Source organism: Adiantum capillus-veneris, chromosome 4, assembly GCF_014529385.1.
Source record: "Adiantum capillus-veneris isolate H3 chromosome 4, ASM1452938v2, whole genome shotgun sequence".
NCBI lineage: Eukaryota > Viridiplantae > Streptophyta > Polypodiopsida > Polypodiales > Pteridaceae > Adiantum > Adiantum capillus-veneris.
Genome location: NC_140934.1, coordinates 154,497,859 through 154,569,947, shown reverse-complemented (window position 1 = coordinate 154,569,947; position 72,089 = coordinate 154,497,859). Strand labels below are relative to the sequence as shown.

General features: G+C 41.6%; 2 protein-coding genes and 1 pseudogene across 4 annotated transcripts; all 3 read right to left on the bottom strand.

Annotated features, from left to right (window-relative positions):
- Positions 1–5,249: 5,249 nt before the first annotated feature.
- LOC147460188 (protein WHAT'S THIS FACTOR 1, chloroplastic-like) lies at positions 5,250–7,953 on the bottom strand. Its single transcript, XM_086511283.1, has one exon. It carries the CDS (start codon positions 7,884–7,886, stop codon positions 6,132–6,134), a length of 1,755 nt encoding a protein of 584 aa, XP_086367409.1. The 5' UTR covers positions 7,887–7,953; the 3' UTR covers positions 5,250–6,131.
- Positions 7,954–15,605: 7,652 nt separating this feature from the next.
- On the bottom strand, positions 15,606–41,101 carry LOC147460187 (uncharacterized). 3 transcript variants are annotated; one of them, XM_086509978.1, is made up of 5 exons: positions 40,554–41,101; positions 40,332–40,420; positions 16,130–17,100; positions 15,935–16,036; positions 15,606–15,833 (listed from the first exon to the last, which is right to left on the bottom strand). In XM_086509978.1, exons 2-5 carry the CDS (start codon positions 40,393–40,395, stop codon positions 15,789–15,791), a joined length of 1,182 nt encoding a protein of 393 aa, XP_086366104.1. In that variant the 5' UTR covers positions 40,396–40,420; positions 40,554–41,101; the 3' UTR covers positions 15,606–15,788. The 3 variants fall into 3 exon arrangements, with proteins under 3 accessions (XP_086366104.1, XP_086366102.1, XP_086366103.1); XM_086509976.1 differs by having other exon boundaries at positions 40,332–40,376; XM_086509977.1 differs by lacking the exon at positions 40,332–40,420.
- Positions 40,883–65,430, bottom strand: LOC147460186 (uncharacterized; annotated as a pseudogene).
- Between the last annotated feature and the right edge of the window lie 6,659 nt (positions 65,431–72,089).

Genomic DNA, 72,089 nt, shown 5'->3' with positions numbered 1-72,089 from the left:
ACAAAGTTGGGCATCCCATATTGTCTACAAGAGGATTTTTATTTTCAAGGTTAAGCAATCAAGCTTCAAGATCTAGAGACTCGAGACAGTGAGGTTTATGTGGGTTCTATACAAGTCAAAGTGACAACACATGGTAAAATAGAAGGTGAAGGAATGTATTCAAAGGTGGTCTATGAAAATGCTTCTATTTCTAGTCCTTGCGAAGATGAAAATGAAGATGCTTTCCATGCAATGCATATTATAGTAGGAACCATGGATTCAGATTGTGTTTTGATATGTGAGCATAAAGGGGGTGATGATTTTATTCCACAAGGTAGTTTCAATGAGATGTATGAGCGTTCATTCACTATGGAGTGGAAGGGTGCACATGGTAGTGATGTATGAGCATTCATTCACTATGGAGTGGAAGGGTGCACATGGTAGTGATGTCAATCAAGATGAGATTGATAATCTTGTGCAAAATTCAATGCTATTTCATGTTGTTGATGCTCTTGAATTTGAAGTTAATGATTCTAATGCTCGTATATCAAGAGAAAAGGGTTTTGATGGTCTTGTGTATGGAGAGTGTGGTGTAAATTCTCTTGCACCCTAGTATAATATTGATTTTTATTCCCTTGTATGTGTCTCACATGTCTATGATGGTACAATTGAGGAAAGTACCAAGGATGGATGTGCATATTTAAAGGGGGTGAAGGTTGATATGCCACCTCTTACTAAGTGGAGCAGCTATGATGACAAGATGGAGAGAGAAGTAGATGCTATATTTGCAAAGAATTCTACGTTTTATGAGGCAAAAGTAAAATGATACTTGGAACAATGTGAGAGGGTTCAAAAGACAAGTGATGAGGGTATAGCCCAATATGCATGATACATCCAATGAGGTTCTCTTACAACATAACAAGCATAGCCAAAAGGGTCCTATTGTAAGGAAAATATGGACCTTGTGGATCTTCTCGATGATGCTCTAGAAGGTTTTAAAGGCTCTTGTTGTGACAAGGGTATTGAGCAACATCCTACAAGATATGATCTAATCAGCAAGAACATGAAAATGCTGAAGAACTCATGATGTTGGATGAGGCTCTAGAAGATTTTATGCCTACTAGAGAAGCTAGAGAAGCTATGCATGAATGTTTGTGGTATCAAATGAGGAGATGGACATAATGCAACCCAATTATTCTCTCATGCCTACTAGAGAAGCTATGCGTGCAATGTTTGTGGTATCAAATGAGGAGATGGACATAATGCAACCCAATTATTCTCTCATGCATACTAATGTTTTTGAAATCATAGGGGCTGAATTCCTTTCACCAATGAGTTTTTTCTATGGGGATATGGGACTATTTTTTGCTAGCCTATGATCCAAGAGGCGTTATTGGCCCTTTGATCCGGGTGTGAAATCCAATGCATATGAATACATGGAATGTTGTGGAAAGATCACATATATGATGCATGATCCTTTGGTGCCTTATTATCTGGGAGGATATTTTGATGAATATAAATATTTTATGCTACCCATATGCTCCTCAAAGATAGTACATACTTAATTTTCTCCATGATTGGATATTTAGAATTGATGATCAATGAAGGTGGCCCATGTCGGAGGATGTTGTGTCATGTTACATACATAACATGAAATTAAAATTTTCAACTCCCTTTCTATGTTGTTTGATAAGTGGTAGAAAATGCTATAATGCACATAGTGCCATATGTGTGAAAGTGCTTGCCATCGTTGCAGTCATGTACATACCTATCTGGGGAGTTATGGCCCTATGTGGCTCCAATGCATGTTTTTTACTATATTTCATGCCTAATTTGGTTTGAGATCGTACATATGTCAAGTGTTTCATGGTCGCACACTTGTCTCACCTACAAAGGTCAATGTGGACAAAAATTGCTAGAAATAGAAACTAGTAGGTGCGATCGTCACGGATGTGTCCAGAGATCATAACAAGTGAAAATTTGATGCTCAATATGAATTTTGAGCTCAAGGGAATTTTTCCATTAAAATAGGGATTTCCTTAGCTTGTTTGGGTTTTCTATGCTCAAAAAGGATCTTTTTTGGCCAAGAATCGCATAAAGATGGTCAAAAACAATCTTCTTTTAGTAAAAATACACAAAAATTCACATAGAAAGTTGAACCATGGAGAATCAAGGGGGTTTCTTGCTTTTGGTTGCAAGCCACCAATGATTGGGGGAGAAGGGTTTTATTGAAATAGGGAGCCAACTTTGGCTAGGACAAAACTCCTAAAAGTATCCAACACAAGAAAATCTACAAAACTAGGAGAAAATATAAAATGGGAAAAATACTTGGTGCTTACCCTTTATGTGCCTAGAATCCTTACCAAGATGTTGAAAGGGTGGCCAACCCACAACTAAGGGTGTGTGTGCATGTGAGAGAGTCCATAAGCATGAGTGAAATCATTTGGAACATGAACGTATATCTTTGTTGACAATAACTATCATAAGCCTATTGGACATGTAAATGTGCATAGATTGGAAGAACATGCAAAGCAAAGGGCTTGTTATATGTTTGATTGAGGTTTGTTAGTATTTTAAAAGTTTGTAAGATGCATAAAGTATGTGAGGATTTTCGTTTTGAAAAGTAAGAAATTTGTTTCCCTCATGATACCTTGTAATCAAAATGTCTTGGATTTGGTACACTCTGATACATGGGGTACATATATGGGGTGCAACAAAGACTGCATCTATGGGCGGATATCAGTTTTATGTTACACTCATTGATGACCATAATGCAAGGAAAGTTTATGAAGTTGCAAAGTGAGGTGATTACTCACTTTCAAAATTTCAATGATATGGCCCAAGAATATTCCTACATACAAGGAAAGTTTCTTAAGTTTCAAAATGAGGTGATTACTCACTTTCAAAATTTATGAGGTTGCAAAGTGAGGTGATTACTCACGTTGAAAGTGATTATTCACTTTAAAATTTTCAATTATATGGCCCAAGAATATAGTAAAACGTTCCTACAATGCCTAAGTTTAGATAGAGTGATAAAATATTTTTAGGGAAATTTGTGGAATTCAAAGGAAGTTGTCATGTAGGTCTCCTTTGCAAAAACATAGTGTTGCTAAATGAAAGACTAGGCACACTGCAAAACTTTTCAAGAGCATTGATCAAAGAGCAGGACACGCCTCTTTGTTTTTGGGTTGAGGTATTCTCTGTGAATGTATGAATGATGAATAGAGCACCACTTGTTGCAATGCATGATATGACACCTGCAAAGAAGCTTAGTAGTAAAAAACTTGATATGTTATATCACAAAAAAGTTGGGTGTATTATATATGTGTATGTACCAGATGAGTTGGAAACTAAGCTTGATCCAAAAGCTAAAAAATATGTGGTGTTCGCTTCCTTGAGCAAGATGGGCACAAATGTTACACCCTTGTCACATCATAACGCAAGAGTAGTCATGGATGTTGGTTCAATAAAACGACAAGAGTGATCATGGATGTTGTTTCTATGAAACAACAAGTTAATTGTTGATGTAAAAGTTGAACTTGGGGCTTATGTGGGAGGATGTGGCTGTAGAAAATCACGTATGTAATAGACACAATTTTTTGAGTGGATCATAAGGGTAACGTAGCAGTGCCAAAAATCCATGGACTCGCATATTGCTTGATAGAGTGGGTTTTGCTAGTTCAACAAATGCATCATGAAAAGGAAAAGAAAAGGCCAATGATGCTTCAAGGATGTAAGATCTAAGCGCAAGTCATGATGATGGAGGTTTGAGTGGCTCAAAGCAAAGCATTGGTGAGGAATTTGTGATACCCTTTGCAAAGACTCCATATGTGAAAGAAGGATGCAAGTAAAAAATAGGGCATTTGATACTGATCATAGACCATGTAGATTGGAGAGTAGAAGTCCAATGCAATTATGTGGTTTGCCATTGTATATTTATAGCAGAGAATGTGCAAGATATTGAAGCCACTTGTTTTGAGATGTTTTTGGAAAGGAAACGTGAGGGTAATCCATGGATGAGGAGTCCCAACGCTTAATGGAAATAAGACTTGAGATATATTACCATTGCCACAAGGAAAAAATGTGATTGGTTGAAAGTGGGCCTTCACGGTAAAGCATAATGGAGATGGGACAACAAGCAAGTTGAGCACTCAATTAGCAGCAAGAGCTTACGCGCCTATTGATGGAATCCAACGGCTCCACAAAATATGTTCTTGCATACAAAATATGTTCTTGCATGCTGACATTTAGGAAGATGTATTTGGAGCAATTAAATGAAAGTGAGGCTATGAGACATCCCAAATATATATGCAAGCCACAAAAAGAATTTTATGGGCAAGCTTAAGAAGTGCTATATTTGGTGTGCTATATTTGGTTTCCATATAGCTGCTCCAGACCACTCATTTTATGTCCAAGAGAATGAGATAGGTAGTCATAGTTTACATCCAGGTGGATAGTTTGATTGTTAGAGACAATAGTGAGGATAAAATGAATCATGTAAAGACTCTTAAATCAGGAGCTTCATTTAAAAAAGTTAGGTCCAACAACTATTGAGACTATATGCATGAAATAGGGCATATGGATGTCACAGAAATAGTATGCATTTGTTATATATGGTATGGCTGCTTGTAGCCTATATGCTACCATATGAAGAAATTTCATGGGTAGCTGGACCTCCACATCGAGACAATATGACCAACTTTATCATGCATAGTACTGCCTGAATAGCATCACAATCCTCGTAAGAATTAACAATACCACAGAGTTCGTTGATATGAAGAAGATTTTCTCTTTTGATTGCATAAAAATAACTACCTTCAACAAATGAATAGTTTGATAGCACTCGTGCTTGCAAGTCGTCGTGTGTGTTTTAATGCACTACCAATTTACATCTTAAAATAATCAAATATAACATGTGCCAATATAAAACAGTACTACTATCTATGACAGAAGAAATAACAACTGCTTAGTAGCAACTAAAATATCATATGATTCTATTGAAGAAAGAGCTTGCTTGCTTCCGTGTCTAGCCACACACCACATTCAAAGACCAATGCCCACTTTAACACCAAATGTAACACATTTACAATATACCGACTTCTAAGATTGCATCTTGCCAAAGAGTTTGGCATGTAGACACATTCACAATGTTACAGCCCCCCATTCTACCAGTCCAACAATGTGCAATATGTAACTGACTACAACGATGTAAACCGGCCACTCATATTTTGCCAAATCCTTGAAGAGACACCAGTCAACCCTCTCGCACATCAAAAATGCAACTCACTCGCCAAATAACTGAGCACATGACGACTCACATTGGATTGATGTGGTTTGGGGCATGGTGGTGGAGCACAAAACTATCACAAAGACATTATCCCCAGCACAATAGCTCTACAACAATTGCAAGGGAACACAAAAAGGCCAAACTCTGGACATGAAATACAGAATAACAAAGGCTCTCTCTCAACAATTATCTTAACCATTGAATGGATTCGGTTAATAACTATGAAGCAACATTGACTAGAAGAAAAGGTTTTCAGCTGTAGAAATATGCAGGTATCAGGATTCAGAAGTCTTAATGGTGATCATAAATGTCCTCTGACCTTAAGCATAACTGGGCTACTTCGTCAAATATGCGGAAAGGACAGCAGCTGCTGTGAAGCAATGCCCGTTGACAAAGGCTCGCACTCGAGTTAAACAATCTGCCACATTCATGTCAAGTTTAACAAGGTGAGATGTCACGATGACCACATGAAGAGGATGATTCGATGTCCCTCCTTAGAGAAGTAGAAAACAGATTTCCATTGTCAACTCTCTCTCACAATGGCCTACATATACATAAGACGATGCTTAGTTTAAGCCACAAGAAAAAGGTTTGCCATCTGCCATACGTCACTAATCGACAAGCTTTATTCCATGGTCCACAATTACTCCCAAGAATTCCGAGCTTGTCTAAGGCCTTTTGTGGCCCAAGAATTCAGAGCACCCCACAATGTCTCTTGATTTGGGACAAAAGACACATAGTCATATTACCCTTACACCATTGTATCCCTCTTTCTGCAGCCCAAACAAGAGTAACTTCCATTGTCATCCTCACAGCCAGACAACACATGCTCACGCAGGCCAATTGCATTAAATTTACAAACAAATTACTTGTCCTCAGAGAAACTCCGTGCATCCTCTCGTGACTCCTCAGAGAAACTCTGCACATCCTGTCGTGATGTCCCTTTCTTGGCCTTGCGCTTCTCCGGGCTGAATGCAAGCTCAACAAAGCGTTCCCGCCACAGAAGCAGAGGGTCCTTTTCAAGCAAATCAAACTCTTTGTAGCCTTCCTTCAGAAATACATGGGACTTGGTTGTCCCTTCAGCAACATAAAATATGCCATCATATTTGAGTAAAAATTCCACCAAGTTATTTGGAAGCCGGTATGGTCTTTGGAAGAGCTCCAACTGCTGGACTGTAGCTCTCTTCTCTAAAGTAAGACTCAAGAATTCATGAATCAAACCCACCAAAAACTTGTCAGTTTGCAAGGTCTTGTGTGGAGGGAGTACGAGCTCGCGAGAGTTCCTATACGGTGATATGTAAGGAAGAGACTGAAACGACTCAATCACAGCTGCGCGCTGACTTTTAGGTTTCCGCCCCTTCTTCAGTATCCATGGGAAACGTAAACGAGGCAAGTTTGCAAACATGCCTTCAATGCTTTCCGACTGGTTCTCCTCAGGTTTATCATCACCCAAAGCATGCTGCCTAGACTGAGGTTGGCCATCCTTGTTGAGGTCGACAACATCAAATGAAGAACACTCCTGTTCGTTCAACTTTAAAGCCGACAAATCCTCGACATGAGCTTCTCTTTCCAAATTTAACAAAACAGTGCTCTGCCAATCCCTATTTGAGGACATGTCAACCGATTCCTTTTCCGATCCAGCATTGCCCAATTCCTGGAGTTTAACATGCCCCTGGTGATCATTCTGTTGAGATAAGCATTCGTCCCCCTCATCTGCTAGGACCAACTCGTCAGGCTCTCCTTGTCGATGCATTGCACTTAAGACTTCCCTCCGACATCGTTGCCCTTCCTCGATCAACATTGCATCATGTTCTTCTTCCCCTGATGAAAAACTCTGCTCTGGATTTACCTTGCATAACGCATCCTGCTCATTTTCTTCAACCAGCAGTCTGCTGCTTCTCTTCTTCTTCGGCTTTTCTACATACTTTCTTTCTTTAATATTCTTCTCAAAGACAGTAACAGCTAAGGATTCATCCCATTCTTTGAGCTCCAGGTAAAGAAAACCCTTCCTTTCTTTTAAGAGAAAAACATCGGGATACTTCCTTACCACGCTTTCCACATAATCAACAGGCAACCCAAGAGACTGTCTCACCTTATCGACTGTCGCAATAGGGAGCCTGTTCTTCATGGAGATCATGAGGACTTTGCGGAGCTTTTGAACAAGGAGAGCTTCAGAATCACGGAAAATGCAGTCTTCCTCTTCCAGGAGCATTCGAGCTTCTAGAGAGAAGCCACACCATGTTTTCTTCCTGTTTTGGGGAGTGAAGGAGGAGCGAAGGGTAAAAGCAGCAGGAAAACGACGCACATAGGTCGTTATTTTGCGCTGCTTGCCTTGGCGATGAACATCGAGCTCTCGACGTAGGTTACTAAGGACCGCGATCTCGATCCTCTGGGTAGGATGGGCCTGCAGAGTATCCTTCAAGGAGAGTACAAACCTCATCTTCTTCTCGTCGAAAGGCTTGACCTCGAACCATGGCTCACGGAGAGGAAGGCCCAGGTTTGTCCTCTCCGCGTCTGATTTGGGTTCTGGTCGTTGAAACCTCTTGCGAGGATGTGTGTGCACGTATGCGCGAAACAAGTGATACACAGAGCTGGACCTGGGACGCTCAACCCTCCTCATTTCCCAGTGCAATCTAAACCCTTGCTAAAACCCTTCATAGCAGTGCAGGCCTCACTCCTCAATAAGGGGCAGGGTCTTGGCTTCTATGAAATTCCTCTTTTTTCTTTTTCTTTCTCTTTTTTGAGAGAGAAGCAATCCTCAGATTCACATTCCCGTCCGCTCTTTTTTGTCGTGAACCGATGAACGTGCACACCTAAGCTACACCATTCACATTGTGAGTTGCCCAACTTTTGTGCAATCCTTGTTGGCATGCAGACTAAGGACCACTGTATGAGCGAGTGTTCCGGCCTGGTTAGCCCGCCCACGGGTGGAACTCCTGACCTTCAACCAATAACTAGAGAGAAAACCTATGCTAGCCCACTTTTGTTGAGGAAAATTGAAGACAAAGCCACTCGCACAATGTGAATCACACAAAGGAACAATCACATCAACCGTGCCATTGCTAAGTGGAAAAGGGAGCTACCAATCATGCGTAATCTAAACAGAGCCACAAAGAGAGAGAGAGAGAGAGAGAGAGAGAGAGAGAGAGAGAGAGAGAGAGAGAGAGAGACTCAAAGCCTTGATGAGGAGCTTGGCATATCGTCTGTGAAGACACCAAGATGTAGGTAAAAACGTAGGTCACCTCACAATGACCCTAAACCATTCAAACCTGGAGGAGTAAAAAATCTTGTCGATGAGTGACATGATAATTATATGGCTTGACATTGGGAGCATATGGCATAGATTGTGCAAGATGTATGTTGAAGACAAAGAGGAGGCAGGTACTCATAGGTGTGAACCTACTCTAGCCACTAAGAATTAGCTCAAGATATCGACCAAAGTTACAGCAGAGAAAGGTGTCATGGGAAAGAAGCAAGATGGAAGGACAAGAACATGCAAGAAATAGCAATAAAATAAGAGGACCCCTTCACTTATCAGAGTGGCTTACATGACCTTTGTGTTTATTCCTCTTGGAAAGATCATCTGTTATGTTTACAAAAAGTGTTTAAAAAGTGCAAATTTTATCACATCCCATTGAACCTTTTCAAATGCCAATTCTGAGTTAAACATGGAATTGTTTTAGGGGCATATAGTGTCCAACAATGGGATTTCTATAGATGAGACCAAAATTAAAGTCATCTTAGATTTCCACAACCTACAAACTATGAGGGAGTTCAGAGATTCATAGGCCATGTTGGTTATTATTGATGGTTCATTTATACTTTGTCGAGATAGCTTGCCCATCGTATAAGCTTCTTATCAAATTTAACTTCACTGAGGAATGTAACCATGCTTATGAGTTATTAAAGAAGGCACTGACGAGTGCTCCAATCTTGCGAGTGCCCAATTGGAATGCAATTTTGGATGTGCACATTGATGCATCAAACTTTGCTATTGGGTGTGTTCTAACTCTGCTCAGAGAACATAAATTGGACTACCCTATTAGCTTTGCAAATTGCCAATTGAATGATGTTGAGATGATGTACACTACTACGAAACGAGAAGGGTTAGCAATGATTTATGTGATAAAAATTTCATTATCTTCTAGCTACCAAGTTTGTGTTTTATGATAAGCATCAAGCGTTACTATAGTAAACAAACCATGCTCTATGGGAAGAATTACAAGATGGTTACTCATTCTCCTTGAATTTGATTTTATGGTGGTTGTGAGGCCCGATAAAAAACATGTCATGTCTTATCATTTGTCTGGCATACAAAATGGTGAAGCTCCCATAAAAGTTGACAATGAGTTACTATTGCCCAATACTTTCCTCTTTATGGTTGTGATCATGTCCCAATGGGGTGAGAAGATTGCTAGTTTTTTTGTTAACGGTTTTCCACCCAAAGAGCTTTGGAAGAATTTAACTCGAAATTTAATCAAGGGATGTGGACATTATTGCCTAATTGCTAGAACTCAATATAAGCGAGGAAAAGACGGCATTCTTAGGTGTTGTGCTCTCATGAGGATAACTATTTGCACATTTTGCAAGAAGCATGTATGGGTGTAGCTTTGAGGATGCATCACTCTTTACAAAGGGATGTGATGAATACCAATGTTACGCAAAACGACAAAGAAAAGATAAGATGTCCCTAAATCCTATTAAGGTAACCCAATTATTTGAAAAGTGGGGCTTACATTTTGTGGGTCCCATTAGTCTGCATGCAAGGCTAATGCGAGGACAACAACTAAGTTTCTCTTTTTGAATATTTTCAGTTGATTCAAATGTCCCTTTAAGATTCTGAGTGACAATGGTACCCATTCTAAAATTGAAGTGATAAAAGAACTCACATCAGTTTCATGATATCATATCACAAGTCTACACCTTATTATCCACAAGTCTACACATCAGGTTTCTATTTTGACCAGGATGCTTGAATCTCATCTTAGTGATTGGGACTTGAACCTTAGATTAGTTCTTTGGGCCTATCGTACTACTTACAAAGTGTCCATTAATTGCACAATGCTTAAAATGGTTTATGGCCACGAAGTGGTAATGCCCTGGGAGTTTGTCATTCCATGTCTTTATGTGGCTGCTCAAAAAGGCTAGGATGGTAATGTCAAAAGCGTAGAGACCAAGGAGAGAATGTATGAGAGAGAGAGAGAGAGAGAGAGAGAGAGATAGTGAACCAACCAACCTTGGCAATGAATTGATGATAATGCAATGGGGGCTAGGTGTGCTTGTATAGTCACCTTAGTAAATTGCCCTACCCAAACTTCGACAAATAAGTAAAATAAATACATAAAGCCAAATTAAATAATGGGATCACATTAGGCTATTCTTTTGAGATGCTCCAAACTTTACACCCTCTTCGCAGCTCATAGTGGACATAGATGGTGAGACCAAGTCAATGAAGAAGCTACCATAGACACCACAACAACAGCTCTCATGTTGGGTATACCTCGGATTTGCTAGTATCAATGTGTCACCTGAGAATAATTTCATCTTCAGCATTAGATGGCTTTTAGAAAAGTGAACTATAGAACACACTACGTCCAAGAATCCCCATTCGTGGACTGTGAACACATAACTTCCAGATATTCTAAGATAATGAACTTTGAAACACATCCTTTCAATAATCCAACCAACAACAATGGATTGGTGCACTCATCCATAGCATTTTAGATAGGGTTGATTGGTTCCATGCCAAATGCATGTGCCTTGAACTCCGATCTATGGGTTCAAACAACGATAACTTGACCTCCAACACAAGGGTCCAAATTATTTATAGGGAGAACTACTTGCCCCTCTCTGGCACTCACAAGCCTCTCTTTGGCTAAAGCTAGTAGCAAAAACGGTATCCACTTGACTCAAAAGGGGGGAGCCCTTGCAAGTGTAGTCACCACACCACACCAAAAGTCTCTTTGTTGTCCTTCCCTGAGTCATTATCACTACTTTCCTAGTCATGCTTGCTTTTGCCTTTGTCCTTTGTAGGGCCTCTGTCTTTGCTTTGGATTTTCAATCTCTAAACAAATGACCGTGCTTCCCACAGTTGTAAGTTGTAACAACGGCTATTAATCTTTTTTCTGGAATCTAAGCAACAACTACTTCAACACCTTTGTTGAAATCCTAATTTTGCCTTGATTTACCAACACGACTTCCTCCTCAATGACAAAAGAGCTCAGATCATCAAAATCTAGCTTTTCATTCGTGATTTGTAGTCGAAGTGTTCTAGACACTGTTTTGTATACCTCATGCAACTTTATGAGTACCGAAGCAGCTAATTGAGTCCTAGTCAGTGCACTTTTCATAGTTGATAGTTGATCATGAATAACCTTAGCCTTCATAACTTTCGGGTGGAAAATTGATGGCAAATAACTGTTTAAGAAGGGTGACATGCTTGCATCGTAGAATCCTTCTCGGTCTGGAAGTGATCGATTCCTTCTCGCACTTCAAAGGTGGTTGCAGAGTTCCCAAGCCACTCCACGTTGCCTGCAAATCCTTTCCCACTTTTGAGTTTCGCAAATTGTCCCCAAGCTTCTAATGAAAAACTTCTTTAATGCACCTTACTATGCTTCAAAATCCTAAACCAACGCCATCCTCCAGACTAAGTGACATGAGTATGGGAGGGTGGGATCTACGATGAGGCAATCATGGGCCGTAGATCTAGAATGCACGTACCCTAGATTACTTTTTGTAATCTAGGGTACCCTAAATTACAAAAAGTAATATATACCCACATTTCGAAAGTAATCTAGGGTAACCCATTTTGCATCCTTGGTCCTTGAACACGTGACCTTACCCTTGTGAGGCACATGTCCTAACTACTTCGTCTTGCGCACACTTGTGAAGCATGTGGGCCCTAATTTAATTAAAGCAAGTGTGCAAGGCGGTGGTGCCAAAAGTAATCCCTAGATTACTTTCGGCACCACCGTCAAGATCTACGATCCGCAATCACCTCACCATAGATCCCACCCTCCCATGCTCGTGTCACTTAGTCATGAGGCAAGGACATGATGGGGTTTGTTGATTCTAGCTTCAAGCAAGTGGAGAGGGCAAGTCACAGTAAAAAGGGAAAAAGCATTCCTAAAACGTTGTCAACAAGGGAGAGTGTAGTGTTCTAAAATGCTATTTGCAGGGAAATAGGGGTGGTATGTGCCATTAGTGAAACATGCTCCTTGCATTTCAAAACACAGGGATGACGGGTAAGGTAGACACTATTGATGAGCTATCCATATAGCGCTTGTGTTTTAAAAAGCTGGGCAATTTTTTGCTTCAAGGGAAGACGGCTAAGAGCACTACTAGAGTGCCAAGATGGGAAGGTAATAGTCATCCACAACAACCTTCTATCATGAGCGATGCCCACCAATAGCATTTCAAATGCTAATGCTAGGGCTTCCTACGACAACAGTAGCATGCAGAGGGGAAGTAAATGGCACAAGCAACGAGATGTACTCCAGCTTATTGGGGAAGGTGATTGGGAAACTAAGAGTATCAAAACACAAAAAACATATCTCAGCCTTACCACTCAAGAGACAAACATTAGAAAACATCTCTCCTGGTGATGCAGAAGATTGGCACTCCACAATCACAAGAGGTTAAAACATCCCCCATTTTCCTTTACCACTTTGAGGCTTTAGCTTCCATGTTACCCAAAGGGTTCAACCTACTATGACACACATTAAGTATGAATGGGCTCCCAAGGCTCTATCGACTAACTCTTCTGATCTTTTATATAGTTACAAGGAGAAGGCTTGTAAAAAACACACCCGTACTCATAATCTCAAGGTTACCTCACATTGGGACCTAAACCATTGCTAGAAACCCAAGGTCACTAAGATGAAAATTGTCAAATTTTGGTATCTAAACATAGGCTGAGTCATTCCCTATCGTTACCTATCAAAAATTCTCAGTCATCTTCTATATCTCCAACACCTTCTATGTACTCATAATCTCAAGGTTACCTCACATTGGATACCTAAACCACTGCTAGAAACCCAAGGTTACTATAATGAAAATTGTCAAATTTTGGTATCTAAACATAGACTGAGTCATTCCCCGCCATTGCCTATTAAAAATTGTAGTCACCTTCTATATCTCCAACATCTGTTGATGATCATGGTAAGGAAAAGATTAATAATCATGTTACACCAAAGCCTCGGATAATTTCCATACCTAGAATATATCAATCCTATCCATCAAGCTTAGAAAGCGAGGAGTCACCTGAAGTTTCTAGGTCCTCATGTAGCTCATCAATTGATATCAAAGCTTCTACAACATTACTATCTATCAATGTACATTCACTTGAAAACAAAAAACAACATACATGGTTCACCATCGGTTACAATACTTCATGTTCATTCATGGGAGAGTACCTTACCACCCTTGCAGCTTGATGTTGCACCTAGGGTCATGCAAAACTATTTTCCAAAGTCACCATCTATTGGCTGCTTGTCCAAATGGTTTTAAAGGGTGAAAACATCATTCCAAAAGGTATGATCTACCCAAGGAAGGTGGGAGTACTTACTCATATCTGCCATTTGCTTGCTTCCCTATTAACCTTCCTTCTCTAACCTTGTAACTTTTCGATTATAGGGAATGTGTGTATATATACTCAAATCACATAAAAAATAAAAACCAACAAAAGAGCTTGTCAGGCATGTTAGTCCTAGGGTAAGATGGGCCAAGCCAAGGGCCAAGACGCACATGCGATACAAGGGACCTATATTTAGCAGGACAAGGGCCTAGATATGGCATAATTGGGTGGAGATGTGTCTATGCTAGTCCCCAGTCTCTTATATTGGTATCAGAGCTCAGGGGAGAAATCTGCAAGGTAGCCATGGATGAAGGGAGAAGTTATGGAGAGTCTTGGAATGAAGCATGTTATCAATGAAGTTTCCCAAGGCGGGCTAGACAGATGAGTTCTGATAGAGTGAGCACGGGCATTGCCCCTTGTATACAACCGAGGTGGAAGTCGCCTTCAAACGTTTGTGTTGCAGGTAGTACCAGCATGTTCGCAAGGCTAAGGGTGGCAAAATTTGTCACAGTGAGACCGCCGGTTTGGAGCAATAGAGAGTCTCTCTCTCTCTCTTGTTCATTCATTTTGCGCGGCAAAGTGCACCATCACTACAAAAAGTCATGTGTTATTTTTTTTCCTTTTTTCATATTAAGGCACCCATGGGGCAACCCTATGGGCCATCATATGGAGAAAGCCACAAGGGCGCCCAAGGTGTTGGAGCCCCATTGGTCCAACTGTTGTAATGAGCCCATTTGTAAAGCATATCAAATTCCATTTTTTTATGTCAAAGACGTCTTATCAATTTGATCCATTCGTCTGGATTATGTAAATATTAGTCAGTTAGTTAGGACTCAGAATTATTCCCACTTTTGTAATCATGAGCAAGAGAACCCCATGTACATTTTTTGAGCTAAGGTGACTAAAGTATAAAAGTCACCTTAGAACCATTTTTTGAAGAACATTTGAATTAATCGTGTGTCGTACAAGTCTGAGAGAGAGAGAGAGTGTGTCTTATCCTCTTCGCTACGCGCTTCTCCCTCACCGGATTCACGACGCGACCACACCACCGCGATAGTCTCTCCGAGAGCTACGCGTCCATGCCACGTATTCGCCGTTTCGAGTTGATCGCGATCGATTCTTCCTCGAGCTTGTTTTGCTTGTAAGTAGCACAAACGGTGTCTTTTTTCAATAATCAAGTGCTTCATGGAATGAGAAAGAGATTAGCTACACATAGAAACTGATAAACTTAAGTTTCGCCCACTTTTGGATTATGACCTGTTGGTCTATCGCGACAGCATTCGAGATAGCTAGGGTTCAAATCTGGCGAGATTAGACTTACACTACAAGAGGTTGTGTGCTCTTGTGACGCTGTTAGCGACGGAAATACACTAGGTTTTTATAACCCCCGGCGTCGCTAAAACCGTCGCTAACAGCGTCGCTACGAGAGCGTCGCTATAGGCGTCGCTATATTCGTCGCTATAAGCGTCGCTATATAGAGACGCTCATAGCGACGCTCATAGCGACGTTTACACAGAAGTCTATAGCGACGCTCATAGCAACGCTACAGAGCCATAAATAGCGACGGTTATAGCGACGCCCGAGAGAAAAAAAATTTGGTGACAGGGCATTGAATGCCCTGCCACCCATCAACCATATTGTACTTGATTCACTTTTTAAAAAAAGTGCAAGGGTAGATAATAGACCCAAAATAGTCACCCACAAGATGCATTGTTTGCAAAATTGACAAGCGTAAAATTGACAATTGTACACATCATAGGCAAAATGAATTGATTGACAAATGTAATAATGACAATTGTACAACATCATAGGCATAAAGAATTGATTGACAAAATGAACTGCGGTGACAAATGTAATAATATACATGGTTCAAAAAGACGTATAAAATCCGTCTCATGATACATAAGCTATGAGAAACCCTAAACTAATGCTCTAAACTGACGTCGTCTAGTCAGACGTCTCATCGCGTCCAAGCGACGTATCTGTCGGATTCTGCAAAAAAAGACAATAAGATAGCTTTCAGTAAGTATAAACATATAACGACATTTATAAAACAATACAAAAAATAGAAAAGAGTAAACCCTAATACTAACCATGCCGTCGCGAGAACTGAGAATGTCCATCAGGGCGTTTAAGCCCTTCTTGCCTGCGTACTCGCGCTCGTACGGTGTGGGATCACGTCCTGTCATCGACCACTGTCAAAACATACAAAGAATTCATTATGTTAGAATTAAAAAACTCATAAACCCTAAACTATCGAACATAAAGAGCAATGCGAAAACACTTACAAAATCGGCCTCAAATGATGCCCATCCACCGCTCCCCAAGTGGTGTGAGCTCCCTGCCTCTACTCGTGCTCTGGCTGCATCCTTTTGTTGCTTCCACTTGTCGGGATTCTCGCGCGCTGCTTTCTTCGCATTCTTCCAATCTTCTTTGGCCAGCCAATCTGGCCTGTTCCACCCATGCTTGATTGCTTTTTGCACTTCGGAACGCTTGTGTTTGCAGTATTCGCGCATTCGAATCTTCATCACGTCTTCATTGAAGCGCTGATCCCGTGTTGGAACGGGAAACTCATCATGAAGTATGCTGATGACTCTGTTTTTTAAATCACTTGGTACTTCACTCCATTTGTTTAGTATGTAGCGTCTAAACAGCTGAGAGCAAAGACCACGCATGCGCGAGATCACCTTCTTGCCGTCATCATCCATGATGATGCCACCGCTGAAGTCGACGGAGTAAGGCAAGCCCTCTGGCCGGTGACGCGTGAACCTGGGTGTCCCGGCAGAGGTCTCTAGCGGCGTGTCGATGGGGGTACGGACGTCAGGTGTCTCCATCGGCGTCTGGGCCCCGAAGCGAGGAGTGTCGAGTGGGGTGGCTCCTGGCGGAGTAGGTAGAGGTGTGTAGCTGCTAGGAACAGTCAGCCGTGCAAAACCTGGCGTAGATGGCGATGCTGTGGCTGGTGTGGGGGCGGACAAAGAAGGGGAGGGTAAAGAGCCTCGTCGAACACGAGGCGGTGTGGAGGCATCGGTGGCGGAATCCCCACAACAACCGCCACCGCCACCACTAGAGCGCCGGTGTCTAGACGAGTGTGAAGCTCGTCTCGTCGACGCCGAAGCTTCGGAGCGCGCCAAATGCTCCGAAAGAGAGGGAGATGCGGATGGAGTAGGAACGCGCGATGATGCGCCTGCGCGATGACGCTCCACGTACCACTGTCTCTGCTGCGGTGACAAAGAAGAAAGAAACTCCTCATCATCCATACCTGCATTAAACACACGAATATTTAAACTTAATATTGAATGAATAGAGTAGACAATGACGCAAAGACCATTAAATACAATGACGTAATGACGCATATAAATACAATGACGCAATGAATTGAGTGATAGAAGAGGCAAGTCGAAAACTCAAAATTTTCAATCAAAAGATGTGAGCGCGAGTAGAAAAGAGCGTTATACACCATGGAAGGTACTTAGAGAGCTAGAGCTTTTACAACACGGAGCAAAATTGTTCAAACACAATATTTGTGGCTTTAAGAGATCTCTCTCTCATCCTCGCATAACTCAGCATAACTTCCTATATCTCTATAGAGCTCTCCGTTTAAACACATATCCTCTTTTTCATTTTGTAGCTCCTCTGCATGCACCCCATATAGAGTAGTAGCATCTTGATGCTCGTCTGGCACCACCGCAGCGGCTTCTGATTGAGCATCTTCTCTGATCTCCTCCATTGATGCCGTTGTTTCGGTTGGACGGTCCCACATCCTCGTCACTACTCATAATGAGGATAAAAATCTTATAACCTGGACAACAAATTTAATATTCTATTGGCATTCTTCGTCTTATCTATCTCTCTCTCTCTCTCTCTCTCTCTCTCTCTCTCTCTCTCTCTCTCTCTCTACCTCACATTCTCTAGTCATGTCCAATTCCCGCACACCTCGGTTTAGAGGTACACGGAGATCAGAACCACCGGGTTATAATCTCGTCTTTATTGGTCAATACCTATATTTGTGGGTACAAGAAATCTACAGACCCACGTCTACATGATACTGCATGTAGTGGACAAAACCCCTTTGCCTCTTCTCTAGCTGTAGCACTTCACAGCATCTTAACATCTTTTCACAGTAGATCTTTTCACTGTTCGTCTAACTCTAAACCCTAAACCGTAAGTAATTCTTGCGTGGACTCGATCTAACGTAAATAAGCGTAAATCTAAATAAATGTAAATCTAACTAAAAATAAACCTAAATCTAATTTAACGTAAGTCTACATCTAACCTAATCTTTAACGTCTTTTGGGATAGTTTCCTACGACGTTAAAACTCTCTTCTTCTTGTGTGTGTGTGTGTGTGTGTGTGTGTGGGTAAACCTAAATAAACCTAAGTCTAATCTAATATAACATAAATCTAAATCTAACGTAAATTATGTTATATTAAAAACAAAGAACTAAACTAACAGGGATTATAAGAACCTTAAAACTGATTTAACACATAATTTTTCACATAACTCGGCAAGAGTTGGCATTCTCATCACTAAAGATGTGAAAGTTAACTTCCGGCGGTGACGCTGCCTCATCTCCATCCACATCTGACGACAGCAATTGGCCCTTTAGACCGTTCTTGCTCTTGTTACTAACTTTGAAGTTGTTGTTGAATGACTAGAGGTTGTCTAGATGGTCATTGTGTCGGGGATGTAGTGACTCTTGCCGCCCTGAAGATCCACCTTCTTCCCTATCTTCTGAAGACATTTCACCAGTACTTTTGGATCGACAAAGCCCACCATCAGTGAAGGCAGCAATACCCTATATTCCATTGAGGGCTTTCTTCACCCGCTTCATGCAGGCATCGCAGTCTATGGAGACCTAAATCTAATCTAATATAACGTAAATCTAAATCTAGCGTAAATAAACGTAAATCTAATTAAAAATAAACCTAAATAATCTAATTTAACTTAAATAAACCTAAATCTAATTTAACGTAAGTTTACATCTAACCTAATCTTTAACGTCTTTTAAGATAGTTTCCTACGACGTTATAACTCTCTTCTTCTTGTGTGTGTGCGCATGTGTGAATGTGTGTGCCAATAAAAAGAGATAAATGGTATAACCTTTCTATCACCCATGCCAAGTATGATAGATTGGTTATGCCATTTCCCTCTTGAATAATAGGTCTTGAGTTCAACTCCTCGTCGGCTAGATCTTTAGGTCTTTTAATTTTAATTAGTTTCCTACGACGTTAAATTAGTTTCTCTCTCTTTCTCTCTCAATGTGTGTGCGTTTTTTTGTTTATGCATGTTTTCTCTCTCTTTTCCTCTCTCAATGTGTGCGTTTTTTGTTTATGCATGTTCTCTCTCTCTCTTTTCCTCTCTCAATGTGTGCGTTTTTTGTTTATGCATGCTCTCTCTCTTTTCCTCTCTCAATGTGTGTGTGCATTCTTTGTTTATGTATGTGTGTGTGCGTTTTTGTTTATATTTGTACTCTCTCTCTCTCTCTCTCTCTCTCTCTCTCTCAAAAACACTATGTGTGTGTGTGTGTGTGTGAGAGAGAGAGAGAGGGAGAGAGAAAGAGGGGAAGGGAACATGAGAGTGAGGAGAGGGAAGGAGCATACCTGGCTCTCCTTCCTCTCCTCGTGTGTGTGGGTGTGTGTGTGTGTGTGTGTGTGTGTGTGTGTGTGTGTGGAGAAGAAAGAGAGAGAGAGAGAGAGAGAGAGAGAGAGCGAGAGGGAGAGGGAGAGCGTTACCTGCTCTTGCTTCAGGGCGCCGAAAAACTCAGATCTGAGATCTGAGTTTTTGGGCGCTCTCTGTTATTTTTTTAGCCCAGCCGGCGTCGCTATGAGCGTTGCTATGAGCGTCGCAAATTTACTTGTAAATTTGCGACGCTCATAGCGACGCCGGGAATTATTTTTTTGAGCGTCGCTAATATGAATAACCTCTTGTAGTGTTATAGGTAAGTATGTCCTAGTGAGAGGATGGTGCCTAGTAAGTTTGATGCGATTCTGAGTTCATTGGACGTGTAAATTGTGTTGTGAGAGTTAAGGGATAGGGTGGGTTGCATTCTACCAGGGTTAGTGATTGATGCATCATAAAAGTGCGTATGTGTAGATTGGTCTCAGCCTGACAAGCTAACGAGATAGCCTACGTGCACCTACGGGTTAGTCGTGTCATCGGATGATAAGTATGTTATCTGTGTCATGCTCGTGAGTATGAACAGGGGAGTAGTTAAGCCCTAAAACATTTTCGCCGCTGTCGGGGACACAAGACCTTAAGTAGGGAGATCTACGTCACTCGTGTGATGGTTAGCTTACTTTAGTTTTGACGAGAGAGAGCTTAAACTTTTAGAACAAGATCCAGGATAGAGTATCCTGAGGTCTAGTGGATAGCCAGGAAGCCTGTGTCTTGCCGAGGGTCTACGACTAGTTAGATTTAGTTAAATAGAATAATGAGGAGTTATGGCTTTTGGTTTTGAGTGCTTGTTATACTTGTGAAGAAATAGAGTAGAAAAACGCTGTAAAATCGCAAAAAACAAACAACAAGAAGAAACAATAAGGCTGTTTGCTTGCCTTGAAAGCAAAACCCACCTCATATACCCTTGAAAGGGGTGAAAAGAGTCGACATTGAAATTTATGATTCAACACTTGAGAAAACATAAAAACTGTGACCAAAACCAACCAACCAAAAAAAAAAAAAGAAACAGGTGATTGTCATAAGGAAACACTAAGTGAACCTAAAAGAGGCCAAGATGAGATATAACCATTAGCCAAGGGTAAACTGACTGTGTCATGAGGTATGACTGATGTGCACAAGTTTAAGATGCAGTGTCATCAAATTTGCATCACTTCAAGTGCAATGGAGTTGTGAATTGTCAAAGAAAAGTGAAATTTTTGAAGTGCTTGAGTTTGAGGTCAAAATAAGTCCAAACTTCACAAAACTTGGGGGATAGACTTGTATGGGCACAGGGAACAAGACTATGCAAAAACAGACAAAAAATTGAGTTCCTATTGCTCACTGCCTGGTCTATCGCGATAGACTGGTGAAGGTGGTGTTTGTCTAGCAACAAGAAAAAAACCCTTACACCACAAGCTTAACACATCAATACAAGGGTACTCACAAAAATTGAGTGAATTTGAACACCAATTTTGACCCCAAAACTTCAAAACTGGTGTTTGGAGTCTGGATTCAGAGACAAGGGCAAGAAGTCTTTGACCAGATGTCCAAACAGTGCCAAAATTGGTCAATGCACTACACAAGGGGAGACTAAACTAACTGTGGAGAAAACTTTGGAAAAAAGCTGAAAAGGAAGAAAGAGCTCAGTCTATCGCGATAGACCAAGGAACTTTCTGCTGGGGAACTTTTCTTTCAAATTTTCCCTAGGGAGAGCTTTATCAGGGCCTAAATAGCAGACACACCAAAATTCAAGGCATTTAGATCACTAAAGGTCAATCTGAGGGTCAGATAGAGAATCAAGCTCTGACTGAAATACTAAAAGGGGACCAAAACCCAACCCAAGTGTCCAAACTTCACAAAACTTGAGGGATAGACTATAGAGGGTAACTGGAACCCAAGGGTAAAGTCACAATTTTGAACTGACTTGTGCTGAGCAAACTGTCAGTCTATCACGATAGACTAAGGAAGTAGTGAGTCAGACATTTTTTGCATTTTGTGACTATACTGCTAGAACATACTCTCTATATAGATCCCAACCATCATTTCATCATTGAAATTGGACCACCAGAAGACTGACTAAGTGGTTGCTGTATATACTTGAAAGATTTTTTGGTAATTCAGGGAAAACACTTGTGAACAGACTAACCATCCTTGTGTAGATCCCAGAAGGAGGTCATCACAAAGCTATACAAAAAGAAGGAGTCCAGGTAAGCTTTAAGTTTGCAACAAAACTTTCATTCTTATGTATTTGAGGTCAGGAGCCTTTGTTAAGTCGGGAGCTAAAAGTGTCAAAAGTCAAGTTAGCACCACGTCCACAGAAGAGAGTGTAACTCAGACGAGACTACACCCATTGGCACCAATCATTGAAGAGGGAAGTGATACTGACACTTTGTCAGAAAAGTCCTTCTTCATGATGGGGAGTCAACAGCCAGTAGGTTTCAACGGTGAAGGACCAATGCCAGGGGGGAGCACCTCCCTACATCCTTTAAACGAAACCAAGTTCACTATAATCTTCTTGGAAGGAACTAACTCGAGGGGAGCCCTAGTCTATTCTGACTATCGGGGACGCAAGTGTATCTGTATTGAAGAAAGACCGGCTCAGAGACTAGAGATAATTCGAGTCTACGATGATGGAGACAAATTCAGAGACGAAAAGGGAAACCACTATCTGATAGTAAGTAACCCTGAGGATTACAACAGATATGGGGATAACGTGGCCAAAGGGAAAATGGTTTCAGAAACCCAAGAACCGCCTCCTAACATTGATCGACCTGGAGCGCTTTTTATGTATGATAAGAAAACAACCAGAGTCCCAACCTATAATGAGAATGTAGGGATTTACAAGCATGAAAGTGAAGGAATAGTCTCTTACTTTCAATGCAAGGAACCCTACCCGAATGAATTAAGCAAAAACAAGGTTCTTTACTTATTTTCTTATGAAACTGCTATGGGGAAGGATATTGTTTTTGTTGACAGATACGGGCGAGAATACAAACGTATTCTTCCAGAAGAGGTTGAAAAGGGAACAGTTCTGGGAGCATCGACCTATGGCCCCGACGAGGTACCAAGAGCCATCTACTCCCCTAGCAAGTCGACTAATCCCTTTTCAGAAGAGTATGATGCTACCTCACATTCTACCCGACCACTGACGACCAACTACCAGGACCAATCAGCTACTCAGCCATCAGTGCAGGCATGGCTTCGACAGAGTGCTACATTAGAACAAGACCGAACCCGAGAGGGTTATCAAACCGCACGAGGGTTAAGGGATTTACAAGAACCACCACTCTATGCACAGTATCAAGGAGAGAGTAAGCCAAAGACTCAAGGGTCAACTGAGCTTGGAAGAACACCCCGAGAACGAGTTCGGAGAGATGAACCATCTCTCCTGAGAGCTGTTAGAATTTATGGATTAGGAGCACCACTGGGAGAAGAACCTGGCCACTACAGAAGACTAGAGGAGGTATATCGACTAGGACGGGGAGATCCCATGATGAGATTTGAAGACCATCATAGAATTAGACCTTCTCAAGTGCAAAAATGGGTAAACAAGAAATATACGAGAAGCAAGGATCCAAGAGATCATGTAGCAGCCTTTGTGCGTGTAATTAGAGCTGAAGAGGTGCTAGACTTTCCTACCCAATTTGCAGGATTCGGTTTAACCTTAGAGGATGATGCGGCTACATGGTTTGACTCGGTGGAGCAAAGAGACTTTGAGTCTATGGAGGAAGTGTTTGACGAGTTTATCGAGGAATTCTCACAAAGGGGGATAGCTCATAATACCGTCTCACAAATCCATAAATTCAAACAAAAAGATGGAGAGTCCGTGCGAAAGGCCGCCCTCCGATTAAAAAGATATGTTAAGTTCTGTCCTGTGGAAGAACTGCCAACTCACTCCAGACTTATGCTTATATTTATACAAAGACTAAGGAATGCAGATCTTCAAAAGGACTTACATATGAAAAGGAGCACTACGTTGAATGATTTGACCAAGGAAGCGCTGTCAGGAGTTTTTTTGAGCAAGGGATTGCGCATATGTACATACACATGCATGGTGCATCGAATAAAGGATTATTCAATTTCCATAGCCAAGTGGTTACGTGGGACCCACATGTGTACAGGTAGGACAGCATGTACATAGTGCAGCGATTTTCACTATTATCAGTACTAGTGTGTTTTTTCTACAATAAAGTGAAGTTGGTAGCGCGTAAAACTTCTCGAGGAAGCTATCCGCGGGCCGACGACGTGAGGTCAGCAGGTGCGTCAGATGGCATCTAGTGGCGTCAGGAGGGCGAACGAGGTCAATATTTGCACGCGGATGAGGACCGACACAACGTGGGTGTTTTCTTGTGAGAGTTATGCAGAAAGGTCATCATTAGGACCACTTTTTGGGGCCACTTCACGTGGTGGCGAGATGCATTATTGGAAAAAAGCTGAGTGCCAGGTGTGCGAATGATGCAAAAAGGTGACAACTATGCACTGCGAGGTCAGTTTTTGGCCTGTTCGGGGTCCGTTTGAGGTCATCTAAAAGGCCAAGGGTGCCCAACTAATAAATCTAAGTGTGGGAACTGAAAAAACAGAGAGAAGACCAGAAAAAACGTGGAGAAGAGAGGAGGAACAGCCGCAGGTGTATTTTTGCTCATTTTGGAGCCTGTTTTGGCCGTAAACTGCTCATCCGAGGTCGGATTTGAGCACTTTGACATTGTAGACTAGGGTTTTGGGCCATTCCAGACGCGATGGCGCTGTCCATTTTGCCAAATTCCTCACTCTTTTCCTGTTGTTTTTCTGTGTAAGTTTCTCCTATGAGCGAAGTTTCTACTCTAGTTTGTGATTGTATCTGGCTTATTTTACCCATAATGTGAGCTATTTGCCTCATTGGTGTTGGCCCAAGCTCAATTGTATCTAAACATCAGAAATTCTCCTCTTTTGAGCTGAGTTTTTTGGGTGTGTGTGTGTGTGTGTGTGTGTGTCTGTGTGGAGTGGACAAGTGGATAGTCTCTCTCCTCACTCCAGAGGTGTGTTCCCTGTCTCGGCCAGGTGTGTTGTCTAAGCCGAGTGGTGCCCCATAGTGTGTGTGTGTGTATCTTCCCAAGAGTGTGTGTCGGGTCGTTATAGAGGCGCTGTGTGTGTTTTCATCCCGCTCACATTCTTTTGGCGCCCCCACGGAGGATCTTCTTCGAGTACCTTCTGCTTCGAGCTTTGAGCTTCGGGATTACAGGTTACAGGTTGCAGATTACAGATTACAGGTTATAGGTTACAGGTTACAGGTACAGGTACAGGTACAGGTGATTCACACAGGTACAGGTAGCTGGAATACAGTGATATACTAGTAGTGATGTCACTTGTAGTTGTTGTGGGAATCCATCACTTGGCGCCTATTTGAGCGCATTGTCTGCTGGATTGTACGTTACTTGTGGAAACTGCCATTGTACGCATTTGTGGAGCCATACTTGGTTGTATTTGGCAGTCCCAGCCATTTCTGAGACTTGGTCTGGAAGATAGTCATTTCTAAGACTTGACTATATGCGATTTGCATTAGCCTTCGTGTGAGGGTCGATGGCATGAGGTTTTTATTGAGCTGGGGGATTCTCAAATGTGGAGATCCTTTCGGTGATACAGGTAGCTGGAGCACCCTTTTTGTGACCTCGCCATAGGCTATGTACTAGTGAGTCCTACTTGATGCTCGGGTTCTATTGTTGACAGTTTATGCATACATAGACAGTCTATATTTTGGGTTCCTACTGCTCTACTTCTGGGGAAACTCTGTCGAAATTTTCCCAAGTTATGATGGCTGGTTTTTTGGTATTTTGAGCCATTTATGCTGTTATGCTGCTGAAATTTTGGCAAAATCAGAGGTTGAGTCAGGTGTGCCTTTTTGGGAGCTTCATGGTTGGCTTTAATGGATGATCAAAATGGCCCTCAGTTCACTCCTTTTCATTTAACTCAAAGAATTCAGATTAATGTTCATGTGTCCAGGAAGATCTTTTTCCAGCAGCGCATAGTCTTTATGTTTGGGCCAAGAAGATTGAGAGAGATCCTGGAATGTCCTTTGCCTGTTGTCATTCCGATGATCAACTATGAAAACTCATTTGATGTGCATGTGTTTGTCCTTATCTAAAGTTGAGCTCCATTGAAGTTTCTGGGGATTGGGTAGTGAAAAGTTTTGGGTTCTTGCACGTGTGTTTGAAGGGGTTCTCTAGCCATGGCTTTCTCTTATCCGGAGTTTCATGGAAGAAGTGATGAAGATGTGGAAGAATTTTTGGAAAAGATGGAGGTTGCCTGCATTAGCAACCAGATTCATGACCCTGTGCAGATGTTACGCCTTCTCCAAATTTGTTTGAAGAGTGATGCACGAGTTTGGTCTAAAGCATTTGAAGAGGAGTTGCGTGTGGTTGATCCACCTGTAAGGTTGAGTTGAGACAATCTACGACATGGGTTGGAAGTGGAGTTTGTGAAGATAGAAGATCCTGACAAGGTGTGGCAAGAAGTACAGGCTTTGGTGCAAAAGGAAGGTGAGCCAGTAGATGCGTACATACGTAAGTTTTCATTGGCATGGGAGCGAATGTGCAAGGCTTTAGCACCACAGGTACCCCCGCTTGACATGATGAAGAAGGACAGGTTCTTGGCTGGTCTTTGGGAGAATATACGTTGGAGAGTGGAGCTAAAGAAGCCTAGGACATATGAGGATGCACTAGAGGTAGCAAGGAACAAAGAGTGGAAGCTGAGGAAAATGAGCCAGTTAGGGGTGGAGTCTTTGCCAATGAGGTCTGAATTTCAGCCTATAGAGTCTTTACAAGGGCGCATGTCAGGGGTTCATCATGAACCAGTGGTTCCTGTTACTACTCAGGTTATGCCAGCAGTGGTCACTACAGCAGTGCAAGATGATGGGCTAAGGCAAGACATGAGGCAAGTGGTTGATTTGATGAAGAATCTCAGCCTAAACATGCTAGGTCAAGTGGAAAATAATCGAGGTCGAGGGAGGTTTGCAAATCAGTCAAGAGGTGAAGAAAGGCCTAGGAATGGTGTTGGACAAAGCAATGGTAGGTTTTGGAGGCAGACGCCCACATGTTATAATTGTGGAGAGTTGGGTCACATCAGCCCGCAATGTGATAAGCCACCAAGGATGGGGGGAGACATGTATCCATTGCCAAGACAGGTGCTAACTAGGTCAAATGATTATGGCATCGAAATTAAGGGAGACGAAGGAACCAGTGGACTGACCCAGGAGGAAAAGGGAAAGACAAAAGTGCTAAGTGTAGTCACCTTGGAGAAGGCATCAAAGCTAGAGGATACATTAGTGATGCCTATTGGGAAGAGGACCACAGAGGATAAGGAAGGAAGAAGTGCCCCAGGTCCTAGTAAGAAGAAAGGAAAGAGCCATGAAGGCGAGGATGTCAAGGCCAAGAGGAAAAGGAGAGCTCGTCGAAAGTTTCATGTTTCAGATTTTCCACTAGGGGATGGGCAATTAAGCTATGACTTGAAGGAGGATCTGACGAGCAGGAAGACAGATGTTACTTTTGGGCAGCTTATAGAGATGGTGCCTAAGCTAAAGCGACAGTGGAAGACGATGGTTAACCCAATGGAGAAAGAGCCAGAGAGAGGTTCAGTAAAGGTGTTGGCAATGGATAAGCTACCAGACATTTGTCCAATAGTAGATGTGTGGCATAAAAGGAAAAATTTGGGACAAGGTTATGTGGATGGCGGAGCCCAAATATGCGTCATAACACACTCATGTGTTGAGAAGATGGGTCTCACAGTGGCTGGGGTGTCAGATTTTCGGATCAGATTGGCAAACCATCAAAAAGTAAAATGCTTGGGTGTTGTAAAGAGCTTAGAAGTGGAGGCATATGATGCAAAGGCAGTGGTTGATTTTCATGTGATGCCAGCAGGGTTGGGAGCATATCCTATTATACTGGGCAGACCATGGTTACGTGCAGTGGGAGCTGTTCAAGATTGGCGACATGGTACGATTAGCCTCTATGGAAAGACAGGTACCAAGAAGCTTTATAATATGGACACAAGGAAACGATTAGAGGAGCTTTATGAAGATGAGGATGAGTCTAGTGATGAAGACTCTTCCACGGTGACAGATGAGGACAGTGATAGCACTACCAGCAGTGATGAGGATGCTGATGTTGCATTTCTTTTGATGGATAAAGAAATCCAGGAGTGTGGTTTAGTCGCATTTGCGAATGAAGTTGAAGATGAAAGTGAAGGGCCTTATGAAGTGATTGAAGGGCTGATGCAAACCAAGGTTGAGTTGTCAAAGAAGCAGGAATTGTTGACGCAAATGATTAGTGGAGACCTCTCAGCTATGGAGAAGGATATATATTTGCACATGCTGACTAGTTTTCCTGATTTGTTCATTACTTCATATGAAGAGATCAAAGGGTTCAAGGGTGAAGAGATGCATATAGAGCTGAAAGAAGGTGCTAAGCCAGTGCGGCAAAGGCTAAGAAGGATGGGTCAAGAGCAAATGGAAGCCTTGCGAGAAGAGGTGGACAAGTTGTTGAAGGCAAGGTTCATAGTCCCTGTGGAGACCACAGAATGGGTGAGTCCAGTAGTAGTCAGTCCAAAGAAGGATGGGAAGTGGAGGATTTGTGTAGATTTTAAGCCCTTAAACGCAGCCACTAAGAAGAACCCATATCCTCTTCCATTCATCGATCAGATCTTGGATTCAGTGGCAGGTTATGAGAGGTACAGTGTGTGTGATGGTTTTTCAGGCTATTTTCAATTGAAGATTGCTCTTAAAGACCGCACAAAGACCACTTTTATTACGCCATGGGGCTGCTATTGCTACACAGTATTGCCATTTGGGTTGTCAAATGGACCTTCCTTCTATCAAGAGAGAGCGAATTAGGTGTTGGAACCATTCATTGGTAGTTGTGTTAAAGCTTTTATGGATGACTTCTGTGTTTATAGCAGTAGGGCTGAACACCATGAGAAGCTGCAGATGGTATTGGCTCGATATGATGAATGTGGAGGACAACTAAATCCAAAGAAATGTCATCTAGCACAGCCAAGGGTGAAGTTATTGGGCCACATGGTGTCAGAAAATGGCATTGAAGCTGATCCAGACAAGGTTAAGTCTATTATTCTTCTTCCATCACCTACGAGTACGAAGCAATTGGCAACCTTTATACACAAAGTGAAGTACATGGCACGGTTTATTCCATTGTCTTCGCAGCTTCTTTATCCATTACAGCAAGTGGCAAAGCATGATCCATTGCAATGGGATGACAAGTGTGAAGAAGTGTTTCAAGAGGTGAAAGAGGTGTTAGGGGGTTTGTCAGCCATGCATGCTCCTGATTGGGAGAAAGTTTTTTATGTAAATCCATCAGTAGGGGATGATGCCATTGGAGTATGCTATTGCAAAAGGGGAAGGGCAGCCATTATATGAGGCCAGTGTACTGTGCAAGCCGAGTGAAGTTGGTAGCGGAGAGAAAGTTATCGGAAGTAGAGCTAGTGATGGCCAGTGTAATATTTGCTTGTCGACGATTTCGTCATTACTTGCTACCACGGCCTTTTGTTTTCTTGACGAGTTATGCCTTTTTGCCACAGTTAATTAATGGTACTAACATGTCAAATGTGGTGAAGAAATGGGTAATTGAGCTGGAAGAGTTTGAGTTCTCTTTTCTAGTGGAAGATAGTACAAGGGCTACCCTAGCTGATTTGTTGACCTACAAGGAGAATCCCCTTATTGTTAAGGAAGATGTGGTGAGAAAGGTAGTTGAAGAAGTGCCACAGATCAGCAATGCACATGTGTTGTTCTTTGATGGTTCATACAGAAAGAGCCACGATGCAGCTTCAGGGGGTATAGCACTTTATGATCCAGAGGGGAAGCTAGTATGCAAGAGAGGGTTCAAATTGGATGCGCATAGTAACAATGAGGCTGAATATGCTACATTGGAAGCCGGATTACACATTTGTTTGAAGCATGGGGTTCGAAGGTTGAGCATCAAAGGTGATGCCTTGTTAGTGGTGAAGCAAGTGCTGGGTGTGTGGAAGAGCAAGAACACCTCATTGAAGGAAATGTGCTTCAGAATTAAAGGCCTGTTAAAAAAGTTCGAAGCATGGATCATCAGACACATTGAACGTGCTCTAAATGGAGAGGCACATGAAGCAGCTCAAGGCATGATTGGGGAGCTATTCGTGTTGAGGACCACTTTACCTCTTTATCATGGCCGGGAAAGTTTGGCTCAAGAAGAGGAGTTTTTGCTAACAGGAATCATTCCAAAGGAGATTCAGAAGTCTAAGAAGTATGGCTTTGTGCGTAGAGCATACAGGTACAAATTGATTGGTGATGTCTTATACATGAAAGGGGCTGATCTCGTGTTGAGACGTGTACCTTGGCGGGAGGAGCTTTACAGAGTGTTGGAAGAGAATCATGAAGGCGCATGTGGTGGCCATTTTGCTCTAAAGATCACCTTGCATAAGATTTTGCAAGAGGGGTATGTATGGCCTAGTTTGCACAAGGATGTTCACCATTGGTGTAGGTCTTACAATAGGTGTCAAGCGTTTGGGAAGAGAGTGTTGAAGCCAGAGCTACGAAAAACCATTATGGCGTTTGATGTGTTTGAAAAGTGGGGGATTGATGCAATAGGCCCGTTACCTATCACAAGCAGGGGCAAAAGCTATATCTTGACGGCAGTGGACTATCTCTCTAGATGGGCAGAGGCTATAGCAGTAAAACAGATCACTGCAAAGGATGTGGCAAAATTTGTGTATGATGAAATATGTTGCAAGTTTGGGATGCCATTAGAGCTACTTTCAGATAAGGGGCCAGGATTTAGAGCTAAACTGCTAGACTTCTTATGCACAAAGATGAAGATTAGGCACCAGCATACCACTCCTTATTACCCACAATGTAATGGCTTAAATGAAAGATTCAATGGTGAGTTGGTACAGATTCTTTCGAAAGTGACAGAGCACCAAGGAAAGAATTGGGATTTGGAATTGCCTAGTGCATTATGGGCTTACCGTACTTCGGTGAAGACAGGTACAAGGTTTACTCCATTTCATTTGGTGTATGGAAAAGAAGCACTATTGCCTGTGGAAGTAGAGTTGCCTGCGGTCAAGATGTTAGAGAAGTTGCTTGGGCCGCCTAGTGATGCATTCGAAGAGAGGCTCTTACAACTACAAGAGGTTCAGTTGGGTAGGATGAGTGCATTGGAACATTATGGGCAGATGCAAGATAGGGCTTTGGCAAAGATAAATGAAAAGGTCAAAAGTAAGGGTATCAAGAAGCATGACTTGGTTTTGCGCTACAACAGTAAGCTGGACAACACCTTCCAAAAGAAGTTTCAAATTAAGTGGGAAGGCCCTTTCAAGGTAGTGGAGTGTTTTCCAAATGGCACATATCAGCTGGCTAACCTGGATGGTGTTCTACATAAGTCAAGGGTAAATGGATTGCGTCTTAAATTGTATCATGCTAGATTGATGATGGTGGAGCAAGATGAGCTGTCTGTGGAGCAAGCAATGTTGGTGAAGGATGAGGAGACCTGTGATGCGGCGAGTCTCATATCTCTCTTTGCTGCTGCTGATCATGAATGATCTAGCAGGCTAGGGGATGGGCAAATTATGTCAGGAGTTTTTTTGAGCAAGGAATTGCGCATATGTACATACACATGCATGGTGCATCGAATAAAGGATTACCCAATTTCCATAGCCAGGTGGTTACGTGGGGCCCACATGTGTACAGGTAGGACAGCATGTACATAGTGCAGCGATTTTCACTATTATCAGTACTAGTGTGTTTTTTCTACAATAAAGTGAAGTTGGTAGCGCATAAAACTTCTCGAGGAAGCTATCCGCGGGCCGACGACGTGAGGTCAGCAGGTGCGTCAGATGGCATCTAGTGGCGTTAGGAGGGCGAACGAGGTCAATATTTGCACGCGGATGAGGACCGACACAACGTGGGTGTTTTCTTGTGAGAGTTATGCAGAAAGGTCATCATTAGGACCACTTTTTGGGGCCACTTCACGTGGTGGCGAGATGCATTATTGGAAAAAAGCTGAGTGCCAGGTGTGCGAATGATGCAAAAAGGTGACAACTATGCACTGCGAGATCAGTTTTTGGCCTGTTCGGGGTCCGTTTGAGGTCATCTAACAGGCCAAGGGTGCCCAACTAATAAATCTAAGTGTGGGAACTGAAAAAACAAAGAGAAGACCAGAAAAAACGTGGAGAAGAGAGGAGGAACAGCCGCAAGTGTGTTTTTGCTCATTTTGGAGTCTGTTTTGGCCGTAAACTGCTCACCCGAGGTCGGATTTGAGCACTTTGACATTGTGGACTAGGGTTTTGGGCCGTTCCGGACGCGATGGCGCTGTCCATTTTGCCAAATTCCTCACTCTTTTCCTGCTGTTTTTCTGTGTAAGTTTCTCCTATGAGCGAAGTTTCTGCTCTAGTTTGTGATTGTATCTGGCTTATTTTACCCATATTGTGTGAGCTATTTGCCCCATTGGTGTTGGCCCAAGCTCAATTGTATCTAAACATCAGAAATTCTCCACTTTTGAGCTGAGTTTTTTGGGTGTGTGTGTGTGTGTGTGTGTGTGTGTGTGTGTGTGGAGTGGGCAAGTGGATAGTCTCTCTCCTCTCACTCCAGAGGTGTGTTCCCTGTCTCGGCCAGGTATGTTGTCTAAGCCGAGTGGTGCCCCATAGTGTGTGTGTGTGTATCTTCCCAAGAGTGTGTGTCGGGTCGTTATAGAGACGCTGTGTGTGTTTTCATCCCGCTCACAGCGCTATACCTTGTGGACAATTGTGTGGTCTACAAAGAGGGTGAGTTCAAGGATCTTGACGATGATTCTTCCTCACAACAAAGCGGGAGCAAGTCTGCTAAGACAACACTGAAGGGGGAAGTAGCGGTAAGCCAAGAGCAGCTTGTAGAGGAAGTGCTTAAAAAGATTAACTTGTATTCCAAACCACAAGCTAAACAACCAAAATGGTGTGCGATTGAACAAAAATGGACAAACCATGGAACGGAGGAGTGTTATTATAACAAGGGATATGTGAGAGAACGACCATATGCTCCACAAGCTCAGGCGACATCTCCTCAAGTCCAACCAATGCCTAGATATCAGACTGGCAACCTACCAGGACCTGTAGGTGCAGAAAGACCACAACCAGTGTTGGGACAACAACCACCCCTACCAGGATTACGACCAGTCGGCATAAGATACACACCCACAGTAACTGAGTCGGACGAGAAGGCTTTGGTACCTGTGCATGCATACTACGACGAGCCCAATGGATATGCGGCAAACTCTGTCTATTATCCACAGGACGAACCCTCTACACCAGAACCATGGAGCATGATAGGAAATACAGGACCACCAACTGCTGCACAGGCAACGAGAGAAGGACGATATCGCCTGGATGAAAGAACACTGTTGTTCATAGCCAACGGAGGCATGAGCGGGCAAAGAATTGCGCACCAACAAAGAGGAGCTCCAGGATCACCTCAACAGCCTAAAGGACCATGCTACAAGTGTGGAGGAGACCATTGGCTGAGGGATTGCCCTCATGACTAAATCATTAGGGTCAACGCATATTGCACGGAGTGTGGAATTACTCACTTGATCCCTGATTGCCCTAAAAACCCGAGCAAAGGAGCAAAATCTACCTTGAATATGCTGGGAGCGCTACCGTCCAGTGGAGGGTCAGAAAACGAAACTCCGATTCCTGTTAAGGTCTTGACGAGAGCCCAAGCAAGGAAAGATGACAATCAGCCCAAGAGTAACGATGAAAATCAAGAAGAAATCAAGACTGACAAGTCTAGTGTCAGTCGTGATAATCCTTGGAAAGAACGAAGAGCGAAAATGAAAGCTAGACGTGAGCGAAAACAAAAAGATGTAGAAGCTGAGCTAACGATAGCTCGAGAACAACTTAAACAGCAAAGAGAGTCCGACTCTCTAAAATCAACGGAAGGACCAAAGAGTGCAAGCTCAGGAGGGTCGGTATTGGTAGATAAGATCAATGAACCCTTAGATGCAATCTTGCAAGCATATGAAGCAAGATTGAAGAACAGACAGACCCTAGAGCAAAGGTGGATGACATATCCATATCCAGAGATAGAAAAACAGAGACTAGAGATGTGCAAACAGCTGATTGAAATTGCACAAGCTTTAGTGGAGCCTCCACCTATGGAAGCGGGAGATAGAGTAATCAAACCAGCAAACCATGAAACACCTCACAAAACCGAATAAAGGATACCCGACAAGATAGAAAACATTAAATCCTTGCGGGATGTAGAGGATGCAAAAGACGTACCTAATAGCACTGATGAATCACTGAAAGATTTTCCACCATATTCGCCTATTGTGAAAGAAAATTGGCCTGAAGAGCTTTTGGGAAACGGTGCGAAAAGCTCAAGAAAAATATGAGACAAAAACAGTCAAGTCAGCGCCTTTTTCGGAGCTGAACTTGAATAAGATTCCATGGGATTTGGACATTAAATCATTTCAAGGAGATAATGGTTCAGTTGCATCCGAAGATAGCAAACCACAATCTCTCAGAACTTTGCCATCATATATGGGGGACTATGAGGCAAGATCAGAAATTCGACGAGTACCTTCTCAGAGAATAGGCGGTTCAAATCAATTGGACACTAAAATCCTGACAGACTTGTTGACCACTCCGGTCAAGTGTACAATCACATTGGCAGAATTGTTAAAAATTAGGCTAAGCATGTGGACAGAAGTGGGCAAATGTCTTGAAAAATTTGGCATAAGGACACCTCTTAAGTTCTTCGAAACCGAGCTTAATGACACAGAACCGAAGAAAGTCAACACTAGACCAGTGCCACACCAGTGCCACTCAACAAGGTAGGAGAGTATTGTGAGGGTGAAGACGGCAACACGACCCTACCAGTTGAGTATAATGGCATAGAAACTAAGGCAATACTTGATAGTGGAGCTAGCATTGCCATTGCGACCAAATTGCTATGGGAAAAATGGGGAAAACCAACAATACGAACAACTAGAATGAAATTGTAACTGGCGGATGGGCACATAGAAAGGCCTATAGGATTGCTTGAGGCAATCGTGGTATCTTCCTGTGGCATAGAATATGAACATACCTTTTCCATAGTAGATTTCGTCAAGAAGAACAACTATGAAATTATCCTTGGTAGGCCGTTCATGAGGCAACTCAAAATGGTGCAGGACTGGGGGTATGATTATTTGTATCTAAGACATGCTGAAACTACTACACGCATAAAAATGAAAAATCATAGCTACCATGATGTCACGAGAACCCCTGTGGAAGAATTTGACTCAGCCACCATGAGTGGATCAGAAGTCCCAGCGTGGCTTTGTAAGAAAAAAGAGATATGGATGTGTGGGGCGTCTCAATGTAGTGAATTTGACCACGATGAAAGGACACTAGAGAGGGTTTTGGAAGACGATGCCTATATACGAGAACCTTTTCCTGAAGAGAAACTCGAACCCCTAGAATGGTCTCAAATTTTAGCTACATTGGATGTATGCGTCAATGAAGTCACTCCCACCAAATTTTGTGATGAGAATGGCTACGATATCATACCATACTACATGTTGAGCAAAATTGTGGAGGAGGATGAGGACGAGGTATATATTGAGAATACGAGGATCCATAAAACAGAAACGAAACTTGAGATTAAGATAGTGGGCTATGTGGACATCCCCACCAAAAAAATCAAGCAGGAAGGAGAAGAATTTTATGATTCTTCTGATCAAAGTGAAAACAAGGATAACGCGGATGACGAGAAGTCGGAAAATACAGAGGGAGACGACAATCAAGATCAAGACAATAACGTCTTCTACAATTTCCCAAACCAAAATGAGAGACGCCAAAAAAGATACAAGAGAAAACGAAACCACATCAGTACATCAACCAGGTTGAGACCCATGCCGGAGTTTGAGGGTAAAACACATTTCCTTATGAACATTCACGCTGTTGATTGTGTTAAGGATAAAGTGTCAGGAAGATTTCTTAAGGTTGCTGAAGACTCAGGATTTAAGTCCAGACTGTTGAAACCTAAGAAAACCAGCAAACTCAAAAAAAGAGTTCCAACAGAAAAACTGACTGTCTATTGTAGTCCAATTATGACGAAAATTGAACGGAAAACGAGATACAATGAGTGGAAACAAAAAATTAAAAATGTATGGACAATTGAAATGGAAAGTAGCGATGGAATGAACGCTAGTGATGGGAGTAAAAAGATAGATGTACCTCCTCACTATTGTAAGTACACCATTCAGGAAAGAAGATTGGTGGTTCAGCAACCAATGAGGGAGCCTAAATCAAACGAGTCCTACGACGGGCCAGAGAACGCCAAGAAAATAGACTTAGGAGAGCCAGGAGAAAATCCTCGACCTGCTTACATTGCCACAGATCTAGGTCGAGAAGAGGACTTACTGATCAAAACACTTAAGGAATTTCGAGATGTATTTGCTTGGTCGTACAAAGATTTGAAGGGAGTGGATCCTAACATTTGTGAACATTCAATCCCTCTGAAGTCTGATGCAAAGCCAAGCAAACAACGTCCATACACGTACAATGAGACATTCGCCAAAAGGATAAAAGAGGAGATAGACAAACTTATGGAGGCTAAATTTATTTATGAGATAGAACACACGGACTGGGTGTCCCCGATAGTGGTGGTACCTAAGAAAAACGGGAAATTACGAGTGTGTGTAAATCTCAAGAAGGTAAACGCAGCAACTATAAGAGACAACTACCCTCTACCTATCACTGAACACGTCCTGGAACGAGTGGCTGGCAAGCAAGCCTATAGCTTTATGGACGGATTCTCTGGTTATAACCAATTGGGGGTCAAACTAGAAGATCAATACAAAACAAAATTTATAACAGAATGGGACATATATGCGTTTAGGGTAATGCCATTTGGCTTTACCAATGCTCCAGCCACATTTCAGAGATTAATGACACACGCTTTTAAAGAATACTTGCGAAAATTCTTGGATATTTACATGGACGACTTGTGTGTCTATTCGCTATTGAGAGAAGACCATATAGATCATCTTAGAAAGGTATTCAAAAAATGCAGAACGTATAGGATTTGCCTCAACCCAAAAAAATACGTATTCATGGTACGACAAGGTAAAATCTTAGGCCACATAGTGTCGGCTAATGGAATTACCACTGATGAAGACAAGGTGAAGGTGATCATAGAATTGCCAAGACCAAACACTGTACGAGAGGTACAATCGTTTATGGGACATTGTGGATACTATCGACGTTTTATCTACATGTACGCTGTAATAGCAAAACCCTTGTATAGTCTAATCACGCTCTTCATTTGGACAAATGAATGTGAGGAGTCATTCCAGAAATTAAAAGATGCAGTGGTATCTGCACCAATTCTAAAAGCACCAGATTGGTCAAAGATCTTCCATGTACATGTAGATGCTTTGGCATTTGCAATAGGATGTATACTAGCACAACCAGATGAGGGAAAGACGGATTTTCGAATCAGTTATGCTAGTAGACAACTCAACAGTGCAGAAAAGAATTATACTACCACTGAAAGAGAAGGATTGGGTATGATATATGCCGTAAAGAAATTTCGGCACTACTTACTCGCGAACAAATTCACATTCTTTGTGGATCATCAGGCACTCTTATACTTAGTAAACAAACCTTGCAACACGGGACGAATTGTAAGTGGTTCATTGTGTTGCTGGAGTTTGATTTTACGATAGTGATTAAGAAAGGAAAAACTCATCAAAGAGCAGACCACCTTTCTCGATTACTACATGGCGAAAAAGCTACCGGAGTAGATGATGATCTCCCAGACGCATACTTGTTTAATATAGAGATGGTACCGAAATGGTCAAAGAAAATTATTCCGTTGCTGACATATGGAATGAATCTTGACGACAAACACACGGTGGAAGACATTAAACAAGCATGAAATTACACAATGCTTGCGGGAAGAATGTACCATCATGGAAACGATGGGATTCTAAGATTGTGTATAGGCCCAGAGGAGTACGAAGCGTATCTAGAGGAGGCCCACACACAAACAGGGGGATTCCATAGAGGAAATCAAATGATGTATGCACAATTAAGAAGACTTGGAGTGTATTGGCCAGGAATGGCAGGCGATGTAGCCAATTACATCAAGAAATGCGACTTTTGCACATCCAATACCACTGTGGATTATGCCACATTATACCAAGTGACAGTAGCACCCTCATGGAGTCATGCTATTGTGGATTATTTGACTAATAAGGAGCTGCCAGGAGATTGTTCTAAAGCCAGACAAAAGGCTTTACAAATCGAAGCGAATAGGTATACCATCATTAGTGACCAATTGTATAAAAGAGGAACTGATGACCAGCTGAGGTTAGTTCCTCATGAAAATGACTACTTTCCATTATTGGAACAGACTCATGCAGGCATAGCAGGTGGTCATTTTTCAGCAGAGAGAACCGTAAAAATCATTATGGTTGCAGGGATTTGGTGACCGACCATGATTCAAGACGCAGCAGAATTCGTGAAAAGGTGTGATGAATGTCAACGTACTAAGGTACCAGTTAAAAGAGACGAAATGCCTTTCAGACCAATGATGAGTGCTCGAGCATTCGCTAAATGGGGATTGGACTTTGTTGGTCCTATCACTCCACCAGCGTATCGTTCACAAGCACAATATATCATAGTGACCACGGACTACATGACCAAATGGGTGGAAGCAAAAGCCACAACGAAAGCAGACGCTAGAACCACGGCACAATTCTTATATGAATATGTGTTTACACGTTATGGCCTTCCAATCGAGCTGGTAAGTGATAGAGGGACACACTTTGTAAATGAAGTTATCCAACATCTCTTAAATGAGTTTATGGTAATTCATCGCAAATCTGCACCCTATCATCCACAAGCCAATGGTCAAGCGGAAGCGACCAACAAAGTATTGTGCACGATTCTTACGAAACTGGTTAGTGAAACAAGAACAAATTGGGATCAGATGCTCTATTCGGCATTGTGGGCTTATCGAGTTGCATATAAAATAACACTCAATGCTACACCATTTAATATGGTATATGGGTTAAATGCAATATTGCCTATTGACTTTTTGATCCCCACACTAAGGGTAGCAAAACAGTTGGACTGGACGGTGCATGAACTTTCAGAGTGGTTAGAGGACCTTGAAAAATTAGATGAGTTACGACTCAACGCTGTAGCGACCATCTATGTAAAAAAAAGACAACAGAAAGAGTTTTTTGACAAACATGTCAAGAACAAGGACTTTAAAACGGGCGACTATGTCTTAGTATACACCCTTAAACAACATGCCAAAAAGATAAAGAAAAGGGGCATGGGACCTTATTTGATCCAAGAAATATCGTCCAACGGAGCAGTAAAACTGTCGACACTAGATGGAAAAGAAATGCCGAACTGGATTAGTGGGTGTCGTTTAAAAAAATATCATCTCCCTTTAACACCGGAAATGTTGTTTCAATTGCATTATGGAAAAACATATAGACAAGCAGCACGGCACAAGGCACATAGCACCCGCAGCTTGCCTCGTTGTAGTACACATTCACTCTCTCAAGCTACACATCAGCGTTGTCATTGTATGACCCCGTTGGATCAATGCCATTCTCTATGCATACCACCTCCCAGAACTTGGTGCCGATTAGGCTGCCTTTTGCACTTGTTAGTGCATTCACAACTTCTGTGACGAGGAGGTATCCACCTCATAAACTGAGTCCAAGCAATTAGCCAACTGAGTCGCTCAATTGCAATCCCCGCATTGTAGAGAAACTCTTTGCCCCACTGCCTTGTTGGTCGCTATACAAATATCGTTCATATGCTGCCCCGCCACCCGGTGTCTAGTGATTCCATCTTAGCTAGCACAGGCTAATGAGTAGGAACATGTGCATAATCACTCGCCAAGCAAAGTAACTTGAATGAAATGCGGGCTGGTGCTCACCGGAGCCTGCCCTCTCAAAATGTAGTGTGTGTATCACATTCACCATCGCTTATGGAAACTTGAAGGTTCAAGACTTTGTTGAATCAGTGAAACATGTGTGGTGCAATAAATTGGATTGTAAGCTAGAAGAAGAGTGCGAAGCGTCCCTTGCATCACCAAATGTCCTAAAATGGCTCAACACAGTAGACCACCCAACAACGTATGAGGAAGCCGACATGCTTTGAAGCAAATCTTATGCTCGTGTTACTAGCCCTGCTCGGCTCAGTAGGTCTGCTATGCAGGTGAAGTGCTCTATTGTTGGGGTAACACCATGCCTCTTTTGCATCCATTGAAAAAGGGTGTAGCCATCACCCACCAAACCCAATGTGCTGCAAGCAGAAAGCAAGCAAGCAAACCCCAGCTTGTTTGGCTAAACTTGTCTCTGCAAATCCTCGACATAACTCGACACTAAACCTTGCCTCCCCTGCAATCCAAACCCTGCAGTCAAGGATTTCTATAATGGCATCTTTGTTCCTGGCATAGTGCTAAACACTTTGCAAGCGTCTAAAATATCACCACATTTCACATATATGTCAATAAGAGCGCTTCCGACGATGGCATCCTCATCAAAGCCCATCTTGACTACAAGATGATGGACAAGCATACCTTGAACAAACAATAAGCCACCTGAACATTCTTTCAAGAGGTTAGACAAAACAAAGTCATATGGCTCCAGAAGGCTTTGGCTAGCATTTCTTGGAAGATCTCAAAAACTTCCGCTGTCATAGCCACTGCATCTGGCTTTCCTATCGTGTGGAACACTCAAGAAAATCTCTCAGCAATTATGAAACAAACACTCAGCAAAAGATCTAGCAAAAGATCTCTGTAAACATGAAAATAAAATGGAAGTTAAGCTTACTTGTAATAGAGTTTGACTTGTGAAATACCCATTGCAACCTTGTGACTACAAAAAACGCAAACATTGCAAGTAGTTTGAGCAGCAATTCCCTATGTAAGATAGAAAAATCTCTCAATAATCATGCAATAAACCCTACAATCAAGAGAATCAAGAAACCCATGTCCATGCCGCTGAGAGAGAGAGAGAGAGAGAGAGAGAGAGAGGGAGGGAGAGAGCGGTTACTTGAGCCGTGTGGTCTACAGAGTGCATCACTGCTTGCAAGTTGTCGACCATGGTAGATTGCACTTGTATCACCCCCCATTCCTCTTATGGAGTTCACTGATTACGAGTCTTCCCAAACCCCCTTGAAGCTTGTTGCCTTGCAGCACTCTCCCCTCTCCTTGTCTGAGCATTCGACCCTCACTCTGTTCTCTTCTCAGCTTCGGACTTCTTGCTTTGCTTCTGGCTAGCCCTCAAGCTCCGGGACACAGCTCCCTCTCAGCTTTGGCCAGAGAACGTCTCCCCTCGGGCCCCGCTTGTTCTTTGGGTGGCGCCCCCTCTTGAATGGCACCTCAGCCTGTATGTGATGCTGTAGCGCGCCCTCTCGATTTCTCTTGCCCTGCAGATGGCGGACCTTGCAGTACGGCCCTACTTGTAGCTCTCCGAACTTCTTCCATGGTAGATTGCACACTGAAGCTTGTGAGAGTGACAACCACGCTCACCCCCACGATAGGCCTAGTCTCTTCCCGCTCTGAGTTCAAAACCAGATCCTGAAGCGAGTGGAATTTGGAAATCTCAGATTTTAGAACCAGACATGGGACTCTAAATTTAAAGTGTTTACACACATCCCTTTTTAAGTGGGCACAAATCCAAAACATGCATCACCATTTCATAACAAGTCAAACACAAAGCTCTCATTGGTTGAAATGGGATGGGCATGCCTCAACCATATTTAAGCAAGCAAACCCCCATCCAAAAGCATACTTGAAATGGCATCAAGCTGGTTGCCAACAACAAGGCGTGCAGCTCCGTTTGGCAATGTGTATGCAATGTTGCTGCCATTTCCTAGTCTCAACATATAGCGCACAAGGGATGAGTGTGAGGACCTTAGTTAGGGGATATGTAAGAGGGAATCTTTAAAGTATTTAATACATAAGTCAACTTGGTGATACATAAGCATATCCCATGACTAAGGCCCCCCCACTCAAGGGATACAGAAGAGGGAATCCCTTCTGAACCTCATACAACAACAATATGGCAATCAACCCCAAGATATTTTACATAGGGTAGCTAATAAAGTTCTAGTTGTCCTTAAGACTGACAACATCAAGGATCTAGATGAGAAGAAAGACTTTGATTACAATGCACGCACAGGCAAAGATTCGGAAACTTATTATAGATTACAATGATGGTTGTAAAGTTGGTATCATGGTGCCAGAGAATCTCTTGATCATGTCATTGGTGTTGCTATTGAGTTTGCATACGAAGAAGAAGAAGAGAAGAGTAACTCAGATGATGTGCAAGAATACAACAATAAATAAAATGAGGGTGCAGATGTGGAGACAAAGGCTATGCAGATGGTGGTATTGATGATGATGATGTCGAAGAGGGTAATGAGGGTCCAGATGTCCAAGATATGATGCCTAGTGTCTACATAGAAGAGTATTAGTCAAGTTTATGGTAGCACCGACCCCAAAAAATCTAGAAGCTTGTTGAGCAAGTCTTGAAGATGCTAGCTAGGGGAGAGGACAGGGAGGTATCGTATCTTCTCATTGGTATAGCTATCTTAGTTTGCTAGTGGAGTAAATTAACTCTTTGAAATACCAATAGCAACACCCTCATGTGAAAGATTCTTAATTGGCGTGTTAGGGCATGTGTCTTATGGCATAAGCACTTAATATCCCCCCCCCCCCCCCCCCCACGCGGGGTAGGTCCCCCCTCCCTTATGCATATGGTACGAGCATGAAATAATGGGGGGCTACCCCTATTGTATACGCTTCTGTCTGGCCTCTAAAAACCCCCCTCTTGTACACTCATGTGATACCATATGTAAATCCATAGTGAATCCCCCAGGTAGCACCCAAAGTTGGGCTACAAGGTTGGAGCTCATTCTAAGTTGTACCATGTAACGAAAAAGACAAAAAGCTTCATGATCTTTCCTCTCACCACTTTGTAAATCATCTTGTTGCAGTGAGGCAAGTTCAAGCAAGGCCTATGACTTGTAAGGCAAAGTGCTTGGCATGAAGATGCAGACAAGGTGTGTGGCTAGTAAAGCAATGGGAATGGCTCGTAGGCACGTTTTCTGAGCTAGATGCAGCCAAAAAATGGCACCACAAGTAGAGTTTCAAACTTATTAGGTCAATTAGGAGGCCTTGTACATGGTGAAGCAAGGCTTCTATACACATGGGGCATCCTGCATTAGCCAAGAGATGATACAAATTTTGGTGTCAAGGGCGGTGATTCAAGCAAGTCGATAAGCAACTTACATTTACACTTTACAATTTTGCACTTATTGAATCTTGTAGAGTTTTCTCCAAATCCAGCTTGGCCAGCAAAAGTTGCTTCGTTCAAGAAGAGTTTTGCAATGAGAGGAAATTTGATAGATAAGTTCCTTGATCTATCTCCTTTCAATGTTGGGTACCCTATGCTACTTATATGACTCTCAATAAGATGAACGATTCGACACGGTTGACTCTCTCTGAAAGTTTGACAAGGTCAATTTTCTTTAGCCTTGACATCTGTTTGTCAGCAAGAACATCTATTAGTTATGAGTGCAGGCTCCATCCTATCTTATACTTTTGATGTATTTATGTGAAGCAAGGCTTCGATTTAGGGCATACTGCATAGAAGTTCCCAAATTATGGAATATGCTATCAACAAGAAACTTTACAACATGTTTGAATGCTTTTTCACTAAAGGTCGGTATGAACCAAGCATAAGAGGGCATGCGTGGTTTGTATGCGAGCTCTCTATTTCTCAGTATACATGGCTATGAGCTAGATTCAAGCCATTTCTAGAGGTTGGTATGAACCAAGTGAAGAGGGCATGCATGGTTTGATGAAAAAATCAAACTACACTTCATTTTGAAGCGCAAGAGTTTACTTACAACTTTCAAGACAGCTGGAGATAGAGGGGCAACAAGGTTAGACAATTTCAAGTTCTTCTTGTTTTTCTGTGTTTTAACCTTTTATTTGAAAAAGGTTTCCCTGTTGTTCAAAGAAAAAGGCTTTGACAAATTCAACAAGAAGAAAGGCCTCTAGTCCATGCCAAAGTACTACCCATTTGACTTAGGATCAAGGGTAATGGCACACAGGTTTGGTGAATTGGCAATATATGGATATAAGCTCACATTTCACAGTTGGCAATGTCGAACTGTGATGTATCCATGTCAATACAAATTGCGGAAGGCACGTGTGACATCGGCTCACACTATTGAGACTATCATTAAATCCAAGGGCTTATCACTCTATTTTTTTTATATGCATGCATGGCGTGCCAGTACAATGGGATTCATTCCATTCAATAGTTTTTTATACTTCCACTATAATATCAACTACGCTGTTTAGAAAAGGTTGAGGCTAGTATATTTTCTTGTATTTGTCATATATGATTGCAGTGGTGGGACCAATACTACATATGAGGTTTTCTGTCTATAGCACAGGTAGGCGTGGCCTCAATGTTAAGTAACTAATTCATTGTATGTCATGAATTTGATAAGGGAGCCTCATGCGGGTAATCTCTTGTTTTTTTAATTAAAAAAATCCAAACACAGTCTAGTACGAGTAAGTTCTTTTGGGTGATGGGAGTTCTTCTCCTCTTTTCCTGGGAAATTTGATTGTTCAAGATCCCGTGTGAAAATGATTCCTCCTTGAGAGGATCTGTTGCTTGGATTGATTGAATGGTGAATAAGATTTCAATTTAAGAGGATCTCATAAGTTTGGTCAATAGCACTAATTGCGGTTATAGGAGTGATATTTCTAGGGGTATGAACGAACTAATGAAAAATCACTCCATGAGTGTTGATGGTCATTGATTGACCTCTTCACACTTGTACTTTCACGGAAGGTGGTTTTCACTCTGCGAAGAGGTAGTAGATAAGCTCAACTTACCAAGTTGATAACACTCACTATTGGTGATACAAATCTTACCAAGGGGTTTGAATTTACAAAATCTACCAAGGGGCTTGGATTGCTAAGGCCACACCCAGCGTTACCAATTCAATATTGCTTGATTTTCACTAACCTTTCATTTAGTGTTTAACATGTGAAAGACATAATGGGCCTTTTGAGGCTGGATTTTTGGTGATGTACCTTTCAAGTTTGGAAAGTGCACTTGGCTTTGGGCAAGTGTAACCAATTTTCACCTCAAGGTAAGCATATGATTTGATTTAGTTTCATTTCTCAATATACTTTGATTGAGTTTGCCAAGACGGATGCATATGCTCAAATATTTTCATCCATTTTGCTCTTTAAACACATGACAAGGTCATGTAGGAGCAAAGAATTTTGGGACAGCAGTGTACCGAATAGATTTTTGTACCCTGCAATTATAGACCTACATGGTAGTGTTTGTTTTGGCACATGTTGTTAGTCACAAGGTCATGGTCTGAGAACTCATGGAGTTTGGTTTAGATTCATGAGCATCCCTCTCACTCATGTCGCTGAGTATTTACAAGTACCTCCACAGACAAATATATCTTGTGCTTGATGGATGTCATGCTTATTATATGAGACATATTCCACATGAGAATATGAGTCTCTAGGATTGACATTGGCACTTCTTTACTTTATTATGTATTGCAACAGAGTCCCTAACACTACAAGATGTATTTCACATTAGCGACGCTCGCATTGCGACGCTCAAAAGTAAAAATCCACGACGTCGCTATGAGCGTCGCTATAGGCGTCACTATTTTCTCTTTGTTACATAGCGACGCCCATGGAGATGCTCATAGCGATGCCGACTATTGGACGCATGTCTAACCTCACCATCCTATCTTATTGCAGTATTAGCGAGAACGACGATTAAATTGTCAATCCATGGGACGAAGTTGACTCGACTAGTGCATAGAGGCTACAAGAGGTTGTCAATCTCTCGGAAAACAACTAACAACTTGCATCTAACTCAAGCTACACTCAAGTGACTGAAATCACCAAAAGCCAATCGCTCATCAGCAAACAATTCACATCTGTTGCAGCATCAAATGACATCCAAACGTAATAAAACTTCTAGGACATGTTTATAAGACCTAAGCACACATGCTTATGGTCTCAAACCCCACTTTATGTCAAGTTCCAAAATCGCGATTATTAACAGCAGTGGATTTTTGACCTAGTCGTTTCGACCCAGAATGCATATAAATGCTTAGCAATGATGCCCCAATACCCCGCCTATGCTTAGTTTTTTATTTGAACATGTAAATTCCTAGTGCTGAAGAAATTAGGTCGCGGATCGACGACGCCAAAAGCTACGAAATACTGTGAATTGCTTACGTCAATGCATAGAGCTCTTACCTGCGATTGCAATGCAATAAATACAAATTGCAATGTGACAACCGGGGAGGGAGTAGGAGGCGAGAGAAGAAGAGGAGTGAACGCCGTTAGCTCACGCTGTGTATTTCTTATCCAAAACTTCTAAAAAACTTACAAAAATTGGCTTTTATACCTTAGCCAAGGTTTTTGGGTGGTCAAAACTAATAATCTAGAGTTCTACCAAAGCTGGGTAATGACCGGCTGATACAATCTAGAAGCTTGTAGCCCCAGCTCATTAATTACAGAGTTTATCCAAGAAAATAGGAGTTACAATATTCCCGATTTATCAAAATAATAAATGTTTTACAAAGAGAACTCCAAAAACGGTGTCCATGTTAGCTTGCTGCTAACATTCCCCCCTCCTCGCCTGTGTCGTCCCTTGACATAGCTTTATGGGCTGAAATAGTCTTTGGGCTGATGGCTGGTGAGGCGGTCTTTAAGCGCATCCAGTGCCTTCTGGTATCTGATTTTTCTTTCTTTGTCTGGCACTTGCAGAAATTGCATAGTCACTTTATTCTTTAGCTCCACCACTGAGTAGCCTACAAATCTGGATGTAAGGTTGCTGATCACCGATGCAAATATCTTCGTTCGCCAGGTGAAGAATCCAGTGTAGAAAGATTCTTCAAAGGCCAACATATTTCTTGATGGTAAAAACATACATTTGGCATAAAAGCCGTAAAGGACTTCTTCTGAAGGTTGCCCACTCAGATCTGGCATAGAAGCTGTAAGGACTTCTTCTGAAGGTTGCCCACTCAGATCATAGCATAAGCCTTTGTTACCTTCTAAAAATGACATCCATGGGGCTCTTGCTTGCTCATGCTTATCAAAGACTTGGATGCCTGTGAGCAACATTCTGCAGATTTTATATAACATGGCACATGAGAGATTTGGTAGACTCTCGAAGAAAGACATGGTCCCCGTTAGGGTTTTCACCATGTATTCCTTTGTCGCTTGTCCTCTCTCTGGAGCTGGCAAGTTGGAGTAGTTAAGCCAAGTTAGCCTCTTCTTTGCCAGTGCTTCATGCTCTTGCCATGTCCTTACTCTGGGTACATGACAGAAAGTTGGATCTCTTTAAAGGGCTACAGGTGCTCCTGTGAACAGAATCAGGTATCTCGGATTCTTGTTCAGGCAGCTTAACCTCCACTTTGGGTGGTCTTTATCTGTGCCATCTTCTTGCATGTCTTTGTACAACCTCTCTTCTACGTGTAGTAGTTCCACTTTTATGAGAGGGTATGGCAGGGATTGCTGATGCCACCCAGTAGAAAAGTTAAGTTTTTGGCAAATGCCAGAATTTTGGTCTGATTCCATAGATGACTTGCTTATGAGGTCCATAGATGACTTGCTTATGAGGTCCATATACAATGTATATGATTGGTTTGGTGAAATCCATAGATGACTTGCTTATGAGGTCCATAGATGACTTGCTTATGAGGTCCATATACAATGTATATGATTGGTTTGGTGAAATCCATCAAGCAAAGCCCTCGAAAAGCAGAAAACGGCTCGAAGGTTACAAAGCATCAAATTCGACATACGGGGTCAAACTGACTCCAAATGAGCCAGAATTGGACAGGTTGCTTCATGGCTATGTTACGAACAAGTCCAAAGCCTCAAAGTTGACCGAACAACCCAACAGGCAGTGTAGTAATAGAAAACGGTGATTTCAGAGTCGACAAAACACAAAGTGATGCCGACATGACCAAACTTGACCAAATTCAATTTAGGACTTGTTTTAGGTGTATAGAACATGTCTAGGTCAAAATTTGTAAGTTATGCAAAGATTTTATCACTATTGTAAATATCGCTTTTATTTACTTTTGCATCAGTGTTGCTTGGAAATTGTCACATCTCCTCACCTGTCATGTAAACACACCTGTTACATGCCAAAAATCAAGTATGAGCCAAAATGACCACCTATTACTTGGAAAATTGTCAAAAAACGCAAAGAAGTCTTTGCAAGCCAATTTCTTGGTTATGGACCACATTTCTTGATCCAAATTACCTTATATCTCATATACACGGTCTATACAATGCCTAGAACTAGTTTGTACCAAAAAATGTCAATTTTGGAAGAAAAGTTAATAATCGTGATTATTTATTTTCTGGTCAAAATTGGGGAGTTTTGATATTTTGCCATCATACATCCAAAGTACATGACGTGTTAAGCCCACTAGCCAAGTTTGAACCAATTTGGAGCTCAAAATCTCAAATTTCCTTTATATCTACTGTTTCAGAGACCTAAAGCCAAAATCTGGTACCATTTTCACCCTATGCATCCAAATGAGCCTATATTTCACTCAAAGCATGTATTTGGTATATACTTCAAGCCTATGAAGCCAAGTTTGCAAAAAGTTAAAAATTTTGCTTAGCTGTAAATAATTGTGATTATTTACTTTAGTTGCAAATATTTGTTTTGACTTTACAGTTTTGTTCCTTGCATGTTTTTATGCATCTATGCTAGTTGAGAAATTGATTTGAAGCAAATATACATGTGGTAGTGATGTGTGTGAACACACTAGGTATATACGCCCATCACTCTAGGGCTATCTATATTTCCATTGCACACTAAGTAACACACTCTCTATTGTGTGCCTTGAGCTTCCTTCATCTTCTCCAAGCTGTGTGCGTTTCTCTGCAACCTTAATTCCAACAATTGGTATCAGAGCAGATTACGTCCTCTCGGGCTTAGTCACCAGCTACTCCAGCACACGCCTGCTCACTTTCTCCGATTTCAGTGAGCTTTGGCGAGCGTTCGCAGGTCGACAAATATTTCCAAAAAGCTCCAAGAGCTTGGTCTGCTCAGATTTTTGATTTGGGCTCATTTCGGCCTTCGTTTCCACTATAGGCAGTGCTGTATAGGCTATTTCGTCATTTTGTGCAGAGTTTCTGTCAGTGCCATTTTTTGCATAACAGGTGCCTTATAGTCTTCTACAATTTGTGATATATAGCACGTGTTGTTCCCGCTCCGTTTCTCCTATTTTCGAGTAGGTTTCACATCAGGTGCAGCATTTACCATGGCTGACAACAACAACACAGATGTGTTCAAGATGTTTGCTGCTGAGGACAGGTTGGATGGGGACAATTACCCTATGTGGGCTTATATGATGCAACATGTTCTTGTGTCAAAGGGCATTTGGAATATTGTGCAGGGCATTGATGTACGTCCTGGTTCTGAGGATGTAGGCAATGTTGAGGATGTTGCAGGTCTTGCTGCAAGGATTGCTGCTATTAGAGTTGTTTTGCCTACGACAAAACAAGCTCGTTGGGATGTAAAGGATGCGCAGGCTCATGCATTGATTGCATTGTCTGTGAAGCACACCATCGTTCCTCACATTCGTTCAACAAAATCTACAAAACAGGCTTGGGATATTTTGGTTGGTCTTTATGCAAGTCGCAATGAGGCTAAAATTGCTTTGCTGCGTAAAGAGCTGGAGTCGAAGATTATGCATGAGGAAGATGATATGGACACTTTCCTTGCTAGTGTCAAGGATATCAATGAGAAACTTATTTCTGCATGTGAAGTCATTTCAGACAGTTCCCTTGTGCAGACTATTCTTGATGCCTTACCAGATTCTTACCAGACTTTTTCTAGTACTTGGAGACTTATGACCCAAGGAAATCCTGAAGTTGTCAAGTTTGATGCATTATGCACATTGATGTTGCAAGAGTCACTTTCCAGAAAAAACAGGACTAGACAGCGTGCAGTTGAACAGGCTTTTATTGCTTCTCAAAGAAAGGGTGGTAACAGTAATGCAGTCACTTCTTATGGTTCTGCTGCGAGTGGCAAATCTTCTGTTCCTAATGCTTTTGCTGGCAGCAATTCGTCTAGAAATTCTGGTGATAAGGGCAAAAAGAAGATGCGTTGCCATTATTGTAAAGCTAATGATCACTTGATCAATTCATGTCCTAAGTTGAAGGCCAAAGAAGCTAAGAAGAAAGAAAGTGGTTCCACTGCAAATGCTGGTTCCACTACAAATGCAGCCATTGTTGAGTCCTCTATAAAAGAAGACTGTAACGGTGATGTTGATGCAGAATGGGCTTTTAGTGCAGAGTGCACTTACGATCTTGCTATCCATGATGCATGCTCGTCAGTTGCTGCAAATTCACATGTGTGGTATTTCGACAGTGGTGCTACAAAGCACATTACCTCACATCATGAATTGTTCACCTCTCTCGAGTCTGTCCCTCATGGGAATTCAGTCACTTGTGCCAATAATGCCTCTTATCCGGTTCGGGGAGTTGGAAATATCGTGCATACTGCTGCTAATGGAAGTTCTTTCACACTTGTTGATGCACTTTACGTACCTGGGATCAAGAAGAATCTTTTGTCTGTATCCACACTTGCTAGACTTGGACTTGTAGTCAAATTTGTGGATGACAGATGTACAGTTCATGATTTCAGTTTTGGTGATGAAATTGTTGCATCTGGCCTTTTGTGCCGTGGGCTGTATAAGCTCACTTTGTATGACAAGTGTGGATTTTTTTTTGCAAATGCAGTTGTAGATTCAAGGGCTATTTCAGATGCAAAACTTTGGCATGCACGTTTTGGTCATCTGAATTTTGCCAGTTTGCTGCGTTTGCAAAAAATTGATATGGTTGCTTCTTTGCCGCATCTTGAAGCACCTGTTAAACATGTTTGTGAAGGCTGTATTTTGGGTAAGATGCAGCACTCTAAGTTTCCAAAGGATGGTTCAGTTAGGGCCACATGCAGGTTGCAGCTTGTGCGTAGTGATGTTTGTGGGCCCATGCAAACTCCGTCCTTGGGCAATTACCTTTACTTCGTGACTTTCATTGATGAGTTACTCCAGGCATGCATGGGTATTTCCACTTAAAGCGAAGGCTGAAGTTTTTATGTGCTTCAAACAATTTCTGGCTATGGCTAAAAATGTCTCGAAATGTACTATGGGCACCCTCCGTTCCAATCGAGGGGGGGAGTATATGTCTCATGAATTCAATGCATTTCTGGCTAGTCGTGGGATAAAACACCAATGTACAGTGCCTTATACACCTCAGCAAAATGGTGTTGCTGAGAGGAAAAACACGTCACTTACGGAAATGGCATGATGTATGGTCAAAAGTCAATCTTTGCCGCATTCTTTTTGGCTTGAGGCCATCATCTGCGCCACTTATGTACTAAACAGGTGTCCTAAGAAAGCTTTGTATTCCATTACTCCATATAAAGCATGGCATGATAGAAAGCCTTCTATTGAACACATGCGTGTTTTTGGCTGTTTGGCATATGCTTTGGTGCCACAAACACAACGCAGAATATTGGATGATAAGGCTGTCAAATGTATTTTTGTTGGTTATAGTGCTAAAAGCAAAGGTTACAGGTTGTATCATCCGCAAACAAAACATATTCTGGTTTCATGGGATGTAGTGTTTGTGGAAGATTCTGTTCAACCCTTGTTGTCATGTACTAGAGACAATAATCTAAGCTCACAGGACATTTATGACACTTTGTTGCGTCTTTTTAGTGGTGGAAATATGAATGTAAGTTCCAATGAGGCAAATGTACAGCCTATGGGGGTTTTTGAAAATGTTACAGATCAGCCTATTATTGATGCAGATGTACATGATGTACTTGATGAGGAAAGGGCTGAAAATGAGCAGGCTAGAGGTATGCCAAAATGGCTGATGTACACTTTGCATGACAGTAAATTGGATGCACCTCTGTCTAGTCGAACTCGTTCAAGCTCTCACCATGCATCTTATGCATCAGATTGTTATGCTTTGGCTATGTCTAGCCTACATGATGTTGAGGAGCCTCTGTCTTTTGATGAAGCACATAATTCAGAAAATTGGATGGATGCCATGCAATCAGAATATGATGCACTTATAGAAAATGACACATGGAATTTATGTGATTTGCCTCCTGGCAAAAAGGCCATTGGTACGAAGTGGGTTTACAAGTTGAAACGCAAGCTGGATGGTGAGATCGATCGTCATAAGGCTCGACTTATTGCAAAGGGTTATGCACAACAAAAAGGCATAGATTATGAAGAGACTTTTGCTCCCACTTGTCGTATGACTATTGTGCGTTTTCTATGTGCATTGGCAACTCATTTTGGTTGGGACATCAATCAGACATTGTTACTGCTTTCTTGAATGGTGACATATTTGAGGAAGTTTATGTAATGCACCCTCGTGGTTTTGTCATAAAAGGACAAGAGGAAAAAGTGTGCACATGTAAGAAGGCTTTGTATGGGTTGAAGCAATCTCCTCGTGCTTGGTATGAGAAAGCTGACACTCATTTGGTCAAACGAGGCTTTCGTAACAGTCCAACTGAAAGCACATTGTATGTAAAGCGTGAGGATGATGTACTTCCCATTGTGGTTCTTTATGTCGATGATTTGTTGATCACTGGACCAAATAAGAGACATATTGCTGAATTTAAGGTTGATTTGAATGCTACTTTCAAGATGAAAGATTTGGGGCTATTGCATCATTACTTGGGTATACAGTTTAAGAAGTGTGATGGTGGTATTGCCTTGTGTCAGAAAATTTATATAGAGACATTGCTATGTAAGTTTGGACTTGAGGATTGCAAACCTATTGCCACTCCCATGGAAACAGGTTTGAAGTTGAGTCTACATGATGCTGGCAATCCTGCTGATGTCACTCTTTATCAAACTGCTGTTGGCTGCCTCATTTATGTATGCAACACGAGGCCTGATATTCAATTTGCAGTCTCACAAGTCAGCAGATTTATGCATAGCCCAGGGTCTAAGCATTGGCAGGCTGTCAAGAGGATTTTCCGCTACCTTAGTGGCACTTCACATCTTGGATTGTTTTATCCCAAGGGGGGATCATTGCTGCCAGACTTACATGTTTTTTAGGACTCAGATTGGGCTGGTTGTTTTGACATGCGAGTGTCCACAAGTGGTTTTTGTTTCATGCTTGGCAGGTTCATGTATATCATGGTTGAGCAAGAAGCAACCTACTGTGGCCACTTCGAGTTGTGAGGCTGAGTACAGGGCAGTCTTCACAGCTACGGTTGAGTGTGTATGGCTCATACGCTTTATGACTGATTTGGGTGTTGGACATGACACTGCCAATACTATCTACACTGACAGTCAGAGCGCATTGGCAGTTGCGAGGAACCCAGTTTTTCATGCTCCCACAAAGCACATTGAGGTGCATTACCACTATGTCAGGGAGAGGCTCTCAGCAAGAGAGATCAGCTTGGCTTATGTGCCAACACAGGACAACCTTGCAGATCTTTTCACAAAGGCATTGTCTCGTGAAAAGCTTGAAGCTTTTTGCAATGCTTTGGGCCTACTCCCCTTTGTGGACTGATTATGTCCTCAAGGCATGGCACTTCCCTTTACTCATGTGCCAGCTCTCGTTCACCGCATCACTCCAGGGGGGATTTGTTAACATATACATGTGGTAGTGATATTTGTGAACACACTAGGACCGTCAGGGCATTTTTTCCCTCTTTAGGAGGTTTTTTCCCCCGAGCATTGTATATATGCCCATCACTCTAAGGCTATCTATCTTTACATTGCACACTAAGTAACACACTCTCTATTGTGTGCCTTGAGCTTCCTTCGTCTTCTCCAAGCTGTGTGCGTTTCTCTGCAACCCTAATACCAATAGCAAATGGAACAAAATTGTCAGCATTTCAGTCCAAAGGACATTTCAGAGAAAATTCTGACAAATCTGCTAGCTTTGCACTCTATTCACTGAACAGGAGCCATGCAAGCAGTGGAGAGGTCCAAGAAGAAGCTCAACCAAAAGGAAAAGCTACAGGAACTACCCGCATATCAGTTGGATCCAGAATCAATCAAAGCTGCCAAGACATCATACCTCTCCAGAGAACAGCTAGAAGAGCATCACACTAGAGTCTTCCCTGGCAGATTCAAGATTGAAGAGGGCATCAGGTGGAGTTGCAACTCCTACCTAAGGAAGTCTATGATGTAGCCGCAAAGCCAGAGACTAAAGAGGCTAACCACAGGTTGGGACTCAGGGATTTCTACGAACAGGAGCCTTGCGGAGTGGATTTTCAAAAAGCTTACAAGCTTTTATCCACCATTAAAGAAGATGGAACTGCAAGGGAACAAGGTTGAAGTAGTGATAACAAAAGATATAGTGGCAGAGGCACTCAGACTGCCTACATAAGAAATGACCATGAGAGCAAGAGACAGAAAAACAACAGGAACATTTACCAAAGAGATAACCATGGCTACATCCACCGATTTAATTCACAAACAAGTGGAAGAGCCAACCCGCTTGTACCACCAGCACTTCCATTTTTTGGCAAAAAGGCCACCAAGGTACACTATGCCAAATCATGCTATGGCCACCACATTCACTCAAGTTCTCAAGTCGACAACAAGGCAACCAGTGGACCACACCCAGTACGTCCTGACCACTTTGAAGGGCACCAAGAAAGAGGCAAAATAACTTACTTGGGTGCACCAGAAGTCTTGACGAGGATAGCATACCATGCCATTGGCATGGCCGACAATCTACCACCTATTCCTGATCAAAACACCTGGATATTGGCAGACAATCCTCTCCAAGAGCTACAAGGTTAGGAAAAAGATCGTATAAATCCGATGAAGAGTCAGCTGGCAGCTCGCCGAAAAGGCACAGCAGCGAGAGCTTTGACAACGAGGAAAAGAGAGCTCGTAGAGAAGAAATGAAAAGAAAAGCTGTGGCCGCACACCAAGAAGAGCGCGCACAAAAACAAGCACGCTTTGAAAGAGAGAAACATGCCTACCAACACATTAGACAAGCACAAGGGAAGGACCCAAAGAAATGGGGGCCTGCTGGACTTAAAGGCCCAAGGACGAAGCATCATACAAGAAAAGAGGCCGAAGATCCGATAGAGAGTTTGGAGAAAATGTACCAAGAAGCAGAGGCCCTAAAGCTGAAGGAAGCCGAAGAAGCGGCTAGAAGAGCCAAAGAGGTGGAGGAACAAAGACAAGCCAAGGAGACGGCTAGAGAAGAAGCACAAGAGTAAGGATACGAATCTCCGAGACCCACCTCACCGCCTACAGAACAATAGGACCACCCAATGCCAAGCCCACCACCATCACCTGCGGGCAAAGACATCAATAAAGAAGCGGAACCTGAGAAAGCCAATGATTCTGAGTCCACCAAGGAAATAGAATCTACACAAGAGGCGGATTAGCAAGAGAAAGATAAAGATAACGAAGCAGAGCCAGAAAAAGAGTCTACCACTGCATAAGAGAAAGAACCCAAGCCAGAAAAGGAAGAAAGTCTGGCACCAGAAGAGACAACAAGATCTGAGCCAACACCCTCTATTGCAGCTTAACAGGAGAAGGATGGAACACCCTCTACTTCCACTCATCCAGAAACCAACGAGGCAACAAAGCCTTAGGATGACAAGGAAAATGACCAAACCTCTACCTCCACACAAGAAGAACCAGCAGCTACGACGCAACAGAAAGACACACATGAGGCTGCAGGCACATCTTAGTTGGCAAGACATGATGATTGGCATTCGAATGACAAACTTATACTGCAAGTAAACGAATATGCGAGGCAAATGCAAGACATGACAGAGAGACTCCGTTCAGCAGTACTAAACCGCAACACGAAGGCCAAAGAGCTTGAGATGGTGATCGACGCTCTCTAAGGAGAGTTAGAAGATAGGATGACTGTCATCACCAATCTTCAGAGGCAAATGCAAGAGATGAAAGCAGAAGCTGAACATCACCAGCTAGCTAGAGATATGCATCAAAAAGAAATGGAGGAGTTAGGTGATCTGCTCTCTAAACTATCGGATGCCTACAAAGCAAAAGACGCAGCTGACAGAAGTGACAAATGAACTTCTTACGACATCTCTGTCAGTTCAAAGAATTCAAGTGCAATTAGATGCTGCCAATGATTCTCTGCAATACTCTGAACAGAGAATAAATGATCAAGCAATCTTCTTACGGCAAATAAGAGAAAATCTAGCCGTGGCTTCGATCAAAGGGACTGACGGAGTATACAAGGCACTCGGAAAGAAGAACAAAGATCTTGAGTTGGAATTAAAGCTGGAACAATCACAGCGCAGGGACCTGGCACTAATACGGGTTCAGAGAGAAGAAGAGCTCCTAAAGGAAATAGCAGAGCTCAAGAGAGTTACGAACTCCTTAGAGATGGGAAACTAGACACGCAGGAAGAGGCAGGCACTTCAGAGCCGCCGCATATAGACATACCCTCGGTTTCATTTGCTGAGTTGACCATTCAGCAGGGATCGAGGGGGTTCTATTATATTAGGGCATGCTATAGTTCAAATCCCATCTGGTTTGGTCGAGCTGGCAGGCTGATACGGTTAGTTTTAGGTCGTAGGTCTTCGTACACTGCTTGGTTTCTAGGGCTTTAGACTAGCTATCGACTAGCTACCGGCCGTACAAAATGGATCATTGACGAGTAAAGAACTTACCCCTCATGTCTCGTGTGAGACGGCGCTGAAAATGGTCAGTTGTGAGCTCCAGAAAAGTCGCGTGGAAGAGGTCGAAATCTCTCTCTGCAAAGGCTCCAAGTGGAAATGAGGTGGTTTTAGCCTAGCTTGGATATCTATACCCGGACTTCCCGAACCAATTTTCCCCAGATTCCCCAGTTAGTCCTACTAGGCCATGAAATCTATGTTAGACTCAAAAATTTCCCTGATCGGATTCCTGTAGCTCATTCTGCAAGAATTTTGCAAAAGTAGGCTTGGCCGCCTAATTTAGGCTTCCCGCTTCCATCTTCTGATTTCATTGAAAATTATTGTGCTTGTCCGCCTTGTCTTTCTAATGATCATCGTGTCTTTTAGTTTTCCATATGAGCTTCCCTATTATTTATTATTACTTTTTGACCTGTTTATTTGAAAAAATCAAAGAAAATACCAAAATGCTCTAAAAAAGTAAAGTAAAAATCCAATCATTAAGAAAATCCATTGAAAAAAATAGCTTTATTGGTTTTTGTTGGAATTTTCTATTTTTAAGCCTCCTCATCAATAAAATGATGAAAAATATCAGAGCTCTAAGAGAGCTGTACGAGTAGAGGACAATGATTTTTTTCTTTTTTTAGTCTGGGTCACTTGTATAAGAGAATCTTATGTGAAATTGAGGGGGATTTGTTTTTGGTTGGGCGTCTAGCCATTATTTGTTGCGGATTGGAGGCTGTTGAGCCATGGAGTTGATGCAAAGGAGGGCTGCCAAGGTTGTGTTTGAGCTCGCTGAGGTGTGTGCTGGCTTGGAGCAGTGTTGTATATGGTGCCATTTTGAGCATATTGAAGCCATCTTGGCGATGTATTTGTGTTGATTCCCCCTTTCCCCTTCTCTTCTCCTCTTGTATGCCTGCGTTTTTTTGAGTGTGTGTTGACGGTGTGCCCTCGCAAGGTTGGTTGTGCAAAGACAAAAAAAGAGAGGTATTGTGTGTGTGGAAGGCAGTGAATTGAACAATGCAGAGTGATTGGGCTTCTTGTGGTGGTGTACTGCATGTGTGCATCATGCTGTGTGCAAATATTGGTTTACCTAGGAAATTGTATTGTGTTTGAAGGTGAAATTTAGTGGATTGGGGTGTTGTGTATATCTTGGTCTATAGAGTGTCATGCCAAGGGAAATCTTGGGGGTCAAGGATGAGGACAAGGGCTGGCTACCGGTGGGCAGGAAATCCTAGGTCAAGTGGCTTTTCAAAGGAAGGTTGGAAGGAGGATTCACTAAAGCAGCACACTAGAATTAAATCTAGCCTATTTTGGACAAAAGGGGTTGTGGACTCTTCATTTGCATGCGTTTTGCATGAACATGCAAACAAAGGGTTATGGAGAAGGAGCCACAGAGGGCCATGGGTACGAACCGTAATGAAAAGGGAAGAGATAACATCAACCTACCCCAAATCAAGCGTAAGTGAGCTCAACAAGGTCATGCTTGGGCAAGGAACCTTTCATGTCTCACGAGTGTGGGCCAGGGAGTAGCACGGAGAGGGGGCATCTTTCTCTTTCTCTCTCGCTCATTGCTATGCCTGTTGCCATAGTAATCAACCTTTTCTTTTCTCATTTGAATGCACTAAGGCCTTTGGACTTGGGAACATAAACTCAACCAGGGAGGGGTGCCAGCCCTCCTCCCCCCCCCCCCCCCCCCCCCCCCCCCCCCCCCCCCTTCTTTCACCCTCGACAGCCCCTCCCTCTAGCTCTTGTGCCCTTGTCTTCTTGCACCTTAAGGTAGGTGGCCTGAGAACCTAAGGCAATGAAGTTTGGCTGAATTTTTGCAAATTCAAAAAATATGCAGCGAATCAAAGTAGATTACAATTATTTAATGAGTTCGTGGTTGCACCTTGTCAATGACTACAAAAGAATTCAAGAGATTTAAGCGATGAACTTCCGGCTTGTAGACTGAAATCCTAACCACATGGTTGTGTGGGCTCTTAAGAAGGGAGGTTTTTGACAATTAGTACGGCTATGAATTTGACTTTCCAAATGCTTCATTTACAAACACTTCACGCAATAAAGCACTAGGGATGAAAGATTTTTACTGGTGGAGCATGACTCATATGGTATTTATTGCTTATTGGCAAATACAAAAGATTAGACACCCAAACCAGTGATTGACAAGGAAAATCGATGCATGTTATTTAAAAGGTATGCGGTAGTTTTTTAATTTGTTGACACATTTTTCATGAATATGCTCAACCGCTATGATATGCAATGGGTATGTGTGTTGCCGTGGAATTTTTTTGCATATATGTGACATTTAAGCCATCATGATACAAGCAAGGCTTGTAAAAGTGATTGTGAACAACAAAATTATGACAAAATTACTATTAGAAACAACAAACAAAGATGGGGTTAAAGACCACAATCAATCAATGGTTCTTGATCCGAAGTGATCATATGGCGAAGACAACAATTTGTAAGTTATTTAATTGTAGTCTTGCAAGTACAAGCAAGGCAATATTGTAGGTAAAGACAATACAGTAGTAGATATTCTATCAAGGGCAAGGTATGAAGAAGAGTCACATATGATTGATGAGGATGATGATGTGGGCACAAAGTTCTATTCCATATCTCATGTCAAAGGTAACTATGTATGTATGTCTAACCCACTTGAATTGTTCTTGAAAGAGCTTTATGAAGGTGATTGGCTTCTTATTGGAAGCTACCTGAGTACTCTAACAAAATAGGATGATTGGTCTAAACAAGAATTGAAGAGGATATACAGGAAATTATATGGGTAATTTTTGAGGGATGGTTACTTGTGGAAGCATCCTAAACAAAAGGGTGTTACACCACAAAGGGTTGTATGAAAAAAGGAGACTCAAGTAAAGCTCATGCAAAAGAGTCTATGAGTTGGACACAAGGGTGTTTGGGCAAGAATTGGTGTAAGGATATGTATAAAGAAGTATCTCAGTTTGTAGATTCATTTATAACTTGTTAAATGTATTTAAATGTATGGCATCCTGATGGGTTGCACCCTACATATCCACTAGCCATGCACTATAAATGGCTTGTGGATCCAGTCATAATTCCTTTAGGACTTTGGCAGATGAGATACTTGTTTCTTTCACAAGAGGATGTAACTAACTAGGTTGAAGGGAAAGAATTAAGAGAAAAAACTACAGAATTTGTATGCAAATTCCTTCTTGATAATGTGATTTTCCATTATGGTTGTGTGGGAAAGATCACTGCAGACAAAGGTGAACTAGATGCAAGGAAAGCAAGGGATTTATTTTGTTGATTTGGAATCAAGCTTTCCCTACTACAGACTACAACCCTGAAGGCATGGAAAGAGTGAAAGAGGAAATCCTCCTATTATCAAAGCTTTTCCCAAGGCTTGTCAAGGAAGAGTTGGTGAGTGGCCAGAAATGTTACCATATGCTTTATGAGCTGATCGTGCAACACATATCTCAGTAACTATCTATAAGCTTACGAAGCTGATGTATGGTCAAAAGCCAGTGATGCCAATTGAAGATACAATTCACACATGGAATGTACTACCTTGGCAAGAGGGTCTTAGCAGGGAAATATCCTTGCATTCTGTATAAGGCAGCTAGAGAGAAGACCTATAAACATTGAGGCTGCAAAAGAGTGACTAAAAAATGTAAGGTTGAAAAAAAAGGATTAATTTGATAAGAGACATCGACTCAGAGAAAAGAAATTCACAAAGCTGACTAGGTTTTAGTGTATGATAGTAGCCTTGATAACTAGCACACAATCATGAGTAAGCTCTAAAAAAGTTGGTTTGGACCGTATGTTGTAAAGCATGTGCATGAAAATGCTACTTACAGCTTGTTTGAACTAGATTGCACAGACGTAAAGGCTCCCACTACAAGGAAAAGGATCAAAGTGTTTAAGATAAGGGAAGACAGTGATCCAAAAGATGTTAAGAGGAAGAGCAAGACATAGGTGAAGATCAAAGTGAAGATTAAGTATTGGAATCTATTAATGAAGATGAAATCATGGAAGATCTACAAGGGAATTGAAACTGCACAAAATGAAATGTGGCACATACAAAGGATGTGAAGGTTTAGAGGGGGTGGATGTCGTGATGTGGTACATACATAATGGGAACGAATGCTAGGAGATTAATTTTGTGAACTTTTAGATACATGAGTATATTTCCCATAATGTACATATGCATATCTAAGTATAATAATAATCTTTCTATCTCATTCTATTATTTCTCTCAAGGATAACATATTCTTACTTTCTCGTTACTAAAGAATTATGGGAAAAAAGTTAATAGTTGTGCCTCTTTAACTTGGGAAAAAAAGCACTGGCTCTTTCCTTTGACTATTTCATTATCACCTCACACTCTAGCTAGATCCTATAGCTAGTGTGGTCTCCAATACATATATATTATGTGTATTTCTCATATTTTTGTTATATTTCTTTTTGATAGCTACTAGGAAGGTATTAGATCCTAGTGGGACATTAGCTTGAATAATTTTCAAAGATGCACCTATCTTAATCCATTATTGGAAGGATGATTACAAATTTTTATCAAGGAGCAGTGTCATTCTTTCATATTGCATGAGGTGTCCATTGGAATCAAATGGAAGTTTAGGCTAAGGGGACCAGAAGTAGACTTTTTCTTCCAGAAAGATACCCTAATTTGATGATTTGTTTACACATGGTTCCCATATGCTTCGAAAAAACATATAAAATAGGGATCATAGGTCATGAGCTGATTTTGATGCCCCCATTTTTATTTTTTTATTTGGAGCCAGGGTTAAGGAGATATGCTCAAAATGGTGGACCCAGTCTGCCCACAGCATGCAAGGACCACCCATTTCCAACTTTGCTAGCTCCTGTTCACACTGGCTCCTCTCTTTCTTGTCTTGGGGGTTCCCTTCACCTATAAAAGGGAATCTCTTCTTCCTTGAAAACCATTCATTAGAGAGTGGGAGGATTAATGCCTGATTGTACTTAGCCATAAACATAAGCCACAACCTACACTTTCTCCTTGAGGAAGACTAGCTAATCTTGTAAGCAATCCTTGTAAGTTCAACTCTAATAAAAGAAGGACTTGGATTTGGTGCATTATTCAAGGCTAGAAGCTCTCTCCATCAAATTGGTGAAAAAATCTTGAAGGGTTTATCAAACAATGTGTGTTTTGATTTGTGATTTTGTTGGTTTCTTTATGTTTTTCTTTTCATCTCTAGCCCAAACCTTATTCCTTTCTCTATTTACAAATCTATTCCACAACTTATCTATTATCCACTTCTAATTCTACATCCACTTTTACCTCTATCTCTACATCTATTTCTATCTCTATCCCTATCTCCATCTCTCTTGTTCCCTAATTACTAAAGGAATTCAAGCTACAACACTCTGTCAAAGCTATGATCAACCTTCTTGGAGAGGTATGCTAATGCACAAGGTGAGTATCCATATCCTTATACTCTCACAAATATCTGTCACTCTTAGAAGATCCTTCTCTCTATGAACTCTAGGTTCTCCTTGCTATAGCAAAATCTCTCCCCGTAGCATCCTTATTGCCTACGGGCAAGAATAGGGCTTGGGAGGGAACATTCTCTTCTCTTCACTTTTGTCACATCTACATTTTGCACATACTAGAAATCTCCTACATGAATAATCCACCTCATGTGAATTTCTATCGCTTCCACTCCGTGCAATCTGTTACAATTAATGTATGGATTAGCCATAAAATACACTTCCAACAATGTATAGTGTTTCTCTTTGACGAGAAAATCTCAATGAAATACTTCTTTCACTGGATCCCATCATACTACCCCTTCTAGACTATAACTTTTCTTTTGATGTAAGCGTAGTTACTTTGCTATGAACCGATAGAATTTGTACACAAAATTAATCCCAATCACTAGAAAAAACATATATATCATAGTAAGCACGAAACTACAGCTTCAAAGAACAATTTGTAGGTTGTTTGGTCGGTAGAGGCTGAATGCCATTAACTCATCTATTAAGCCTTTCATCCTACCCATGATAAGATATGACCAATGCCTTGACTTTTTCATCTTTGTGTTGTTTTGATTTTCTCTTTTGTGTTCTTTGTTTGTGTGTGCGAGTGCAAGAGATAGAGAATGTGGCTTCTTTGATTGCACTCCCTACCAAACTCTAGATTTCATGGCATCTATGGCATTACTCCTTTATATAGTTTTTGGAGTTACCTCAAATTCTCACAGCAAGAAGCCCGCTTCTTTCTTGGCGATACCGCAAACTTCTTGACAGCGGTACATACGTACCTTGCAATTATTCTTTTTTCTTTTCAATACAATGTACAATTTGGACTGAGGGGACTAGAGCCTATAAATGTACAACATTGTGATTGTACAATGCTCTCGTAGAGAGAGGTAACATAAGTCACATCTTAACCCACCTACCTTGTATGTCCCTTTTCTCGAGGCCATTTAAAGTTCCATTTTTGTCTTGACATGATTTTATTTTTTTTCCTTTCTAAAGATTTTCAGTGTTGTTTTTGATTCTGTTCTTTGTTTCCTTGCTTCTCATAGCTATGATGTATACATATCTTGTTTTCTCTAGGCACACTATATCAACTGAAAAAAATGCAGCTGAGATATTGACCACCAAATGTTGGTACAGGTTTGTGCATCTTGAAAGGGTCTAGAAATGTATGACCCTCAAACACTAGGCTTAAGATGTATGGTCAAACGATATACATAACCAACCACTGCTAATGTTGTCAGCTATGGTGAACTTGTTCACACAAGGCTGGTGATGATAAACACGTTGTTGGCAATGCCAACTTGTTGTATCCTTGTCTATCATAGGTGGCAACAGATATCATGGTGGCAACAAATAGCATTCCTTCTCAAAATATGACATGGATATTGTGTTTTTGATGTAGGAACTAAGGCTAAAAACCATGATTTTGATTGAATAAGCATGTGTCAGTGTCGTTGAAAAGTGGGGCACACAAGCAGTCTTCAAAAACACAATTTTTAAGAGGTGTTACAAAATGACCTATGTTCAATTGGTTAGAAGGATTGCCAGCTACGCTAACCTAGGCTAGCAATCTACACCTAGAAACACCTGGCCAAATAAACATCCAAGTCTCATATCCTTTCCTCAACTACAATTGGCTAAGTAAGCACTCCCTCCTGCATGCAAACTAGCTCATGCTGTTGACACAAACCATAATGCAGGAACGCATTGAAACCTCCTCAAAACTCTTGTAATGTAACTAGAGAGTATTGGGTGCATCCAATTACCAAATTTTACATCATGTGTAGCTATGTACACAAAATGAAACCTAATTTCAAACATATACATGACCTCCACAATCACAACCACCTTCACAAAAGAAAGTAGATATGTTTTCATAAATGTTGCCTCTTCTCCATCCACAACAAAGCTTCCGACGTTTTTCGATACAAAATCTTCTTTTAGCTACAAGTTTCACGTTGCAACACAATGAGCACTTGAAAAATAATCTTTTTCAATCAGTCTAAGACTTCATGTGGAAATACAAAAGCTCTTATTGCAAAACAAGTACTTGAATGTTGTTATCAAGGAGTGCTAAGATCCCTTTCTCTGAATTTTTCATCTAGTCAAGCATTGCATCATACACTGGTTGTTACATATGTTGTCCATACACCACTTCAATGACTAGACACGACCATTGACCTACTTCCTTTCAAAGCCATTGACTCATCTTAGAAGTATCCCACTATCCAAAATCTAACCACCATTATTAGCTTTACACACCAATAAAGAAGTCCACATGTCGGGTGTGCAATGTTATGCAAAGTATCACACTGAGCTAGTAACAAGTTACAATATATACTCATTGAGACATATGAGAGTTTCATTATTAAAAAACGAGTACATTGAATAATTGATTAAATTGTACACCATATTGCAATTTCAAAGATCGAACAACCAAAAAGATAAGTAGACCTCTCTTTTGAAAGTATCTAGGGGTTTTCACTAAGTAAAAAATCTATGGAGCTATACATCGACCACTTGATAAAAGAATGCATCCAAATGATCCCATCAGAGAAATTGCACTACCTTTAGAATGTGTGGAGCTAAACATTGGCCAGTAACATTGTGTTCTCATTTCAAATTATAATCTTCCTACCATCTAGCTGGAAGAAAAAGTGTACATGTGAGTTGGGCATAATGAGAGTAATCTCTTGTCCAATGTTAGACAATGGCCAATCATCCTCTATTTGCAACATAAATGGCTCGTCTCGTGTATCTTGATTGATACTATTCCATTGGACATTCAACATTTTCCATTGTTGATACTTAAACACCATGCAAAGGGTTTGTCGTCCATTGAAATATTTGCAAAGAATAAGTAAAAAGAAAACAATAAGCCAAACTAGCACACACCAATCAAAACATCCTTCTCTTACCTGAAACAACATCCTTTAAAGAGGCCTAACATTCTATCATTTCAAGGTCTGATGACGTCTTGCAATTCCACTTCTTTCTAAAAGGTCTTACATAGCCATTCATCACTCATATTTTTCAATATGTAAGTGTAGCAAGTGCGGTGTAGTCCGACGCATGATTTGAAAATGTGCACAAAAGTAACAACTGGGATAAACCAATTCCAATGTACATTTCTAGATCCTGTGTTGGGCTTCATTGCATTGAGTATATCCATAGAGTATGTAAAATTGAAGAGCTACATGTTGGCCACTCTAGACTTTCTAGCTTTGGTACAAGCAAGGGTTCTAAAGTTCCATACTAATCTCTACCCTTGGGAAAAATGTATTTAAAACTATAAAGGAAGATTGCTTCATCTGCAAGTTGTCTTGGAGATTTTCCTTCACGAAGAAGCTTACCTATTTGAGCATGGAGCACATGCAATACTCCTGTGAAGCATTCAATTTTTTTCTATTCATGGTTGTTAGAAGGATAAAGCATTGCACATAACAAATGAGTGTAGTAGATCAGCATTAGAGAGAACCCAAAATACTCAATGTGTGGCATGTGGCGTTGCAGCTGCACTTCAAGGGGCACATAAATATCTTTATGTAAGAATACATGTTGCACAAATGCTTCATTGACGAATTTGCAATCCGATTTGGCATAATCTAAAAGCAAGTATCCTTCCCTTCCAATGCTTTGTTAGATCATACACATCTCAAGCACATACCTTAAGTACCCCTTTTTTGCTTGGGTGCATGGAAACCCAATCATGACAGTGAAAATGTCTGCAAACCATTCCCCTGCATCATTTTTCTAATTTCTTACCTATTGACTCAATCATTGACTCTCTTATTTTCACAGCTGGTTCTTATAGCACAAGTCTTGAAATTAGAAAACACACTTTTATGAAACCTACTTTGCAGTGAACCTACATCAATAGGGATGCAAAATGGCAGCTTTTACTTCTTTACAAGGATTAAAAATGCAAACACTCCAAAGTATTTCTCAAGACCAAAATGTAAACAGAGGTTTCATGTCCCTTGGATGGAAAAATGTAGGTGTTGCACCTCTTTTGTGCTAGAATTATTTCATGGATGGTGGACCGATCGCTAGACCATGGTGTACAAGCTTTCAAAGTTCCACCAATAGAGATGGAAGCTGAAGACCATCTGTGGGTATCATGTGTGTCAGAGTGTGGAGTGGAAGAGGAGAGAGAGCTAGAGAGCGAGCGAGAGAAAGTGAGCTAGAGAGAGAGAGCAGGATTTATACTAGCTATTTTTGAGCTAGGACTTGGGCGAGGCATGGAGACTCTTCCATGAGCACTCTCCCCTGCCAAACATCACTTCTATGAAGGAATGGGGTTAGTATGCATCATCTCTCTACACAGTCTTGGAGCAGCCACCTCTTTTGGATCCACGAGATCCATGCCCACCCACATGTGCTTTCTTTACCGCGCTGAGATGGTAAAGAAGACTATTGACAAGATGAGGATCAAGAGACCATATGATCATGATGGCCTAGTAATAGAGCACTTTATACATGCTAGAGAACTACTTGGAGAGCTTCTAGTAATGATGTTCAATCATGCCATGCATGAGGGCCTACTTGAAACTTGGAGCCTATCTACTATTGTACCTATATTGAAGTTAGGGGACCCTGTGGATCCTGGGAACTACGTCACTATCATGATTGGACACACATTGGCACGGTTGTATGTATCCGGCATTAAGCATCAGTTGAGTAGATGGGCAGAGAGAGAGGGTGTACAAGAAGTAGGACACACAGGTTTTAGGAGAGGTTTCTCTAGTCTTGATCATATTCTAACATTCACAACCATTATTGAGGAGGGGAGAGCACATGGGAGACAACCCTATTGTTGCTTTGTGGATCTTTGTGAAGCCTTTGACATAGCACCCAGAGCTAAATTGATGTGTACATTGCAGGAGATGGGGGTAACCACAGAGTTGATTAGGGGAATCATGGCTCTATTCAGGTTAGTAGTGGGGCATATGTGCACGAGCCAAAGGGGATTTTTGATTTGGTTCATTCCACTATTGGAGTGAGTAGGGTTGCTTGCTATCTCACACACTATTTGGCATGTATGTGGATGAGGTTTCTAACTACATTGAGAGGGCTGGTGATAGAGGAGCACAATTGGCAGGGACATGGATCCCACTATTGTTATATGCTAATGATATTGTTTTGATTGTTGATTGTTTGGAGGGGATGCATAGTCACTTGGATGCTTTGCACACATTTGCTCATGATAGCGGATTGTCTATTAACCTTGGGAAAACCAAGGTAATGGTGTTTAGAACCATGCCACAAAGGGTTAGGAGGTCCGCACCCACATTTACATATGGCCAAAATATAGTGGAGTATATAGATGCATACGTCAAGATCTGATTCAACAGGATATCAAAAGAACATGGATACACTCGGCATAGGAGTTGGGCATAAAGATGGATTTCTATAGGGAGCATCCTCTCCAAATCATAAAGGATGGCTTTGTGACTAGACCCGAACACATGGATACACACTTATCTCATGGGATATGGTGTGTTATTGGCTAGATATACGCACATCCTTGCATGAGATTCATATCGAGACTAGCAGATTTCAAGGAGTACCAATAGAGACTAGGATATGTCACTTATGTCGTATGGAGCCAGAGATAGAGCTACCCTACATATATTATTGCTCGGTATACTATGAGGTACGAGGCCAATTCCATTGTCTATTCAGAGAACGTTTTGGACCTTTTTTAGAGTCATGAAATGCAAGGATCAAAGGTGTCTTGGATTGTTTCTACTCAAGCTATTGAATTCCCTATTTATCACAATGTTTTTAGCCCCCTTTTGCTATGTTTTTTTGGCATGGACAACACCTTACCTTTGCCTTTCAAGCATAAAATACACCAACAAAGAAAGGATCATCGACGAGGTCTTCACTAGGTAAGTGGTGCATAGGTACATCCAAATTGCAAATGAAGGAGCCACAAGACCAAGCTGGAGCAAGGAAGAAGCTCTATTAGGGAGAGGGAAGGCAGAAATGTGTAATGTCAAGGGAGATCCATCCATTATTCCAGAACCTATGTCTTTGAGTCCACTTCTCAATGTTGGAGAAGAAGAAGAAGCAAAGTTGAAATGCGATATGAACATGCCATGAAAGCGTCACACTGGTGCATACAGAGAGTAAAGACATGTGTAGCAGGAAAGGAATCCGAGGGGTCAGTAACGAGACAAAAGTAAGGTTCCATCCATGCCAAAAAATATAGCAAAAGGGGGCTTAAAACTCTAATTAAAAATAGAGAATTCAACAATCTTCTATGTGTAAAGGGACACCAAATATCGGAGGTTTGGGAAAGAGGGCAGGAGGGGCACCACGAATCGGTTGAAAACCCATGAAAACAATCCCAAATATGAATATAGAAGGTCAAGGGTTGGTACGGGCAGAAATAAAGAGCTTCAGGGGGGCAAGGAGATGGAACTCCGGCAGGTGAAGAGGCCCAAAGCTGAGCATGTACAAAACAAAAAAAAGTTGGGTATATGGGTCTCCTTTTTGCAGAAAATGCTACACCTACAAAAAAATACAGTTGTTTGAAAAAACGCAAGCAGAAGGAGGGGTTCGAGGGGATAGGTGCTTGTTAGAGGCAAAGGAGGGCCTAAGAAGAAGAAGGTGTAGAAGAGTCTTGCAATCCACATATTCTTACATGTAGAGATTTTAGGCCTTGATAAATTCAGCCCACTTTCATGTCAGATCTACCCATCTGCCACTGTCGCTTCTAACATTCTATTGTTGGAATTAGGGTTGTAGGAAAACACACATAGATTGGAGAAGATGAAGGAAGCTCAAGGCACACAATAGAGAGTGTATTACTTAGTGTGCAATGGAAAGATAGATAGCCCTAGAGTGATGGGCGTGTATACAATGCACGGGGGAAAAAACCTCCTAAAGAGGGAAACAATGCCCGGGCTGTCCTAGTGTGTTCACACACATCACTACCACATGTATATGGTAACAAATCCCCCCTATGAGTGATGCGGTGAACAAGGACTGGCACAAAGAGTAAAGGGAAGTGCCAAGTCCTAAGCACATGATTAGCCCACAAAGGAAAGCAAGTGCAAAGCTTTGTAGAAAGATTTGAACTTCTTACAAGACAATGCCTTTGTGAAAAGATCTGCAAGGTTGTCTTGTGTTAGCAAATAAGCAAGCTGATCTCTCCTGCTCAGAGCCTCTCCTTGACATAGTGGTAAAGCACCTCAATGTGCTTTGTGCGAGCATGAAAAACTAGGTTTCTTGCAACTCTCAATGCACTTTGAGTGTCAATGTAGATGATGTTGGCAATGTATTGTCCAACGTTCAAATTAGCCATAAGGCATCTGGGTAGAAGCATGTTAACGTGTCACTGAATATGTTGCTAGTTACTTGTGCTTGTTAGCATATACTGAAAACGGATGGGCAAGTCCTTTGAATTTCAAATGTTCCATTAAAAAAAATAATTCTCATTGCTTCTGTTTTCAGTTACTGAAGACAACATGGGGACTATGTGTGTGTGTGTGTGTGTGTGTGTGTGTGTGTCAGACTAGCAGGCGGTTTGCCGAGTCTCTCTCTCTCTCTCTCTCATTCCTTGCGTGGAGCATCCTGCCTTAGAGATGAGTTGTAAAAGCTGAGCTCTTTCTCTCATTCCAACACAGATCTACAAATATGGAGAACCATCAGCGAACATTATTGCCACTAGCTCCAATGCTGGAAATGGAGCCGTACTGTAATGTGATGGTAAGAAAATCTTATGTGTAGCCCACCCACTCCAAATGAAGTCATTGGTTTTGTTGGTCACATCTATAGTTTTGTGAGGGCATTTGTTCATGTGTGTATTATAGCATCAAGTGTTGACAGCTATACATTTAAGTGATTTTAAGTAAGTAACATATTATGCATGTCTACAGCTCTAAGGAAAAAGCAGAAGAGAGCCACTACAAGCAATTAATTACAAATCCCAAGATCTAGCTCTTCTGTAATCAGGGAAACTGAGAGAGTAAGAAAGATGAAACAATTGGACCAGAAACAAATGAAATTTGAGCGACAACATCATGCCCTCAACGATGAGGAGAAAAAGAAAATCTCCTCCGAGATTGTGAGAGCTTTCAAGAGTAGGACTGAATGTTTTAGTACAGAAGAAAAGTGGGAAATCTGGAATCTTGTTGCTCGACATCCACATGTTTGAGCGATCCATGATGAGCCTTCTGAGGAGGAGGCTATTGTACAAACTGCAATTGTCTACAATGTCCGCAGCACACTGGCTACCATCAAATAGCCAAGTTCCAATGAGGAGTTGTTTTTGAAGAATGCAGCACTGCAGATGATGTTGAATTCAAAGGAAAACATGCCTATTGCAAAAATTTCCAGGGTCCTAAATGTCAATCGTCGCATCTTGCACAAGGCGAGATCACGACACGCGAAGCCTGTGTTGATGGTCGATTGTTTTCATGGGTTGCATGTCACAAGCAACACTGTCATGGCCCTATCATAGATGAAATTAAGGAATTGGTCTACACATTTTGGAAAGTGGAGACTCGTGTTTCACCAAACAAGTAGGATGTTTGTCGAAGAGGATGGGGAAGAAAAAGTACATAGAACACCCTGTGCACCTCCTATACGAGCCTCAGGTGATCAATCAAATACTTGTACCATAACTTATGCATTTTATGCATTGCATCTCTAGTGCATAGTAACTTGTATATGCTGATCAATAGCATACAAATCTGTAGACTTTTGCTAGTTGGCATATGGAATGTGCTAGTTAGCATATTGACTGTGCTAGTTAGCATATGGAGTATGCTAGTTTTCATGCCTTGGGTTCTGAATAGCATAAAAATCTAGTTGGTGAACACAATATATTGTCTAATTAACATACCTTGTATGCTAGTTAGCATACCTAGTATGCTAGTTACATACCTAGTATGCTCAATTGCATGATAAGTATGTTGTTTAACAGAAAGTGATTATGCTAGTTAGCATATATAGTTTGCTAGGTAGCATATGGAGTATGCTAGTTACCAGGCCTTGAGTTCTAAATAGCATACAACGTTAGTTGGTCAACACAAAAGGTATGAAAGTTAACACCACTTATGCTAGTTAACACCTAGTATGCTCACTAGCATGATGGATATGCTATTTAAGACAAGGGTTATGCTAGCTAGAACTAGCAGCTGGGCTGTGTATGATAGTTAGCATATGGAGTATGCTAGTTGGCATGCCTTGTGTTCTACCTAGCATATAGAGATACCAAGTCAGCACAAGATGTATGCTAATTAACATCATTTATGCTAGTTAGCACCTAGTATGCTCAATAGCATGATGGGTGTCCTAATGAGTATACTAGTTAGCATAGTGAGTATGATAGTTAGCATATGGGGTATGCTAGTTAGCATGTGGATTGTACTAGTTAGCATATGGACAGTGCTAGTTAGCATATTGATTGTACTAGTTAGCATATGGAGTATGCTAGTTAGCATGCCTTGGGTTCTAAATAGCATACAAGCTAGTTGGTTAACACAATATTAACATACATGGTATGCTAGTTACATACCTAGTATGCTCAATTACATGATAAGTACGTTGTCTAACAGAAAGTGATTATGCAAGTTATCATATGGATTTTGCTAGGTAGCATATGGAGCATGCTAGTTACCTAGCCTTGAGTTCTAAATAGCATACAGACATTTGACTGAGGATGGTGCTGGAGACTTTATACGCGTATAAACTCTACTGTCTTAGATTTCAGATCTGTTTCTATTCTAAGTTCCCCTTATCAATAGCAACATGTACATATGTTTACAACAAAATTTAAAGCTCAAAAGTGCTCACAAACACAAGTTTTTGTTTTTTTCAGTCACAACCACTCTATCTTTTGGCTTTTGGTCCCCAAATCTATGCCAAAACTCCCCACTCAAGGCGTTCTTAGGGTAAATGATACCTTTTGAACACATTCGAGTATAGTCAGATTTTTCAGATTTGGTCTCTAAATGCCCCTTGAGACTTTATACGCGTATAAAGTCTTAGTTTATAGAATTGCAGTTTTTATACACAGAACCCTTTCATATGCCCTCTTATATGCACATCATCAACCAGCCATGCAAAAATGTCAACAGAAAGATTTTAATTATATTTTTACCTTCAAAAGCATATTTTTTTGTTATTTCAAATGCAAACAAGCACTTTAGCAAATAGATCAATGATGAATAGTTCTAGATCAGATCAAACTGCTTACCTAAATCTACTCCTACAAATCATATGGGATTTTGCATCTATGAGTAGAAAAATGCTTCAATGCCACACACAGACTAGCAAACGCTTTTATCACCTCACAAACCACTCGACCACCACAACAACTATTCTAATCTACAAATCGTA

Bases quoted from the DNA above. Each gene is read 5' to 3' on its own strand.
- LOC147460188 (XM_086511283.1), bottom strand. From the start codon at position 7,886: ATGAGGAGGGTTGAGCGTCCCAGGTCCAGCTCTGTGTATCACTTGTTT.
- LOC147460187 (XM_086509976.1), bottom strand. From the start codon at position 40,632: ATGGGGGGTGATACAAGTGCAATCTACCATGGTCGACAACTTGCAAGC. The intron at 40,377-40,553 runs GTAACCGCTCTC...CGTTTTTTGTAG, and splicing joins CTGTAGACCACACGGCTCAA to TCACAAGGTTGCAATGGGTA. The intron at 17,101-40,331 runs GTAAGCTTAACT...TGTTTAATGCAG, and splicing joins CAAGTCAAACTCTATTACAA to GTATGGATGATGAGGAGTTT.